Genomic DNA, 72,089 nt, shown 5'->3' on the forward strand with positions numbered 1-72,089 from the left:
AGCCTGCTGGTGTTCATTCTTAAAACCAGAGGTCTAGATTTCTGATGTTCCAATAATTTGAGTGACAATGCCTAAAGGCTTTCTCTAAGACTAACCTCAAGGTTTTGAGTGAAGTTGCCTAAAAATTTTCTCGAACTCCAATTTCTAGTATGTCAGCTACAGTGACTTAGTTTGATTCTTGCCTTAGATCACAAGAGAAAGCAAATCTTAATCCATTTCATCTACTGCACAACACTCCACTAGGTTTAAAACAATGTAATAGAGGTCTATATCACAGGTTGCTGATGTTGGAGCACAGAATTTCTGTTCAGAAGTAGATTTATGCAGAGAGCTGATAGATATTTGGTATTAGCTAAAAAAAGTTAAAGTCCCATACATATATTTCTAACACATGTGACTGACTGTTGGGAGCCTTTATGTCACAGGTGTGAAACATCACTGAGTTTTTTGAGGCTGTACTTCCAGTTATTTACTGGAAGAGACTGAGAGGGGACTGATAGTGGGTCTCCTAGAAAACATAACACTAATTGGTACCTACATAATCTAGTACTGTTCTGCAATTAATGCAAACAGAAGAGTGAAAGTGAAAAAAAAAAGAGCAATAAAAATGCGCTGATGCTAGTTTCAGAGAGGCAATTCATAGATGAAAATTATTTTTCGCAACAGCAGAATAACCGAGTACATCTACTGTGCCAGGGTTAAAAAGAGCGTTTCCATCTTGAACTGAACTGTGTTTTGCTGGAGGGAGAGGATTTTGCACATACGAACTGCTATTAGAGCCGTCATGGGCTTAAAAAAAAGAAGGAAAGAAAAAAGCTAGGAAATAGAGAGGCTTGTATTTGTCAGCAATTTCTTGTTGCCACCTACTTGCTCTCTGCATCAATTCCATCTTGTCAGCTGTCGCTGCCTCTGACAAGTCCTGGTGCGTACTAAGCCATGCTCTAATCTATTAGTAAGTCTTCTGTGGGTATAGAGGTTTTGTTTTTTTTAAGCTAATATTAGTTTTCAATATTGCTGAACTCTTTGTCATTCTACTTACTTTCTGATGGTCACTTCAGGTATGTTATCTGAATTGAAGGAATTCCTAGCTTGGAAATAGCTGTATGGATTTATAGGGCAGTAGCTGCTGTCAGTAAGGATGTGAAGCTGACTGACAAACTGTTAAAGAAACCAAACAAGGAAAGACAAAACCCAGCAAAGAACTACTGTGGAAGAAGAGGGAGGGGGGTTGCAGAGACAAAATATCATGATCTTTTGCCTTACTTTTTTACTTAAATGTCTCTCGTTTTTACTCCATGAAGACTTGAAAAGGGAAATATCCCCTTTTACCCTTGGTTTTCTTATAAACCTTTCTCCCCAGAAGAGTTCCTGCTTGAATATGGAATTACTGACTACATCCCTCCCTGTGAAAATATGGTCATGCAACAGTGGTGAGGATGTGTTTTATTTCTAACATAACGGTTTACTGCTTTTCTTTCATGTACAAGTGATATAAAATTGTCAGAAAACATGGTTTCTCTTTTTCTTTAATTATGCCTTTCCTAGGTCTGGAATTATTTTTTGTATTTATTTGTGTATTAGATTTCTTTAAGCATTTTCTTTTGCAGGCTCATATGACTATAACTGAATAAAATGTTATGCCTACATGTTGCAAGCAAAACTGTTGAAAGCATTTCTCTGTGAAAGGAACAGTGCTCTGTATGAAGTCTGGATAGCTAATACTCAATCACTGCCTTAAAATTCTGTGCACAGTAATGTAAAACAAAAAAATAATTACTCTATGCAGGCTCATAAATCTCCTAACTGTATTTAATGGGGATTTTCAGATAGTAGCCTTTTAATGTCAGCCAAGGTTTTGGCCATCGTCGGTTTATGGCAAAGTAAAAAAGAATTGTGTGTGAAATTTACAATTGTCTCTGCTCCGGTTTAAGAACAGGAACCCTTATGCATACTAAAGTTGTATGTTTGTAAGTTACGATGTAACTATTACACTAAAGTAAAGCTTAATGCAGCTTGTGAATTGGACCAGCAGAATGATAAAAATGTGATTTAAATTTGCATGATGAATAGGGGACACTCATAATATGGCATCAAAAATGCTAACTGAACTTATGGAAGAGCTAATTCCTTCATTAAAACAAAGATGTCTTCTAAAATAATGTAGAGTAATGAAATGGAACAGTAGTGTTTTAGAGTGTCAGTGCTGTTTATCTCTTCCTGTCTGACTCAGAACATTAAATTGACCTCTGCACCACACAAATGCCTTCCATGATCTGTATCATGTTTCTCTTTATGTCTTTCTTATGCTACGTGATACAGGTAGTAAGACTGGATTCTCAGCTGTTGTAAGTTACCAGAGCAGCTTGAGCCCGTAGATCTTTTCAATGACCAGACTGAACAGAGAAGGAGAATTTTTTCATCAAAGATCAGTTATTTCTTAATTGTAAGTAGTATCTAGTCTATTAAAGACACTTCCTATGGGACATGAATTATCAGTTTAACCGGGATTGGTGCCAAGGTGCCCTATGAGTTTGTGCTTATTCAGCTAATTTTCTTCCACTTGACTGTGCTTCAGGTACTCTAAATAGTCCTTGCTTATAATTTTTAATATCTCACAGTATTTCTGAATTGCTATGTATTCTTGTACTTTCATTTTTGTCACTGTCCTTTAGCTAAATTATACATACCTGACTTACTTTAATTTCTCCTGCAATTTTTCACCAATTTTTCCATCTCTAGTTTCCCAGCTCTTCCCAAATGTTTTTAGAATTAATATCCAGATGTCACAATTTTCTGATTATGAGGTAACAAAATTTAATACTCTAAATGTGATTACACTAGAGATTTGTAATGAAGGCTGCATCTTTTTCACGTTACAATAAACTTCTCATGTGGATACAACCCAAAAATTCTTTGTGCTTTCTTGTCATACAAATACTGCTAATATTTTATGTCGCTTTCATCATGAAAGACGTTCTAAGGAGGATCTATCACTGAAAGAACATGGCTGAAGGGAAGAAATAGCACTGTGATCACAGCCAGAAATGCTTAAATTAGCTGCATAGACTATGCTGTCACTCCACTAAACAAATGAGGAGTTGAATGGGAAAACATGTAAGAGGGAACATTCTTAGTAAATTTTTTAAAAATTACTATTTTCAGAAACATTTTAAAGTAGTACAGCTGTTTTACAGTTTGCATTGGAAGTAGTATGGCCCTTTAGAGACATGCTATTTGTACAAGGCACTGTTTTTACCTTACGGTTATATATGTTATAGTAGAGTTGCTTTTTGGTCAATATAACATATATATGCAACATTTGCAACATCTTTTCTATTCTGCAACATACTTTGACTACTTCTGCCCTATCCACTTCATTGCTTTTTCCCATAAATTGGCATAACAGAATCACATACTAGAGGTCACCAGAGCCATGACCTTTGCCCCACACTTCCGTTTTCTCCATTCTCTGCTTCCTCTCACGTCACAGGCAGTGAAGCATTCAAACAGAGAGAAGCTTTAAAGGTCGGTGTTCTGCAAGGACCCAAGAGAGGGCTAGAAAGTCCCTGATGCTTTGGGTTATGACCTTGTCATAAATTCTCAGGTATCACTCTCTGCTTTAGCAGAATCTGTTTGAATTATGTCCAAAATTATATCTGAGACAACTGATTCAGGATTAAGGTTGACTTCACAAAGTCAGAGGCTTCTCTAGTTATTCATTATATTCTATTTGCACAATATTAAAAGCAAGGTTTTAGCTGCTCTATGACAATCCTTGTACTGAACGGTAAATCAAAAAATTAATATTAGTTTAATGAAAACATTAGAACCTCAATGCTATATGAAAAACTCTGAACTATGATGTGACCTCCTAATATCAGAAAAGAGGTATGACACTGAATAAGGAACAGTTTACTTTTCTAAGTGAAGCTGCAGGAGGACAATACAATGTAAATGTACTGCCCTTCTTCTAGCCCTTCTGGTAACTTTCCTAAAAATATCATAGAATCATAGAATGGTTTGGGTTGGAAGGGACCTTAAAGATCATCTAGTTCCACCCTCCCTGCCATGGGCAGGGACACTTTCCACTGGACCAGGTTGTTCAAAGCCTCACCCAACCTGCCCTTGAACAGTTCCAGAGAGGGGGCATCCACAGCTTCTCTGGGCAACCTGTTCCTGTGCCTCACCGCTCTCATAGTAAAGAATTTCTTTCTTATATGTAATCTAAATCTACTGTCTTTCAGTTTAAAGCCATTACCCTTTGTCCTGTCACTACATGTCCCTGTAAAAAGTCCCTCTCCAGATTTCTTGTAGGCTTCCTTCAGGTACTGGAAGGCTGCTACAAGGTGTCCCGCAGCCTTCTCTTCTCCAGGCTGAATAGCCCCAACTTTCTCAGTCTTTCCTCACAGGAGAGGTGTTCCATCCCCCTGATCATTTTTGTGGCCCTCCTCTGGACCTGCTTCAACAAGTCCAATGTTTATCCTGTGCTGAGGGCTCCAGAGCTAGATGTAGTGGTCCAGGTGGGGTCACACCTGAGCAGAGTAGAGGTTTATTATTACACAATAAATGTAGATTCAACCTGGCGCAAACTAAATATTACCCTAGCTGATACTGAGCTTGCTTTTCAAATACAGCAGAAATGTAGTAGTAGCTGAAAGTTGTATTGTCCCATTCTTTGTATCTGTAAAGTAAAAGCATCCTGAGAATCTGGAAAATAATCTATGAAAAAGAATTTTGAAGAAATATGTCACTGCCTATGGTTCAAATAATTTTTATTCTTTTCTGACTCATCTTTTCTTTTTTTCCTAGCTGCAAAAACACAGATTACTTAACTTTACTGTTTTTTTCTCTAGTATAACAAACCAAAATTATACACTGCTTCTGTACCATAAAATCACTCTGCAGAAACATTTCATCTTCTTTTCAACAGTATTTTCAAATCTAAATCCAGTCCAAAGATGTTTGAATCAGACCGCATACTTAACAGCTCCATCTTATGATCTGTCTCTGGCTTATTGTCTGGGCAAAGTGCCTGTGGCAGACACAGCATAGTCAATAATGATTCAAGCTCTTTAATTTTTGTCACTCGGATTAGCTCCCTTGTCACCATCTGCTCTGAGTTAATTCTTAAAACAAACCTGAATGTGAGTCTGGTCTTGTCACAATTTTCTTGCTTGTTTCATTGTCTTGAAATTTGCTGTATGAAATATATGGCAAGGTAACCTGACTTGTTGTAGTAACCCAGATAACAATGGTCCTTTCTTACTTTTCTAGTTTCAGTTGTTTTCCTAGTAACTCAACACAAGAACAAATTTAAAGCTCTCTTACATAAGCAAAAAGAGACAGTGACTGCAATCATAATTTTTTACTAGTGTATGCATTTATCATTCTAAAATTATACAGTTTTTTCCATGTCTAAATCTAGACGATAGATAATGGTCCTTGTGTTATTAGTTATTCAATATTTTATATCTTCATTAGCATTACTTTCCAAGATACAATTTTTCCATAGTCTGCATTCTTCTCTCCGAGATGTATGATGACTTTAGGCCACAGAAAAATTAACCTGTTTTGATTGTGCATATTTTGCTGTGAAAAGCAGACTTTTTAATCCTACAAACCTATTTCTTTAACATAACTTTCAAAACCGTCTTCTGCAAAATTCACCAGTGGTTGTTTTCATTATGAATCAATGATAAAAATGTTACACTTTGGAGGCAGACCAAGAACTGCAGATTGTGTGACCACTTACTGCAAGAAGATAGTATGTTAACAATTTTTGTCTATATAAAGGCTGACACATAATATACCCTGCATAATATACGCTGTGATAAATTTCTTCATCTAGTATCAGATCACTAATCTAAATCATTTGTTTACACTTAAACTTCTACTTTTAACTATTTGAATAAATACATCATATAGTGACTTCTGCCAAACAAATTTAAGTCTTGGTAAAAAGAAATACAGAAGATAGATAAAACCAAGACTTGTATCAGCTTTACCATTATTTTTTAATCAGTGATGAAACTGTAATAGCCTAACTAACCGCATTTATGAGTTCTCAATGACCTAACTCACCTTATTCATGGTTTTTAGATATTGACACCACATTGGTTTTCTCCGAGGCAACAGTAATTTCATCAGTTCCAGACACTTAGTGAAAATTGACCTTTATCTTCCAAAGCTTCCAGCAGCCAGCGTTTTTAAAATTGTCTAAAGCACATTATCTAGGTCTGATAATATTAAGATTCTAGCATTAATAGATGTCATTTATTTGCCTCTCAATTGTGACAAAGTGGGAAAAGTTTTATCACATGATATATAGGTCATGTGGCTTTTTCCCTCTAAGCAGCTAGTAGGATATTCATGTTTTATATATGTGGATGTATAAATATAGTATATATTTGCAGTTAAATGTACATCCTGACATATTTACCAGTCTCTTTGTTACCCCTCAGTTCTTCTTGTTTTGTTCTTCCTCCCTACATTTTCACTTTGCTTGTTTATTTTCTGAAATTATTTCTAGCTGTGAATCAAAATAATAATTTTGTTTCATTTTATGTGCTTTTATAAGTGCACATATACATGCATGCATGTGTACGTGTGCTATTTTGTACACATACATGTACATATATGTACACTTGAAGTGCACTTAGTGTTATCATAAACGCCATAGTAGCCTACCTATCAATTCCACAAAATATTCATAGTGGTTGCTAAGATGTGTTAAAACAGAGATCCCCCAGCATCTTTTTAATTAAGAGTATCTTGTGACTTTTATTTCATATTCATTAGTCAGTGCTTCTTTTCTAAATATGGTCCTTCAGATATAGATTTTTCTGACTCTGAATGCATTCTTTTAATTTAAAACATAGTTTTGTATCAGTATCTACTCTTTCAAATCTCTGCAAGTCTTAGTAACATGAGAGTGGAAGTTCTCCAAAAATAATTTTTTACATATTATGACGGGTAAAAGATGCTAGTCTCTTAGTTCTCTTGCATGTTTTTATGGCTTGTGAGTTACACTTTGTATTTTTTCTTAGCTGCAAATCCATAAACAATCAAGATGATTCTTCAGTTGTTAGTGACTCAGAGACAGGTAATGTATTTTTCACACATACTATCATTTCCCCATGTTTACTTCATCTTCCTGATAGTTCATAATATTTTTTTCATTAATATTTGAGTCACATCATTATTTTTGCACTGAGTAATACTGCTGTGACTTTCACTCTCATAAACCTAAGGATGGTTTTGCATAAGAAAATAATTTTTTTCTTTTCTTCCTTGCCTGTCCTTGTGCTTCGATTTCTTTAGTTTGAAATGCGTGGTCATTTGTCCACTCCTTTCATTCTTCTCTTTTGTTGAGGAATTCCTCTGTGTGAATGGATGTTCAGCAAACAGAAACATCAGAGCTGCCACAGGATAAACCACAATCGATCTAGCAGTTGTCTTTGGTGAATATAGCTCCTTTATGAGACAAGGGCTACTCTCCCTGCATGTGTACTTGCTAAGTATGACGATGCTAAAACAAGGATTACCAACCTCTGCTATCTCCTCCCCAGTGATGCTGAAAAAATCCCACACTGCAGGTCACATCAGAAGTTTGCCACATGGGCTGAGGCTGCCTGTGTGAACAAGGAGGGAACAAGGAGGTATGAGAGAGCTCTGACCAACATTGGACTGAGTTGGCTGAAGAGGAGGGGCTTGAATGCACCAAAATGGTCTGTCTGGGCTTCACTGGGGTGTGCAGCTGCAGCTGCCTGCTAGAGGTTCAGCCAGCAACCCCAGGGACTCACTGGGCAGCCTGCCAGATGGAAAAGGATGGGGGCCAGGCACTGCCGGGGGGATTTGTTTTGCTGTGCACACTGAATTAAAGCTGCAAGGCACCACATGAATCAGGAGCGCAAGCTCTGCAATGCTTTGTCCAGGCCAGCCATGCATCCAGGAGGAGTATAAGTTTGCCTGGGTATCTGCATGTCTGAGAGAGTGCTTTCCGCTGACTTTTGAACCATTGTGTTCTCTAGTTCAGACAACTAGTCTCAATAAAACTAAATGGAGAGTTTCTTGTATCCCATTAGTCACTTCCTTGGATACCAAAACTCGACTGAACTTTTTGTCATGGCTGTTTTGAGATTAAATGAATGACATCTTAAGAATTTCCGATTTTCAACTCTGATTATAAGGTAAGTCTGGAATAATTACATGAGAAATAAATTACATGCACATAGTATATTGCAATTAGGCTGACCCTGTCTATATTCTTAAACGTCATAAAAGGCTACAGGAGCTTGAGTGGGAACAGTTCTCCCTCTATCATCTTGCTACCTAAGGCAGTGAAAAGGAATCCAAGCTTAACTTGATTCTTCTCTTTCTGACTTAAAGACTAATTTAAAGAACTACATGTCTTACCTCTTTTATCAGAACCGGATGCTTAAAGCATTTGTTTCATAAAGCACTGAACACACATACAAAGTGTTTTGCATCATGACTGCTTCTACCACAGTGGTTTAGGGGGTTAAACCATGACTTCTAATGCAAAGTTCAAAGGTCCCATCCAGCCAACATTCCTATCGTTCCTACCATAATTGCTACCAGAAAGAGTCTTACCTAAATGCTATATAGCATTAGCCACCAGAGTACAGATGGAATTAAGGCCAGATGAACCCCATCTGGCATGTAACTCCCCCCTATTTCAGTTATTAAGCTGCAGCATGGTTTTAGATTATAGGCCTATCAGAGTTTATGTCCCCACAGGTGTCATAGTGCACTTCTGTATCACAGTTTTTGTTCAGATCAGAGCATAACGTGGAGGGGTTTCAGAACACAAGAACAGAATTTCATTTGGTAAAAAGTGAGCTGGAAGGTTTTCCCAAGCATGTTTTTAATGAACACCAGTTGCAAATGGGCATCAGACTAACTGTTGTGAAGTTTAAAAAAAAAAGAGAAAAAAGGAGAATAAAAAGTATGAGACTTTAAATTTTCACACTGTGTCAAATAAGATTTTGAGCATCAACAATGCCTTGCTACAAATCCACTAGTTTTAGTCTCCAGAATATACTGACATAGACATAAAGTACCCTGTTTCTCATATGTGGCATTATATTATTCTATATATTATATTCTATATTATATATAGAATTATATCTTCTCTGCACACACGAGCCCTGACTCCATCTCTCGTGCATGAAGCAGTTTGTTTTTGATGACTTGTAAATTGGTATATATGTCCAGGGCACTTTTAAGTAAGGCCTGAGGTGCCCTTTAAGATAAGACCTGAGATGATTGTGTCCCCTCAAACTTTCTTCTTGCTTTTGAGAGATTACTTTCTCCAGATAAGAATAAAACCGAAGGATGCTGCTAACAGATCCATCTTTCATATGCTTACCTGAGAATATGGGAAAAACATTAGGGCATATACGCACTCCTGACACTTTAATCAAAGCCTGCCTGCATTTTACTTATATTTCTTATCTGTCTTCATCCTGATTATAATGTCTTGAACAAGGGTTACTGAGATGTGATTGTTCTTTTCATAAATTCAGCATATGACCCTACAGGAGAGTAACTGCATGCTTGACTGCACATTGCCTGTTTACTCTTCTTCGTGGTCTGTCTGGCAAGGTTAATTACAGGACATCAAAGAAAAGCTTTTTGCTTTTTCCTACTCAAACAAAGAAAAAATGTACACATGGTCCTCATGTTACTGCCATTGGACACATTTAACCCTTTGCCTGGTCATTTACAGTATCATGAAATAAACAGACAAGGGCAGCACAGGCAGAATCTGTACCTGAAATTACCAGAAGAACTAACACTTCTCTGATCTACTAAATTAAAACCACAGGTCTACTTACTGAGATTTGCCTCATGCACTCAAATTTCTCCTCTTTAGCCCATAATAGATTCCTGGGAGAAAAGGAAGGCTACTCATTATACAGAGTCCCTGTGCCAATGTCAAGCAATTCAGATTCATCCTGGCAAATCTTGTATTTGGCAACATCTGTTACAGTTATCACTTTAACCACTGATATTGATTGAAAAGTAATTATTATATTAGTAATTTAAAAATTTTGTGCTCTGTTTCTATCTTTCTCATAAGACTTCTATGAAGCACTGCTCTTCAGGATGAACGTATTTATTTCTATGATTTAAATGTAATGATGTTTGGGTGAAAGATACAAAATAAACATGACTTAAACCTCTTGACTAGGAAAACCTCACAGACTCTTCTAAACCATTTACTGTTTTCCATCCAGGAATAAAATCACATCTAATGTGACTTTAAAGACAGAGAAGAGTTATGAATTTCTAAAAACACCTCTGTGCTGTAAGCATTTTCAGGAAAAGTGAAAATATGCGTATTTTGAAAAAAAAACAGTAAAAACATGGTAACTCAATGGTCTTAATTTTCTGTCATTCTTTTTTTTAGCAATGGCATTTTTAAGGTGCAAATCACCTGTATTCCTATCTTTAAAAGGGTATTTGGTATATTATATTTCTGTTCTCAACAAATCTGAACACACAAAACTCTTTTAAGGCCTGATCCCCAACATTTTGGACTGCTTCTTATGCAAGTAGCCTTTTTTAAAAATTGCTTTAAAACTTTTCCTTGTTTTAATTAATTTTCAGTTTGTGGACAGGCTGCAGAGGGTCCAGAGACGTGCCACAAAGACGATCAGAGAGTGGGGAAGCCTGCCATATTAGGAAAGGTTGAGAGAACATCTTTTGTTCAGCTTTGAGAAAAGAAGGTGTAGGGTAAGGGAGACCTTATAACCATGTTCTGGTATTTAAACAGTGACTACAAATAAGATGGAGACTTGCTTTTTACAAAGAGTCACATGGAAAAGATAAGGGGTAATGGGTGTAAGTTACTCTTGGGGACATTCCAATTGGACACAAGAGGAAAATTTTTCACAATGAGAACAAACAGCCATTGGAATAATCTGCCCAGGGAAATGGTGGACTCCCCAACACTGGACATTTTTAAGATTCACCTGGACAGAGTGTAGGGCCATCTTGTCGAGACCGTGTTTTTGCCAGGAAAGGATTGACTAGATGATCTTTGAGGTCCCTTCCAACCTGGTACTCTATGATTCTATGATTCAGTTAAAAAGAACCATTTTCTTTTCTATTTTTCTAAGATGAACAGAGAAGAAGTTTACAAATATGTTTGTGCAACATACATGATAACAGAAGCGATAGGTGTGACAGGCTCCTAATTTAAAATCTTCTCTTTAGTCAATTCAGATGGAAACTCTGCAGTCAGTAGGAGGGATCTCCGAGTCTCCTCAGTAAGAAGCACAGTGCCTAGCTGGCCTATGATGGCCATGGGAATTGGACCCATGCTGGTAGGTTTAAATGACAGCAGGGCTTAAAAGAGATATTCAGCCTTTGCGTATCTAACGTGCGTGGTAATTCAAGGACTGTTTTTGTGTATTGTAATTGTGTAAGTATTGACTGAATAAAGAATTCACAAGGTGCAAAAGGGAGAAATTGTATGACCAAATGGAGTCTGTCTCTGAGACAATTCCCAAACCTCCCTGTATAATCAGTGGAATAAAGAGTTTTCATTTCTGTCCACTGAATGTACAAGGAGCTGAAAGGATCCATCTGGATGTAGATAGTTTTTATTGTACCCCAAAAAAATAGAGAACAATCTTTTCATAATTTTTTTTTTCTTCTTTTCTGCAACAGAGCACAACTGTAATCTTGTACTTCATAGATGGGACTTGTGCAATTGAAGGTCACAGAATCTTAATCTGATGTGACCACTTGCACATCATAAACTATCAAGTTTCTTTTGTAAGTCTTGAACTTAGGGCCTTGTTTGACTCCTGCAAGCCTTATAGAAAGGAAAAGTAATCTCGAAATAAAGGTTTCAAAGGATAGGGGACCTTATTCTCAGATCATCCCAAGAATCAGCAAATTAAAAAAGAAGCCAAGGAGATTCAGATTACAAATGATACACTATTTAAATTATAGACAGTAGTTATTGGAAAAAAACAACAAAAAGGGCACTGTACTTTTTTTCTTTTTTCCGTATATTATAATATTTTTTTTAGTACTATGAATCTGAGCAAAACATGAATCATACAACACAAGGGTTCCTAAATTGTTGTGTATAACATTAATAGCATGTAAACCACAGACCTACACAGTGCTGCTTCTGCTGCTATCTTCACTTACAACTTAGGGCTTGGATCAGATGTGGCTGCTTCTTTACACCATCTTTGAGGCCATCATTAATCCACAACATTTAACAGACACTTGAGAGAGCAGAATTCCTGGAAATGAGTAAGGCATACTCACCCATTTATCATGATATGGAGACAATGTAAAGGGACAGGGTTTTTCGTATTCAGTTCAGTTCTGTATTTAGAGATTGTGAATCTTACCGATAAGACTTGCTTTAATAAAAAACATTGCTTTAATGCAAAAGATGTGTCAAAGATCTAGTGTCAAAGATCTAGAGAAGACAAATTCTAGCCAAAATAGGGTGAGCATATAAGAAAGCAAACTTAATTTCACCTGGTGAAGATTACAGCAGGTTGTAAATTTTGCTTTTATGATTGTAGTGGTAAATTTGCTAAATGTTGTTTTCTGCTTTAAATGTTGGAGACAAACTAAATCGAGCAAAAATATGCATGCAAGTGTGGAACACCACGGGAAGCGTGCAATAACATTTTTTCTGTGGAATCATTGTTATGAAGCAGATTGTTATCTGCATACAACTCTCTAGTGGTTCGTTGGACAGGAACTAAAAATAAATGGACCAGCTTTGGGTGCATTGTGCAACCTTTAACCAGGAATATATTAATTAGAAGCATCTTAGTCAAACAGTCTGGATGATTTTAATTCTGCCTTTCCATCAGAGGCAGTTTGACAAGGAGAAAGGGCGCTGAACTTTGGGCTCTGGTGTTAACAGTTGCCATATCAGATCTCTTTAGAGAGACTATCTCCACACCTGGAGACAGGAGACAGAGCTTTCTTTCCCTTCTCCTGTCAATTATGTGTCTATCTCTTTGCTGTAGAATTTTCTGACAATAGTCAGCCTTAAAGACTGATTTAAAGCTTAAATATAGGGGACACAGGGTCTAACAGGTTGAGAAATGTGAACTTTGTGGTTGCAGACGTCTCTCAGAAGAATCAGCTCTAAGCCTGCTTGCTTGAACTCATATTTTACAGTCTTGAAAAGCAAAAGAAAATCTAAAGATAGGGCTTCAGAACTACTAACATACTTTGTAATGTTAAACTACTGCATTCAGGAGGAAAAAATAAGGGGCCCGATTCTGATTTGTAATGAGGACACCGCTCTGTGCATTCCTTTTTCCATTTCTGTGACACATATAATTTAAGGAGTGTTAAATTGGAAGTGTAGAGCAATGCCTTTAGTAGGTACTCCTGACCCCAGCTGTTCCAGTTAAGAGATTCTTCTGGGTTTAGTGACCTAAATAACAATGATAATTTATTTCAAGACCCGAGTGTTTTCTGTTAGTAGGACATTCAATTCTCTTCCGAAGTAGTGAAGTTATAGCAGATTAACATTTGCTAGTAATGCAGCCAGAATTGTCCACAAAAGAAAACCCTGTCTCCAAACTTCTAAAGGTGAAAGAGTTATGCTGTTTACGAGGAAACTTTAATAGCTTCTTTTAGCCATCATCTTAGACATTGAATTGTACTAGTCATCAGGAATTTTTTCACTATTTTGAGAAGAGAGGAGAGAAATTGTAAAAATAGACCGGTTCCTTCTCCTTCATCTTTATTTTCCACTGAAGTGATTTAATGAGAATTTTTTTTTTCCAAAAGTTTATTTGCTTCTTTTTTGGATGTTTCTTACGTGTTTACACTGATGTACAAACTCTTCTGAGAAAGTGTAAAAACAATTAGAGCAGTAAAGATAAGCTATAATTGACTTGATGGCTTCATGTCCACCAATTAAAATAAAGCACTGGTAAGAAATTAATAGTACACAGAAACAAATACTGTTCCACATAAGCCAATATCAGGGATTCTATTTTACAATCTTTACTTATGAAAACTGCTATTTTATGGTCAGTCTGATTTTAGATTTTGTGTGTAAGTACTGTTCAGCCTTTGTTAAGATTGTCAAATAAGGTCTTATATATTGATTAGCATTGTGCCAGCATGTGCGGTGCTGCCTGGATACCAAATAGAATTGTTACTTAAGTAAGTAAGTAATCACTCAGCAGCTGATCTGATACAAAAAACCACCCAAAACAACAACAACAATAAAAACTAATATCATCCAACTCTAAAAAGAGAAGCTAAAATACAAAATAGAGCCACTGGAAATTAACTTCAGAAGTGAAAGGATAACTTAAAAATGTAGTTGTAGTTAATTGAATATATACACTAAATCTGGAGAATAATTTGAAAAAAGTTTGAAATTTTCTAGAAAGGTTCACGTTAAAATGCATTCAGCAGAATGTGCATTAGGAGTATACCTATATATAAAACTAGCCAATTGAAAATTCTATGGATTTTAGCACACCCATATGTGTGTATCACTATGTATATTTCAGTCCTCCCTGAACCCAGGGCTATTTATCTATACAGTGCTTTTAAATAAAAAGCGCTGTATGCTGGCACTTTTTTCACTGTCGTTTCCGTTTTGTGTTCTCTGTTCATGCAAAGTCTGGATATTACTTTGTTTACTATCAGAGAAGGAAATTACTTGTTTTGTAGTTTGTTCTCTTAAATGAAGTTTGCATAATGTCCAGATGCCTAGTAAAAAAAAAAAAGAAAATTGCTAAATACTAATCTGCGTTATCTGAAAAGATTATGGTATGTGCAAAGGCAAATATATGTTTATGGAAAGTACAACATATTGCTGAAATTTTTGCATAGCATTTGTATATTAGCTAGAGGAATTACAATTAATATTCAATAGCTCAACACACCTATAATTAATGCTAGGAAATGTGATATCGATTAGTTCAAGACTAGCAAAGCAATAGCTGTGACTTGTCATTCAGCGAAGTAAACAATGTTACCCTCTGAATAGGAAAATTGAAGTCATAAAAACACCACAATTTCTTGTACTTCTGAGTCTGCTGCCTCTTTCTGGTGGGTCCTTTCAAATGTATCATAAGTTTACCTTTTGGAAGGTAGTAGGTGTGTAACAGACCAGTGAAATTAGAAAATACTGCCAATGTGTCTGGCAGAAATTCTGTATTTTGTTGAGTAATTCTGAGCAATGCTGATGGAGCTAATTGGTACTGAATGGCTGCAACTGAACAGGACCAAGCTGGATTCAGCAAGTGTGCCTGACATCCATATGCATTATACCTACATCAAAAGGCCACTAAAAGATAGAGTATCTCCAAACATGACAAGTATGCATGACATGCACAAAACCAACTGCTGAGTGTGTATAAAATGAGCAAAAGTATTTGCTAAACAATTAGCAAATTTGTGATGCTATGCATGACAGCATCTGTTTTTCACAAAATGTAGCAACGTCCAGCTTTAGCTCATGGAGAAGTAATGAAGTTTTTTTTTCTTTGGTCAGCCTTTTGATACCATCAGATTTGGAGACCAGGAAGGACAGTCGTTGCTGGCTGATGGAAAACACGTCCCTTAGAAACAGCTGTACAGAACACATCCCGCATACAAAGCCTTAGAAAAAATATCACATCTAAACAGGATTTTGGAGTTTGTACAAAATATGCATGCCTGCTTGCCTTTTGGGGGAGGAAAGGAAGGAGCAGATAATAGCAATGTAAGGAGTATTCCATTTTTTCCATAAAAGACAGATGTATGTTTTAAATCTATGGATAAAAATGGAGATGTAAAAGGATTTATGTGTCTTCATTTCCTCCTTTTCTTTCCTTTTGTGGCTGTAGTTTTCTGGTTTTGGAGGAAGTCTGGTTTTTTTTTAGAAATTACCCTGGGAAGAAAAGGCTCTTTTTTTAATTGTTGTAGGGATGATAGGCAGATAACAATATTAAAACAACAATACAAAAAGAAAAAAAAAAAGTCTGGAATTATCTGGTAGTCTTGAAATTCTGTGTGGACTACAGAGTAAACTGATAGGACTCCAGATGAAATATGCAGAGCAGAATGCTCTTTTATTTTGAAATAGTTTACGAAAAAATGTTTGCCATGTAATATTGTTCAGAAGAAGAGAAATAAAATATTTCATACATCTCTCAAATTAAAATATTGCGTAATAATAAGCTAGACTTCTTCATTGTCTGGGAACAATGTCATAGGGTACCAACAGCTGACTTCTGGGTGAAGGAACACGCGGTCTCATCTGACAAAATGACTGTTCAGCTGTTAGAGCAAAAATAAAGAAATCCTGCATGGTCAGGAAGAATATCCTCACCTATATCTTCCAGATATCTTGTTTGCCCATTTTTTTCCAATACTAGTTTATAAGAATTTGAAAATGTCATTATTCATCTTTACACTCCTACGCCAGGTTAGATCAGAAACTCTGGAAAGCAGACTACCTTATGTACTTCCAATTTGGGCAAACCTGACACAGAAAATTGTAAAGACAGATGGTCCTGGTGTCAAAAATATTACCCTATTGTTTTGGTTCGATAATAAAAATTACCTAACCAAAGTCACATTCAAATAGATGATGTTGACAAACACTACTTTCTTTTCCAGAAAGACAGAACCTATGGAGGTACTAGCATACAGCTAGTAAACATTAAGATACTACATTGTGACATCTTGTTTCTTAGTCTGCTGTTTGATGTGGGTGTTTTAGGTTAATATACTTCTTTCATAATTGAGATGGACTAAAAAGTTCGTCACCTTCAATTGCAGCTTTACAGGAGATGTCTTAATACATGACAGCACAACTGCTTTCTATCATGTACCCTTACTTTCAAATTAACTGTTCAAGAGTGAGATAGAAAAGGATCTTCATTTCCAGGCACCATTCCTATGCTTCGGAAATTCCTTCAACAGGATGTTATTGGTGTGGGAAACAAACAATTGCTCTTGTATTAATGATATAAACCCATTAACTCTTATGTAAACTGAGGAAAACGTGAGGGGAATCTAGTCATGGGTGGACAAACAAGAAACAAAATATTTTACCCTCCCTTGACTATTGCTCTATTTTAAGTTGAAATCTTCCAGTTTGACATGGAAAGCCTGCTAACTCTAAGACTAATTTGGATATTTATTTTGCCCTTTTATAAATGAATAATGTTTAGTTCTAAGAGACCTTTTCATTCTAATTTAAACATTATGTTCTCCGTGTATAAATATTTATTCATTGCATATGGTCTTTTCATTACATACAGACTGCTTAGCTGTCAGACTGAAAAAGGTCAGTTCATCAAAGAATATAGGTACCATAATGAAACAAAAGCAACCTTTTGTATAATTGTAATGGCGGTAAGCAGTCCAGGCTAACAATACGAATAATGCTAATTTCATTCTTTCAAAAACTGCAGTAAGGAAAATGTGAAAAGATTAAATATTTCTCACAAAAATATGTTAAAATTGGGTATCTTTTAGTACCTAGAATATCGACTGAAGCCTAATTTATTCAGGAAACGAGGCTCTAAATGGTGACAACCCCTGAGGCTACACATATGTTTGTATACTAAATAGTGCTTTGAAACATTTTGAGGCACTAGAAGGGGATTTTATGTTATGTTTAAATGTTTGAACAGTTCCTCACATGCTGTTAGGCTACGTTGATGATGATTACCCTAATCCTTTTTCCTGTCGGATACTACCACAAGCTGTCATTTTGCAAGCACATTGATATCACCTGCACATCTTGGATTACAGAGTGTACAAAGAGGCACAATCAAATTAACAGAAGAATCATTCTCCCTAATGAAAATATGCCTTTTTTAAAGGTAGACATATGTGTGGGTTCGTATTTAATATTTTTGTTACTTGCACTGATTTAGATGACTATTTATTAATAAGGTAAACTGCAACTCAGAGTAAAACTTTTTTTTTCTCAAATGATTCACTCCAGCTACAGACACAGATATTAGAAAGAAAAGAACTCAAAAAACCCAAGTGATAATGATGAATTTTGCCATTGTTCAATCACATTCTAAGACTATCCCCATATCATATTTATGTTAGAGAACTCCAGATAGATGACTGCCAAAAAAGAACAAAAAGGTTGGTAGAGTGTAACTGAAGACTGTAATGCAATACTTCTCTATAAAGTTTGAATAAGCTTGGAAATTTGTGAAATATTTTCAAATAGATAAATTTGCGGATGTAATTTTCTATGTTTTTACCGTAGTACAAATTAAAAAAAAAAAAAGAAAACATTTTCCTTTTTCCCCTTTATTTTTTGTTAATTTCCTTTCATTTCCTTTCAAATTTGCAAGTTAATAAAAGTTTATGGAAGTCAGGTGTTTATTCTCTTATTCAAAAATTCACAGAGAATCAAAAATAATTTTACTTAAAGTTTTGAAGCACAACAGAACTACTAAAGAAATATGCAGTGCAGATACAGCCTGAGATTCATGTGGTATAAATACATTACATTAAGTGACGATACATACAGTGACCACCTCGCAGAGTATGTTTTACAAATTATCTGAAAGTCAGAATGCTAATGCACAGTTCCATCAACCATACCTGTAACCATACCAAACCAAAGATTTAACCTGAACATCAAATCTTGCTTAACAGTGAGATATCTATTTATTGCAATTTGGGGAAATGAAGGAAATTTAAGCAAACTTAATGAATACGAACAGTGAATTATAGATATTTGCATCATAACTTCTGTGTAATCAGCAGGAAGCAGTCGGTCAATGCAAATAAATCGTAGAGTATATAAAGATATTTCTGTCAAATTTCTCTGCTTTCTCTCCAAAACCTGAATATTGTACAGCAACAGACGTGGAAAACTCATATGTTGTATCATTGGGGTTCTTTTGAAAGACCATCATATTTGTGAGAAAACGTAGGTATTTAAATGAGATTTTTTTTCTTTTTACAGATATATTATGTTTCCAGAAAAAAAGTGCCACTATTTAACAATTATACTCTTGTAGCTGCAGTCATTTAGGAAGAAAAATATTGGAACAGCTTCTGTTGGGGGAAAAAAAAAACCCACCACTTTCAAATCTGCCTTCCTCAGTTAGTGGACTTCTAAGTGACATTGTTTAATGATCCATCACAGATTTTTCATACTCACCTTCTGCTAACCCTCATTATTCCACAATAATCAGTTACATCGCTCTCCTTCGCTCTGTTCCCCCCAGTGTGCACTTTTGTAAGAAAATGGCTTTTCTTTCAAAGCCAGCTTGGAGTAGCCATGCTATTTGCTCCCTTTGATCATAGCTCACCTGCTCAACAGCTTGAGAGCAGCTGTAAACTGGCTGACTGAAATTACCTGCACTGGGAATAAGATGATATTTTGACCCCTGCAGTTTCACCGAGATACTTCTGTGGAGGGGGACAAACAGAGACAAGATAGGGAACTCATAAAATGTCTTTCCTGAAAAAAAAGGCATCATGAAATTACGTTTTTTACCCCCTGGCTTTGTCTTCTACTTCTCTCCTTGCTAACCTGTCAGTCAACTCCAAATGCTAACTACCCTCTTCTGTCAAACAGATCAGTTAACTTAATGAACCAAACTTCATGGCAACTCTTCCCAGTGTTTATACAGTATTAAATTTAGTTCTTTCCTTTCAGACCTCAAGAACATTTGAAAAAAAAACATAAAAGCCTATTTAATATTTTCCAAAGTGTGTCAGTGGGATTAATAAAACATACTGGCTCCCTTCCAATTCTGGCAGCATGTAATCGTAGCAGGTAAAAATGCAAATTAATGATACTATGAAATTAACATAGAAATGCACATGTAGGAGGAAGAAGAAAGTTTTACATCAGCAGTTAAGTTGAATAAAAATTTTTACTTTCATGATTTACATTTCTGTTGTCCAAAACATCGTTGTAGCTACAGCACCAGATTCTAACTGCTAATTTGTAGGATCATGTTGTATTTTGTAAGTTAGCACTTCATCTCCATCATAGTGACATATACAATCTTTAATCATGTTTTGATCTCACTGAGATAAGGAAAAATCTTATACTTGATTTCTGTCTTTTTGCAGTTGAAGGGCTAAGACCTTCTTGGGATCATGGAAAACTGGTGAGATGGCTCCCATGACTACAGTATTTTTTCACTGGGGGGATACAGGCTCTCTAGAAAGGAGAGAATTGGTGTACAAGGAAGGCGAGTTGCCCCCTTCATGTGTGAGAGCAGCCGGAGTACATGGAGCTCTGCCTGGGGGCGGAAGAGAGAGTTAATGGGTTAGGACTAAAGAGAGGACAGGCAAAGGTGACATTATAGTGGAAGTCTACTATAAATTATCTGACCAGGAGGAGCAAGCAGATAAGGCCCTCTACATACAGTAAGGAACACCCTGATGTTTACAGGCCCTCATCTTCATGGGGGACTTCAATCTCCTCAATACATGCTGAAGGGACATCACAGCAGGCCATAGGCAATCCAGAAAGTTCCTGGAGTGCATTGGTGATAAATTCCTCCTCCAAGTGACAGAGGAGCCAAGAAGAGTTGTTTTGCTGGACCTCATACTCACCATCAAGGAGGAGCTTGTTGGGTATGTGAAGATCAAAGTCAACTTTGGCTGCAATGCCCATGAAATTGTGGAGTTCAGGATCCTGAAGCTGAGGAGGAGGGTGAAAAGTGAGCTCACAGCTCTGGACTTAAAGAGAGCAGACTTTGGCCGCTTGAAAGAACTGCTTGGAAAAGTCGCAAAGGATGAGGCCCTGGAGGGAAGACCTGGCCATAGAAGCTGGTTAATATTCAAGGATCACTTTCTCCAAGCATAATAGAGGTGCATCTTGACAAATATGAAGTGCTATAAAAATTCCAAGAGGCCTGCATAGATGAAAAAAAAAAGATCTCCTGGCCAAACTCAAATACAAAAAGTATGGAAGCAAGGGCAGGTAACTTGGGAGGAATACGGAAACACTGTCTAAGGATCTAGGGATGAAGTTAGGAAAGCTAAAACCCAAATGGCCATGGATGTCAAAGACAACAAGAAGGACTTCAACATGTACATAGGCAACAAAGAGGAACACTAAGGAAAATGTGGGCCCATCACTCAACAAGACGGGGGACCTGGTTACACAGGACACAGAAAAGGCCTTCTTTGCCTCAGTCTTTACTAGCAAAATGGATCTTCAGGAATCGCAGGTCCCAGAGACCAAGGGGAAATGCTGGAACAACGAAGACCTACATGTCGTGGAAGAGAATCAGGTCAGGAAATACTTCAGCAAACAGGACATACATAAGTTCATAGACCCTGATGGATCTATGATGGGATGCACCCACGAGTGTTGAGGGAGTTGGCAGACGTTATTGTGAGGCCACTCACAACAATCTTCAATCAATCACGGAAACTGGGAGAACTGCTCAAAGACTGGAGGCTAGAAATTGTCACTCCTATCTTCAAGAAGGGCAAGCAGAAGGACTGAGGGAACTACTGGCAGGTCAGTCTCACCTAAATCCTGGGAAAGTGATGGAGCAGCTAATCATGGAAACTATTTCCATGCCCATGAATGACAAGATAATCACCATCCGTAGTCAGCATGGCGTCACCAAGGGAAAGTCATGCATGACAAACTTGATAAAACTTCTAAAATGAAACAACTGGCCTGGCAGATGAGAGGATAGCACTGGGTATAATCTACCTGGACTTCAGTCAAGACTTTAACACTGTCTACCATAAAATCTTTATTGGGATCAGTCCATTAAGATGTACTTCTCTTGAGTTTGGAGGAGGCAATCCTCACACAAGCTGATGATTTATGGAATGGGTGGGCAGACAGTGAGGTGGGTTGAAAACTGGACCAGAGAGTGGCAATCAGAGGCTCAAAGTCTAGTTGGATGACAGTAACTAATGATATAACCGAAGGGTCAATACTGGGTCCACTCTTGTTTAACATCTTAATTAAGAATCTGGACACTCACAAGTCTATGGGGCCAGATGGGATCCAACCAAGAGTACTAAGGGAGCTGGTGGAGGATCTGGTCAAGGCACTCTCCATCATCTATCAGCAGTCCTGGCTAACAGTGCAGGTCCCAGACGACTAGAGGATCGCCAATGTGAAGCCCATCTACAAGAAGGGCAGGAAGGAAAATCTGGGGAACTACAGGCCTGTCAGTCCGACCTTGGTGCCAGTGAAGATTATGGAGCGGCTCACCTTGAGTGTGCTCACTGGGCATGTGCAGAATAACCAGGGGATCAGGCACAGACAGCATGGGTTCATGAAAGGCAGGTCCTGCTTGACCAACCGGATCTCCTTCTAGGACCAGGTGACTCACCTAGTGGATGAGGGAAAGGCTGTGGATGTTATCTACCTGGAATTCAGTAAGGCCTTTGACACTGTTCCCCACAGTATTCTCCTGGAGAAACCAGCTGCCTATGGCTTGGATGGGTGTACTCTTCACTGGATAAAAAACTGGCTGAATGGCTGAGCGCAGAGAGTTATGGTGAATGGAGTTAAATCCAGTTGGATCAGTTGGCCAGTCATAAGTGGTGTTCCCCAGGACTCAGTTTTGGGGCCAGTTTTGTTTAATATCTTGATCAATGATCTGGATGAGGGGATTGAGTGCTCCCTCAGTAAATTTGCAGATGACACCAAGTTGGGTGGGAGTGTCGATCTGCTCAAGGGTAGGAAGGCTCTGCAGAGGGATCTGGACAGACTGGATAAATGGGCCGAGGCCAACTGTATGAGGTTCAACAAGGCCAAATACTGGGTCCTGCACTTGGGTCACAACAATGCCATGCAATGCTACAAGCTTGGGGAGGAGTGGCTGGAAAGCTGCCTGGTGGAAAAGGACCTTGAGGTGTTGGCTGACAGGCAGCTAGCAGTGTGCCCAGGTGACCAAGAAGGCCAATGGTATCCTGGCTTGTAGCAGGAATAGTGTGGCCAGCAGGAGTATGGAGGTGATCGTGCCACTATACTCGGCACTGGTGAGGCTGCACCTTGAGTACTGTGTTCAGTTCTGTGAACATCAGGAAATGCTTTTTTACAGTGAGGGTGACTGAGCAGTGGCACAGGTTTCCCAGAGAGGTCGTGGAATCTCCATCCTTAAAGATATTAAAAATCCATGTGGACACATTCCTGGGCACCTGGCTGTAGGTTGCCATACTTGAGCAGGGGCATTGGACCAGATAACCTCAACGGTCCCTTCCAACATCAGCCATTCGATAATTCTGAGATTCTGTGGTTTAGGCTACCATAGAACTAATTTTGCAGTTCATCTCTCTGGTTTCTCTAGTCTGTCCTGTGTAACAAGATAGTTAGTGGCATTGTCCAGCATGACTACAATTGACGTCAAGAAGTTATGCTGCTAGGGGATCTGCCACCTACCAGTGCCTTGTCTTTAAAGAAGTCAAGGTAAGAGGTCCATTACCAAGTTTCCGCTCCATGTTGTGGCCTGTTCCTCAATATAGTTGTATAAAATAACTGTGTATTACACTGGGGATGAAAATAGACTTCAGCAGCCTGCTGAAGCATTGTCAAAGTCTTTCTCTCTCTTGCTTTCCATCTTGCTCTCCCTCTCTCTGTGAGAGCTGTTAAGAACTGTACATTAAGGAATTAGTGACCTACTTCCATCATGCAACTATTCGACAAAGTTTTCCATTCTCATTCAGGTTGAAAATGATGCTGATAAGGGATCTGGCATCTTCATTCACATATACAAATAATGGTTTGGAATAAAGCAGAGGTGAGCCCCAAGATCATATCCTAGCAATATTTGGATTTATTCAAGTGCATAAAAAATAGAAAATAAATCTTAGATTCTTAAAATGGGTCAGTTATTTTTGTTTCTGGGGTTGCATTATATTACGAAATGTCAGGCTTAGCTATTCACTAGCATGTTTCTTTTAGAAAAAGGCAGTTTAATTTCTTATTCAGAACAGAGTACTAGATTTTGAATTTGACCTACAGATCATTCTGAAATGCTGTAGCCAACAGGAGAAACCACTGCAGTGTAACTCTTCTTGTTTTATTTGGAAAGATATCATGAATCATGTAGCTCTTTACGATTTTCCCTTTTTTTCTTTTTCTCCTGTTATTATGATAAAAACAAAATCTCTAAAATTATTTAAAGACAAAGGCAGGTATATCAAAAGTAATTATTGTTCTCCATGGTGATATTCGCTAACACAATGTTAGCAAAGATATTTAAGACATGACATTCTATATAGGCTTATTTTGGGCTTCAGAAGGGAGTGGAAAAAGGCAGTAACAGAAAACTTGCTTTAGGAACTGAACTTTACTTTAATATCATATATTTTCCTGCTTTTTCTTCCACTTCTGAAAGCCCACAGCCAGAAGAAGATGAATGTATTGAGATAGAATTGTTTTTAATAAATGTTTCTCATGGTGTTTCAAGCTTCGAAGGCTATTTGCATCTTGAAAACTTGGGCAATCCTGAGTATTGTTTGAAAAACAACAAAATCCTTTCATCAGGCAACGATCTGGAAAAAAATGACAAATAGTTTCTCTACACAGACTTTTTGAAATACTGTGTTTTGATGGCTGGGTTTAGATATTTCAGATTGAGGGCACTTCTTGCTTAGAGGGACAGTGTCAACCTTAACATCTTTTTCCTTAAATAAAGAATTTTCTTTAGCGGTAAAAAAACCTTAGATACTCAGACTTCTTTCACACTACTACTTTTTCTCACACCAATTTTGCAATATTTTGCTTGTTTTAATGTTTCTCATGTTTTAAAACTACAAGCAGAGGTGTTGACATTTTTCCTTCTTCCTGTTCAACCACCCCAACAGAATAACATCATCACATTTATAATCATTTCCCAGAGAACATAATCTTTGAATTCCTAGAGGGATCAAATTTTATATTCTTATAATGTCATCCAGAATAATGAATGTTAATTGGATAAACTATGCCTTGATTTTTAAATAAACCAGGTTTGAAATTCAGCACACAAATCCTCATTAGTACAAATTTACATGACGACCTGCTCTAGGGTCTTCCCATCAGTCAGAAAAAGTGGCACTCTGGAAAACACTGGGTTTTTTATACTTAAAAGGCCATCATTAGTTTTTAAAGCATGTTACTGGCTTAGTCTCCAGTTGTACTGAGCACTCTTTTATGAGTTTTCAGATACTCTAAGAAGAGAAAGGATGGTGTTAATACGAAGAAGTTAGGAGAGCTAGTTTCAAGCACTTGGTTTTGCCACAGATATCTTCTGTGATATTAAGCAAATTGCTTTATCTCCACTCCATTTCATGCCAGCGATACAAGACAACAGCATGTTGCTCAGTTATTAGATTGTTGTGAGGATATTGAAAGCCTAATCATGGCCCAGTGGTGAAATTATTCAGCCAGGAACAAAAGACTGTTCCCTCACTTAAAGTTATTTTCATATAACTGTTGTTACAGAAATAAATAAAGAGGAAAATCGCAGCCCTCCACCCGACTGCAGGAGGACACAGCTGAATCAGACTCTGCCCTGTTCATTGGGCCAAGCAGCTCCTGTAGGTAATTCTCAACATTTCCTCTGCAATACCCTAATCAGAAGATTTCTGTGCAAAGGTATCACTATTAATACCTTTATGTTCTAATCTAACCCAGCTAGCCCAAACTGGTGGTTTGAGCTAAAGCCATCCATCATTTTGATCTTCCTCTGTAATTTTATAAATTAATAATGTACTGGCTATCTCTTAGGGTTTTCAAACATATTAACTACCCACACCGTTTGCTTAATTGTCAGAAAAGTTATTTTATCTAAACTTCAGAATATTTCTTTGAATTCTGTACCTACCCCTGTGCACACAGAAATGTTCATGAAGTCATTTCACTGTCTCATTTGAAATATCTACAAGAGAAATAATATCAAACATTTGTGCACATAAAAACTTCATTTTCATAAAGTCTTCAAACATGTTTCTTAATTGAGAAGTAAAATAAGGAAACAAAATGAGCTGAAGGGGTCTAAGAAATTGTCTTCATGTCAACAGATTTACCTCCTACTTTCACCAGTATAAGCACTTTGATTTATTTCTTTACACTAAGATATACTTGAGACAGGGATATATATTGAGCATTTTGCAAGAAATTCCAATGCTGCAGTTGTGTGTTCAAAGTTAAATTAACAATGAGAGAGGCTAATTACCTTTATACCATGATTTTAAAATATTTTTGCTCACTATTTAAATATCTTAGCAGTAACATTTCTCATTTTGAAGATATACTGTATGAAAAATTATTATAAAAATAATATTATAAAATATTATCTTTGTTACATTAATGTTAATTCCTCTCACCTTTTTTTTTTCTGTCATAATACCTCACTTCTTAGGAATTTCTAATTCAACATATGGAAGTAAACATACACTAGGTCTCACTATCACAAAACATAGCCTCTTCTTTTGACTTTAGTACATGGTGGTTGAAGTTCTGGTTCTGTTCAAATCAGTAGAAGAGATCCCTTTAAGATTAGTATGATCATCTTTTTCTTAGCTGTTGTGTAAGAAACAGGTCTATTACTTCTTCTCTGACAGTATAGCAAAGGCTATAGCTCAGTGCTTGAGCTTGTCTTTCAGGCACACAAGGCTCTGGGTGCAGTCCTCTATTTCTGTGAACTTTTGTGATGTTTTCTTCACAGGTGTGACAGCCAAGCAGGGGACAGTAATTTCTTCATCTAGCACTGCTCTAAGATGGAGACGTCAGTTCAAAATACTTCCATGGCATATTGCTAACGATGCATGTCTAGAACTATCCTTGTTTGCAAATACCTTGCAAAATAAACACCTTAATCATGCACTTTCTCCCTGTGTAAATGATCATGCCTAGACCAGAGTAGCCTGAAGCACTCTCCAGCTTAGCCTCAAGATTCACTATGGCTCATTGACTTTCAACCAGACTGAGATTTAAGCACGCAGTAGTTCCTCTTCAGCTCTAATTTCTATTGGAAGAAAAAATGTTCCATCTGGGCTGGCAGAAAGCCATGGACTGCTTCTGCATATCTGCTTGATTAGGGGAAATAAGGCCCCAGGATGCAACAGGTGTGTTTCAGCAGGAATTACAGAGATTTAGCAAGTGAGATGAACACATATAACAATATGCGTTTGCTTATGTCTTTGGAATATAAGGACATGCATTTGTCAGAAGTTCAACTTATATGGAAAGAATTATATGAAAATTAAATATATTTATATTTTAAGCATGCAAACAGTGTTCAGCTTGGTTGGGTTTTGGTTGTGGGGTTTTCTCAAGGATGCTTATGTGTATATTTTTAAAAAAGGAACATTTTCGGGAGAATTTTGGAAGCTGAAACTCTTGGGTTTAGATCTTAGCTCAGGAATTCTGAGCTGTGTAGTAAATAATTTTACTTACATATATTAAACCATCAAATCCTTAGAAAAACCTTGGGGGGGGGGAAGAATTGAATCAACTGTTATTCTCTAGTTGAAAGCTACTACACTACATGTTGTCAAGACTGGAAAATTAATAGAATTTGAAAATTAAAGTAAGAATGTTTTATATATTGTGCTATTATACTTTCAACATATAAAGAAGATTATAGTGCAAAAACTCTACAGTAAAAGGAATCCTCAGGGATTATATTATAAATTTTTTGTTTTCATTATTTTTTAGTTAGTTTTTACAGAAAACCGACCAAGAAAAATTCTGTTATCCCTACTTTAACAGAAGGACATAGGTCCTTAATAATTCCAGGGACAGGAAAGTCTCTATGTCTGTGTTTGCCTGTCTGTTTGTACTTTGCTGAGTACATTTTTGATCCTTATTAGCAAATATAAACTTATTTAGAGTATAAATAAAAAACTAGCATTAATACCCTATTCCCTTTCAATACCTCCTCTAGATATTTTATTGACTTATTTCAGTGAAGCAAGTATATGTTAACTTTCTAAAATGATTCTATATAGTAATATTATCTTTGCTCATATAGTTCCCTTTAAAATAGAAATATTATCTAAAAATACGTAAAAATGTTTGAGAAAATCACAAGGATTTTCCTTTTAATTTTATTCTAACTTCTACTTTAGTTTGTGTCCATTACCTTTTTAGATCTGTTAGAGGATGGTGAGGTGCAGTCTTCTATATCTTCTCAGCAACCCTTAATCATTAATAAATATCAATGATCAACACTATTTATGGTACCTACTTCCAAATGTTTTAAATATTGATAATCTCATTATGTCTGTCAAAAGGTGGTTGCTTTAGAAAACTATTTTTTTAGATTTTTTTTTTTATTTTCTGACTGTCTTTCTCAAATTTACAGAACAGTGAAATGTACCTGTTTTTGAAGGAAGTCCAAACAAAGAGTTGTCCTTCTTTCTCTTACCAAAAAGAAAGTAATTTGATATTTTGCAAGAAGTTTTCACTATAAATTGCTTTAATTAAAAATTTAGGGACTTTTTTAGTCAAAATTTTACCATTCTTCCAATCACCTACAGCTAATGCAATTGCCACAAAAAGAAAGCATCGTTCTATATAAACAAATAAAACAGGTCATGTTCATAAATTTTGCATAGGCACTGCCACAGCACTGCACATCAGGAGAGGTGTAACGTATTACTGGACTGTTAAAGTACCACTCAAAAAGGAAAAAATCTCCTTGAATGTAATGTCCCTCAGCAACTAGCATGATATCACAACTTGTTTAAGAATTTTAAATGCCTGCAATTTCACACTGGATGATTAGAACCTAATTTGAGATTAATGTTTTTAATGGGTGATGAACTCACTTCCTAAGAAATACTGATAAAAAGACTCTCCCTTAATTAAAGCAACATAAAATAATATGAGCTTTAAGGTACTTTGAGCTATTTCTACCTTTAAAATGAGCTTTTTTTTCTGAAATTAAGAAACGCAGAGAAAGAAGGAATGACAGAAACACATGAACTTCTGTTTTGACTCTACGTAAAATAACAACAGGAGAATAATGCTTTCGTCAAATTCATTATCAGATTAAATTATATTTAAGTACATATTTTAAGGGCAAGGGGCAGCTTTGAATAACAAATGGGAAGGTTTGCTTGTTTCTGTAGTTTTTTTCACACAAAAAAGGAAAAAAGTTGAAACATTAAACTTCTTACATTTTCACAGGTTTGAAACTGCTTTTATCTTTTATGTACAACCAGAAAGGAGAGCCTTGTACCTGAAAGTTGAAGTTAAAAAGTAATCACATAATTCCAAGATAAGGATGTTAAAGGAAACACATGTACCAAGAGTCATGATAAAGCAGTAGGACTTAGCAGTACACACAGTATTTGGACTTTGAGATAGGATTTCCAGAATCTCAAACTGCCAAGGAGTCTCATTCTGTCTTTATCACTGTGAAGGACTGAGATGGGATGTCCAGTTTGGTTCTCATCAGCTTCACCACCTATTTGTGTAGAGGTCATTCCTGTATGGCAACCAAATGGCAGGCAACACTGAACATCTGCCTGGACAGCTTTTCCAGCATAGGGGGTGAGAGAAAGTGAGGACAGAAATCTAGGTCTTCTTGATGATGTGCTACTGGATACCCCTTCTTCCCCCAGCCCCTGCTTTTCTTTTTCTTTTTTCTTTTTTTTCCCAGAAGTTCAATGAAAGTTTGAAAGACTTCAGGTGTGACATAAATATTGATAGGTCTCTTAGCTGCTTGTCAAACACTACACAGTACATAACAAATCTGCAGCGGCCCCACCATATAAATGGATTTTCTGGGTGGGGCCAACATGTTTCTATCACATGTAACATCTAAATGAGGAACTGCCTTCCACAAATATTTGATGCAAATGAGAGCATGCACTTGCATGAGGAGTCCTGCTGATTTTAGTGAGACATCTTGCATACATGATAATCTGCAGTACTGAGACTGCTCTGCAGCCAGTAAGGCTCAGCTGGAAGCTTGTCAAAGTCAGTTCTAAACTTATGTAACATAGAAATCAATCTGTGCATATTTTCTCCATGTTTGCATTTGGCTTGAGGTAGTGTTTATTGCTGATTGTTTTGAATAGTGACAATAATGCTCTTATTATATCAATTTATTTAACTAAAAAAGTCATACACAACTGAATTTTTTTCTTGTTTAAAATATGCCTAAATATTTAACTTATTTAAGGGTTCGGCATTCTATGTCAAAGCTAAATTTAAAATTACAGCTTAAATGTTTTCATACCACAAATTGAGGATTTCAGCAGTTCATGTGTACTTTAGCAGACCATCTCTGAACTGCAAAGGCACTGAGGCAGACTTACACATGGCAACACCAGCGCATGTCATATGCATTTTAGCACTTCTACAGCTCTGATTCAGGAAATATAGGAAAACATGTTGAATAGGTTTTTTTTTGTGAAAAAAAAAAATCCCTTCCTTGGAAAGGAATTTAATCCTTGGAAGGGATTTTAATTGAATGTGCATGTTGAGTAGGTTAAGAGTACCGGATGCCTGAAATCATATTTGTCTGTAACCTTCAAGGCACTATGCAGACTAATGAGATGTAGAAGAATTGCCACTACATCTGTTCCCGTTTGCTCACACTGAAGATGAACACTCAAAAAAATACTCATACTATGGAAATGTATTTGTTGAAAATAATACAATTTGTGCATACACATTCATGCTGTGTGTTTAGTGCTTGAGGAAAGAAACTAAACGTGACATTTTTCTTCCCCTTTACATTGTTATTTTATTAAAAGCTCAAGAAGATCACCATTTGACAGATACTCTTTTAACCATAAAAAACTATATCTCTGTAGTAACAATTACCTTGTTTAATCCCTTTTTTGAGGAGCAACTTATATGCAGATACACACAAATACTACATTTCATGATAGGGACAAACTGCTGTTAGTAAGATTTTATGCTCGAGGCCAGGGAAATTATATCACACTTGGTTTTGACTCCAGATGAAGAACTGTAGCTGTAGCATGAAAAAATAAAAATAGACAAAAGGCTTTGAAGGTTTGAAATGCTGAAATTCATAACTCTGACTAGTTAAAATGGCTTCTTGCTCACAGTAGCATTTGCTGCCTTGCTAATGATCTTCCAGTTGGGCTGTTTCCAGCCAGTGTATATACCATTCATTTAAACTCACATGGAAGCTTGAAACTTCACAATAAACTGTTTCACTGAGACTTCTGGGGGAAAAAAATCCCCAACCAACCAACCAACCAAAAAAATAAAACAAAAAATACAGTATTATGAGATACCACACTTTTTATTTAAATAAGTGATCTCTAAGTCAAAGAATATTATAAAATTACTATCTGAGTTCTCCACACACAGCATAGTCAAAATTACCATTAAAATAAAAATCCTTTGGCATCTAACAATAACATGTTTAAAGTTTTATATTTATCTGTCTTCAAAACACTTTAAAAGAAGGGGAAATTCTAAATAATCCTACCTTATAACTGTGTAACACAGGCAAAATAGCACCTTGTGTGCTCATAGTGTACACACACCCTAAATCACAGAACTTCAAACAGACATAAGTGTCTGTTCTCAAATAAATCGAGAACTATATAATGAATCTCAGAAGCCTCATTTCACCCTTCAGCTTGTTTGTGATGAATTTTTACTCTAGAGGCCACATTTCTTGTCAATGATTTACAGACTTTCTTGAATAAAATAATTCCAGAAAAGAAAAGGATCTCTGCAACAGGAAAATACAGAAACATCTGGAAATGTCATTACTGCTACTGATTCCTAATATGAAATATAGACTCATAGAATCATAGAATGCTTTGGGTTGGAAGGGATCTTTAGAGGTCATCTAGCCCAACACCCCTGCAGTGAGTGGGGACATCTTCGACTAGATCAGATTGCTCAGAGCCCCATCCGCCCTGACCTTGAATGTTTCTAGGGATGAGGTGTCCACTACCTCTCTGGGCAATCCATTCCGGTGTTTCACCACCCTCACTGTGAAATATTTCTTTTTGATATCTAGTCTAATTCTACCTTCCCTTAGTTTAAAACCATTACTCCTTGTCCTGTCACAACAGGCCTTGCTAAAATGATTGTCCCCATCCTTCAAATAGGCCCTCTTGAAGTACTGCAAGGCTTCAACAAAGTCTCCACAGAGTCTTCTCTTCTCCAGGCTGAACAACCTCAACTCTCAGCCTTTGCTTGTAGGACAGCTGCTCCATCCCTCTGATCATCTTTGTGACCCTCTTCTGGACCTGCTCCAACAGCTCCATGTCTTTCCTGTGCTGAGGGCTCCAGACCTGGATGCAGTACTCCAGGTGGCGTCTCAGCAGAGTTGACTAGAGGGGCAGAATCGCCTCCCTCGAGCAGCTGGCAACCCTTCTTTTGATGTGGTAGAGGATATGGTTGGCCTTCTGGGCTGCGAGTGCACATTGTTAGTTCATGTCCAGCTTTCCATGCACTGGCACCCCACAGTCCTTCTCGGCAGGGTTTGTCTCAATCCCTTCATCCCCCAGCCTGGATTGATAGTGAGGGTTGCTGTGGCCCAGATGCAGGATCTTGTACTTGGCCTCGTTGAATCTCAGGAGGTTCACACAGGCCCACCTCTCCAGCTTGGCCAGGTCTCTTTGGATGACATCCTGTACTGCTAGCGTGTCAGCTACATCACTCAGCTTGGTGTCATCTGCAAAAGTGCTGAGGGTGCACTCGATCTTGCAGTCTACTTCATTGATGAAAATGTTAAACAGCACCAGACCCAGTACAGATCCCTGAGGGACAACACTTGTCACCAGCGTCCATTTGGACATCAAGCTATTGACCACTACCTTCTGGTTGTGACCTTCTAACCAATTGCTTAGCCACTGAACAGTCTACCAACCAAACTCATATCTCTCCTATTTACAGAGAAAGATGTTGTGAGCGACCAGGTCAAAGGCTTTACAGAATTTCAGATAGAGGACACCTGTAGCTCTTCCCTTGTCCACTGATGCAGTCATTCCACCTTAGAAGGCCACTAGGCTAGTCAGGCAGGACTTTCCCTTGGTGAAGCCGTACTGGCAGTGCTGAATCATCTCCCTGTCCTCCATGCACTATAGCATGGCTTCTAGGAGGCTCTTTTCCATGATCTTGCTAGGCAGAGAGGTGAGGCTGACAGGTCAGTAGTTCCCAAGGTCCTCCTTTCTACCCTTTCTAAAAATGGCCACAATATTTCCCTTTTTCCAGTCACTGGGGACTTCACCTGAGTGCCATGATGTATCAAATACGGTGGAGACTGTCTTGGCAACTACATCAGCCAATTCTGTCAGGACTCTGAGATGCATCTCGTCAGGTCCCAAAGATTTATGTATGTTCAGGTTCCTCAGGTGGTCGTGAACCTGGTCTTTCCTTACAGTGGGAGGGGATTTACCCCCCTGGTCCCATCTTGCAGTTCATCAACTCAGGAGGGACGAGGAGAGAGGTTGCCAGTAAAGACTGAGTCAAAAAAAGTTGTTGAGTACCTCAGCCTTCTCCTCATCTGTTGATAGGAGGTCATCATTGTTTTTCATCCGGGGGGGTACACTTTCTTTAACCTTCCATTTCTAGTTGACATTCTTATAGAAGCCCTCCTTGTTATTCTTTGTGTCCCTTGCCAAATTCAGCTCCAGCTATGCGCTGGTCGTCCTGACCCCATCCCTATGCAACAGGGCAGTGTCCCTACACTCTTCCCAAGATACCTGTCACTGCTTCCACTGCCTGTGCAGTTCCCTCTTTCTCTTTAGGTTGACCAGCATGTCTGAGTCGAGACATGCCGGTCTCTTCCCTTCCTTGCCTGGTTTCTTACACCTGGGGACTGAGAGCTCTTGGGCTCTATGCAAAGTGTCCTTAAAGATGTGTCAGTTGTGTTCTTCCCCTCTGTCCCTGAGGGCAGTTTCCCAGGGGGTCCTATTGACTAACTCCTTGAAGATCATGCTTCATGAAATTTTTGTTTTCAAGACTTGATTTTGGTAGAAATCCTTGATTTCCTGTTTTGTTTCCCAAATACACACACACAGAGGCAGTCTTCTGTGTTTTGTTGTTGCTTTTAGAGCGTGTTGTTCCAATTTGTGTTGTCACTTTATATAAGCTGAGCTCCTACTGTGATAAAAAATCAAAACAAGTATAACTTAATTTATAGCTCTGTGTTCATATGATATAGAGAAATATATTCTGTGTATGTAGGATGAGCTTATTGCAGTACATTTATTACTTGTTTTAAAAATTAATGCATTAACCTATTTTGTACCCTGGTTCTAAGACTTTATTAAAAAAGAAGGAAAATATACTGTAAGGTTGATGTATCTTCATACTAATACTAGCACAAACATTCCTTCTATTAATGTAGTCTCATATCAGCTGAGGCAACGAATAAAGGTGAAATATAGTTGTGCTCTTCAACATTTTTGTCCTTATATCAGTAAATATGATGGGTAACTGATGGATTGAAGTATTACCTTTGTAATTCTCTTTAGTAGCATTAACATTTAGGCAGTAAGTAATGATGAGTTTTTATTAGATCCAGATGCCATGAAGTTCTGACTATACATTTTCAGGTTGACCATGGTTAAAAAAATAATGTTAAGGGGGATATCAAAACAAAAAAGAACAAGAAAAAAGTCATATGTTTTGAAAAATAGTTTTGAGACAATATACTGTGGACTAACCAAGGTGAAAATATTTAAGTGCCTACAACAGCAGCATCCAAACCTCTTTCTTTGTGGCCTAGTTAGTATCCTGTGCATTTGTGCAAAGACAATGCACCTCTAAGCCTACACCTGCCATATGACCAGACATCCCTGTGCATATGCATCATGCACAAGCTCTACACTTTTCAGAAAACTGATGTGTTCCTGAAGAATTGTATCATCTACTGCATAAGCACTGTTCAGTGTCTAACTCCTTTTACTAGACCTTTACCCACTGGGCTCATGTTGGAATACTTTGAAATTAATGATTTCTTACCAGATCTATTCTGGTGGAACATTTTTAGTTTTAAAGGCTGAGTTTTCCTGCATGCAGCTCTAAGTAGCAGACTACTACTGGTACTTGAACTTTAATAAAAGTCGTCATACACTCTGTAACAAAGTTTTACGGTATATGACTTAGGTTGATTTAAACAGGTAACAAAAAGATATATTCTCCAGCACAAATTGACAGAATCAAGTCATTTTGCTATCTCGGAGGATGCTCGTTTCTGATGTCTAGGTGACAGTGCAGTGGTACTTACATTGGGATATGTTTCATTTCAGGACGAGAATAACAGGTTTTTGTCAAAAAAAACCACTGAAAGCTCTGACTCAGTCAGCTGAGTTTCTGTCTGGATAATTCACACTGCCCTGCTCCTTTCAGGGAAATGTCATAGATCCAGCTTCTGTGTAAGTTTAACCACATGCATGCATGGGATACAGCCCACAACAACTTTTCCTTGTAACTCATTTATTTCCACCAACTCGAGCTACATCTGAACTTCCTCTATGTAGGGTACAAAAAAAGAATATATTTTAGTGAAAGTTAACATGTGTAATACTAGGAGAAAGGCAAGGTGTGTTTTTTTTAATGGTAAAACCAAATTGTTGTCTTATTTTCTTGTGATTTATGGCTCTTCTTTATTTATTATCACAGTCATGTTTTTGTTTATGTAATTAAATATCTACACAAAAAACCTGTGGAAAGAAAAAAGTTAGGTTTAAAGTGACTTTGGGAAAGATTTTAAAAAATATCAGAGGACAGAGAACTCTAAAACCCACTGAAAATTGATAGGAATTGTACACATGCATTCCAAGGTGATTTAAAAAAAACCCCACAAACCAGTCAAATAAAAAACCCCAATACTTGATTCCAGAGAGGAATCAAGCTTGTGACATTCCAATTTTTAAGAAGCTGGGATTTCTTTTATTAAAGTTTAAATGGGGTTGAGAGGAGGTGTTAATGCATTATCTTAAAAATCCTAGTTATAGGGAGTTTAAACTGTAAATTCAAAGATGAAAATCAGTCTGAGGTGTTTATCTCATTTCTAGAAGAACCACAAACTTCACTGACTTTCCATGCTTCTAGAGGAAGCCCCTGCATTAGTCTGTTCCTGTCCCTGCTGCTCTTCCACTGCAGATTCCAAAGGACCCCAGCTTCTGGTCCTTGTCGCTTTTTAAGCGGGTAGATTCACTAGATAGCAAAGAAAGGCCATAGCATCCAGGTGAAATACACCACAAAGCCTGTCCCTGGCGTTTAAGCCAATGTATGCAGATTCTTATATGCCCACATTGCTGACAGTTAACTTGAAAGAAATCAGCTGTTTCCACTTTGCACAGCATTTGTATCCAGATCGGTGCTTCTACTCTCTGAGAGAATGCCTCCCTGAAACTGTGTGCATAATCATACGGCTGAATTATAGCCTGCTAGAGTAATGTTTTTATAGAGTAAAAGCAGAATAATGCATTTCTTGCTGTAGGTGCTGTGGTAGCAGATGGGGTCTCTGCGGGACAAATCCTGATGAAAGACTGTAGAGAAGAAGGAGCCAAGGTTAGCACAGTTTTGTCTGTATTGTCTTTCTCAGAGTGATCCCCACATCCTTAAACTTCAAGCAGGCTTTGCTTTAGAAGCAGCTAGATATCGCAATCAAAAACAGTCAAATAGAGAAGGAACATTTGTACAGTAGAGGCAGTCAGGGAATCAGCATCCAGCTGTGAAAAGGGGACAAAATTTTTGGCAGGGCATATGTGCTCTTTAAAAACCTGTAGCTAATAAAACTCTAGTTTTATTATTATATATTATTATATAGTCATTGACATTTCTATATACCAGATAGTCTGGTTAAATAACATCTTAGAAAGACCAATGAACTGTCTATGTTACTATCTAAGATTTTATTCCATGCATGGGTTACTTCATGACAGAAAGCCCTAAGGTAGTCTTTGAAATGCTACCTACATTGGTTGTGATGAAGACAGATGGAAAATGGGGTTTTCACACCTTGTTAACATCTAACAGATAACAATTAAGGCCAAAATAGACTATGACAGGCATCTGGGTGAGTATCTTACTGTGAGTACAATGGGACGATGTTAATACAATAATAATTTGATTGACAGGACAAGTCTGGAAAATCAGAATAGAATAGTTAAAAGGGACCTACAGAGATCATCTATTCCAACGGTTTTCTTCCTGCCCAACTGCCTAGCAGAAGAAAAATGGTAAAAGATGCTTTGAACATCTTTTTGAATGGATGAAAATGAAACAAGATCACATTTGTTAGTGTCAGAAATTAAAAAGAGCATACTAAACAAAACACAGGAAGAAGGACTAAAAAAAATCATCTTACAGATGTTATAAAAAAAGTAATCTTGCAGATGTTATATAGACCCTAGGTACTTAAAAATATTATTGATGCACATATTATTGCTTACTATTTAGAGGTATTATTTTAGGTGTCCCACAGGAAAGACTTTATCCTTATCACTTGATTCACAAGAATCTGCAAACTTTTTGAAAACTCTGAAAGTGTGATTTTTGCCAAAATAAATACTGAAGTAAAATACTCCAACTGGCATGAGGATTTCCTTAAATAAGGAAAAAAGCAGATAAATCCAACTATCATTGTTATTTATTTGTCTCTTTGGGTTGGTCCACAAGTGTCTTATCAGCCCATCCACAGCAAAAAAGAACCACTCAAAATCGTTAAATGTTTAGCCTGTTTCTATAAATTATAGCAGAACAAAAAATATACCTATGAAATTGTGTTTATTCAAATCAAGGAGAAACATTGTTGTCATTTTCTTGAATGGGATAGAAATATTAAATACCTTTTAAGATCATCCTGACCTACCTTTAAATGCAGATGTGCAACTAGGTATAGGTGGCACAAAGTGGGAATATCAAAAAACTGACTTATATAAGGAATTTGTAGAGATTTGTTTTTTCCCCTTGGACATATATCTAGTTCTTTCATGCACTTTTTTTCTTTTTAGGTGGGAAATAATGTAGATCATTAATATCTTCTGCCTGTGAAAGGAGATTTTTTCCCTAACAGAAATAATGTAACTTATGAAAAAAAAGGCTTTGAGCTGTTATGAAGGTGCAAAATGATAATCATATGTGATGTAGAGATCCTCAAATGACATCTCAAAATCAGTATCAAAAAGTTATATGGTTTGTCTCCTTCTGAATTTTCACCCATATTTTCTTAATGGTTATTTAAGTGGCACAGTCTTGTAACTCAGCACCATGTTATAAGGCAGTCAACACCCTAAAAATATTTTTTTTTCTGTAGTCTTATGTTAGTTTATAGTCATCCAATGCATTCCTAATTGCAAGGCAAATCATATGTTTAAGAACACAATTTTTCCTGGAATGACCTTTAAGAAGCTCTGGGTGTGTGTACACATATACTATTCACATTCTGGAGCACAGTTCCATGCAGAAGATTGGGGACTGCAGTTCTTACTACCTGCAGCATTTCTGTGACAGAAAGAACCAATATTATATGTAAGGCATACAAAGTCATTAAGTTATAGCCTAATTCAACCTTTGACAGAAAGGGAAGGATTCTTTTTTTCTTTAACATTCAAAATAAGTACACGATAGACTGTTTACTTTTGCATTTCCTCAAATCATAGCATATCCATGCTGTTTGACTTCCTTTGGCATGAACTTTGTAAAAATGCCTCTTTTTAATTCAGTGACGCAACAGATCAGATTTTAAAGAGGTCCACTTGTACTCAAGTTTTGATATTTATACCTCATTAAAAATATTGTCAAATAATTATGTGAGCAGAAAACCAGTAGGCATAATGTATGTTTCTCAGATCCCAGCTTTTGCTTCAATAAAATTACTACCTGAAACAAATTATAGTAGTGACTTCCTAGTCTCTGTTAAAATAAAAGGGCATGTCCCTCCTGGTACAGAATAAGTCACTAAATTGCCAAAGTTGAGACTATACCTCTGAAAGAAAAGCCTAAATATTTCCAGAAGTGACTAGAGATTAGTAGTGTTGACTCCTTGATGTCTTTTTTTTTCCGCTCTAAGGTTTCATCACACTAAACCTCTAGTCACTGATGACTGTAAGGCTGCTATGAAAGATACTAAGGCACTCCAGGATACAGCAAGTTCAGAGCTTTAAAAAAATATGTTTTCTGCTAGATGTTCATTACATATCTACTTGCATATTTATAAAGATGTAACACCTATCTCACATTGGGAGACAGGAGTGATCCAACAATGTCAGAGGGATTCTCTTCTTTTCTTTGTAAGTCAGTAAACAGACCCATACTTAGATCATATATAAAGGAAACCACAAACAGTTCTGAAAGCCTGTTTCTTATACAATTTAAAAAAAATAGTGTTGGAGGGCAGGCTCACAAATTAAAACCACACCATATGTTTAAAGGACATTGAAAACCAAGAAACTGCATGTAGATTCCCCTTATTGCATCACATCTCTTTTGTGTTGTTGAGCATAATTTCACATGACAGTGAAAAAGACAATGAGCGTAAAAAGCTTTCAAGTTATTATTCAGAAAACAAAGCCACTGGCACAAATACATATTGTGTTAATTACTCACTGCATTTTGCAAACACTGGCTGAGTACAAAAAATCAGTACACTGTAACTGTTTTTCAAATATTTAATTTTATAAAGTTCTAAAGATAAAAAAAGCCTTTGGAAACTTGTAATTGCTTTAACAAACAAGTATTTTATACTTTAATATATGAAGGAGAGGAAAAGAAAAAGTTAATCTTGTCTTCGCAAATTTGTCATGGCCAAAGTAACTTATTCTAGGTGCTTGACTTGGAATTATTTTTCCTTTTTATACTTTATTCTTTAAAAAAATCCCTTAAGACTTTTGAAACTGGTAATACCAATTCAAATTTTTTTTCATTCTGCTATAGCATACGTGCTGTCAAGAAGCAGCAGTATCTTGTATGTTACCAGAGTCCAGTTTGCTACCCAGAAAATTATTACATTTTTTCTACCCTGCTGATAATTTATTACACTTGTCCTAAGAGAACCAAGCATATGAGCCCACTGAGTAGCTAAGATGGTCCATTTTGACTTCTCTGTTGAGAAATAGCATTGATGAAATAGTGTTAGATTATTGGCAGCTTGCATATATTAAGTTACTCTAAGGATTATTTTATGAATTATGATTTTGAAATAGTTTTAAATAGACAAACTGTCAAAAACTCCATTTGTTTTCCTTTTCACATGCACACACCTATATGCTCGAGTGAAGTTAGATGAAGGCTGAAGCTGAAATTAGCAGTAGCCTACAGGCATTACTGTAATTACTAGGCCATTTAAAATATATCGGTATCATGTCTAATATAATAAAAGTAGAGTCATAGCTGTAGCGCAATTAAGAACAAGAGACTATGCAAAAGCTTGTCATATTCTGTTAGCTGAAATCAAAGCTAAAATAAATGCATTATCTGTGTGATTACAGCCACTGCTTTTTACCAGAAAGTCATCAGCAAAAAGAGGTTCTTTGATAGTTCTGACTCTATCGCTTTTTGCTGCTTTTTTTTTTGTTGTTGTTTTATATTTTCTGAAGAGGTGAATTTGCTGAAATACAGTAGTATAACCTCCTCTTTAAAACAACATAATGAGTAGCAACGAAGCAAGAAAATATCAAGATGTTAGGTTACGCAGAAATAAAAGCTTTTATCTTCTAGAAGGCATCATAGAGATGGGCCTAATCATACATATTAGAATTATTAAGAATTTGCAAACTAAAGTAAGGGATTTTTTTCTCCTTATGTGCATTAATAAGAACTGCTGACAGCAAAAGTTAGGCAAACTTTATAATGGAATGAGTAATATGTGAGTGCATAAAGGTTTTGGCATTTAAGGTTCTTCTGAGGTTGTGAATTCACTTCCTAGCACTCAGGTCTTTTGAGGGAAAGCTAAACGGACATAGGAAGCCTGCCATTATGGTTAGGAACAGGATACAAAAGCATAAGCCAACTCCATTCAGGGTTCTTTCCACAAAGTGAGACCTATACTGATGGCCAAAAGGTATGGGACATGGCTGGGACTGTAAAAATGCCAGTCTGAAGGGTGCAGTGGGAGGGAGTGAGATATGCAAAAGCTGTAAAGGAGACCAGCATCTTGTCAAAAAACAAAAGTAACAAATAGATTTGCCTATTTGATAAGGTAACACTGTTATTCAGTCTTGCAGTCCAGTCCTCTGTATCCTGGACAGCTGAGTGTAGCCAGGTGGCTCTTTTCAGGCTTTGGTTGCTTGAAAGCATGTGTGGCAGCATTGACGAGCCTTTTGAAAGTTATGTCTGTTTTTGTCTTCTGAGATTAAAATGCCCCAAACCACAGAACATTTTAAGATCTTATCTTGATATTTTTATGGCTTGGAGGGGTCTGGTTTTCTCTTTGTTTTTGTTTTTTTTTTTTTTTTTCTTTTTGATGTTGAAAAACATTTTTGTACCTAAATAAAGCTGCTTTTTCAACAAACGTGTAAAGAGCCATGAAAAGTATCAACATAGAAGTAAAACATTTTCTTCCACTCAGTTATTGCACAAGGGACACATTTAGCTCAAAATGTTCAACAGCTCCAAAGAGAAAAGACATCTGGGTTCAATTCATGGAAGCCTAGGGCAACTCAAAAACGGTTCTAAAACCACATAAAAGCAGGAGGAGGAGGTGATTGTTTCTAAGGCAACAAAGGCGTCTCATCCGATATGCAGACACTTAACAAAAAGATATAACTGTTTAAAAAACTGAAGTAATTAAGGAATACTCAAGGCAGGGAAAGGGAATGAAGGGAAAGACTCTGGTAGGTTGCTTTCGTGAGAGTGGTGTCGATGTCTCCATCCTCTTTATTGTGTTTGTAGAGAGACAGACGAATTATGGTAAAGATTAGTATTATGAAAATGCCTGGAAACTACAAAATTTTTAAACTACATGACATTGTTATACCTTACCAACTATCCAGACATACCACTCGGTTATTTTTGGAATACCTTCACTCTGTACATAAACATCCATTAGACTAGTGTTCTTTCTACTACTGACTTCTGTGAAAACACCTTCATATTCCCAGCTATTCAATGACGTGTTGTGGGATGATGTTTCTTTGACTGCAGTGGTGAACATTTTTGTGGTATCAGCAGAAAAAATCTGTTTTATTGTGTCTTAACTCAGGTAACTGCAGCCTTCTTTCTTGCTTGATATGAAGCCTGATATTTTTTTTTTTTAAAAAGAGTTTATAGAGCCATTTAGTAAGTAAAATCCTGTGGTATATTATCAGTAGGTTAATCTCACTTCGTAGCAGTTATTTTCTTCTTATCTTTGCAAGTTTTTAATATTACACAATAATTTTTTAGAACAAATAATTTAAAAGAGCACAAAACAGAACTTCTGTGTAGCAGTAATTACTGTTGTCCTCTATTTATTTAGTCATCTGGTTTCATATCAAATATTGCCTTTTAATTTTTTATTTTTTGTTATAATTTCTCCTTCCACACTGTCTTAATTGAGGAAAAAAAAAGTATGCTTTTTCTAAAAAAATGCAATCTGCTATATCTCTGTTCAAACTTACATAAGACTTTCTGTAATTTGCTAATATAGCCTTTCTCCTGATGGGTAATGTTTACTGAAATACAGAACATTTAAAAAAAAAAAAGCTGGGCAGAATCTACTCCCTCATCTCCTGCATGAAATGTCCCTATGTGTTCAAGGCATACAGGACAGTATGGTGAATTTCAGAAATACATTATACATAAGACGTAAACATCTTGATAGAAAGCATAAAGAAACGAGGAACAGAAAAATGCAGTGAAAAATGCAGGAAGCGAATGAATTAGGACTTGCATCTAGTGTCCTTATTTTGCACTGGGGTGAAATATGTGAAGATTATGAAGTTGTAATTTGCATTTATTCTCTGGCTTTGATCCACCGTGTCCAAACCAAATGAATAAAGTGTCAATATAACATTTCCTAGCCATACTGCTGAGGTTGTCAGGCACTAAAATTGAATTATCTAGTACAAAACAGATCTTTTACCTCCTCAAGTATTTACTATTTCCTTTCATAAACAGTGAAAAAGCTGACAAAAAATCTTAAACCTAAAATAAGAGGAAGAGAAAAACAAAAGAATTCAGAAAAAAAATGTTGTAACTGTAAGCAAAGCTGAGTAAAACAAAAAGCCTAACTAACCAAAATAATAAAAGGTATTGATTAATATTTAATGAAATACAATACCTGTTAGCTATTTATTGTTCTATTTATGAAAAACATAAGCCTACAAAGCACACAGGGCTACTTCACTCACTGGGAATTCAATATGCAGAAGGTGTGTGAGATGATGGTCAAACTCAGAAGTTCTAAAGGATATAAATACATAGTTTAAACCGAGATTCCTTAGAGACCTCTAAATTAGGCTTCCGGGTTGATTATACAATTTATAGAGGAATTTAAGCTCTTTAAAAAGAGTTTTTTAAAAAAATCTTCAAATGAAGGGATCTTCAGTTCAGAATGCTGTTGAAGCAAACTTAAGATGCTGAGGATTGATGACTGCTGAATGTCTGCTTGAGAAACACAGCAGAAGGACTTGGTTTTGCTCATTCACCTGACGTTACAAATCTCACAGAAGACTGTTAAGGACAACTTGATCTGGTAGATTGAAAGGCCCAGCTGATTCTTCCCTCCTGGTTCCCTAGAAGCAATGCTATTGCTTTTCTCTGTCCTTGGGTCCAGCCAGTAGCACAGCTAAATGTATTCACAATAGACACATGTACGCAATCACAGTACACTCATGTGCAACTAGTTTACATGCAAACTGGACCTCTTCTCTCTATTTTCTCATGCTTATTTGTCCATGATCTACTTCGACTCCCCCCTTTCTCTGCCTTTATGCCCTCCCAAAGAAACAAATACCTGTATTTTTTCCCAATTCAATTAGTTTTGGGGAAAAACTTACTGTTTCCTAAGATATCCCAACTTTACATCAACGATGGCGTTAACAAGGCAATTACTGGCCTGGTGAGATTCCTTTCCCCAAAACAACCCAATGCTCCCCTTGAAGATCAGCCAGCTCTTGTGTGCCTCCACCTGAACCAACTGTGATCCAACAATGTCTTACTGTACTATTTGTAATTTCTGCTGGCTTCTTGTTCTGTTATTTGCCATGTTCAGTCTTTTCTCCTGTCACACCCAGCAATTTCTCATCATCTTTTCTTTTAGGTACACCTCAGGGCAGGGCTTAGGCATATGCCTACAATCTTAGCAACAACAATGTTAAAATACTACAGAAAAATTGTTACCTTACTTACTTACCTTTGTACAAAAGGTCAATGTTTTGCATTGCTCCTCTCAACACAGAGTATTAGAGACCGAAGACGAACTCGCAATGAAAATATAAGGGAAGAGAAACTAATTTGTCCTGTCTTTCAGGAGAGCACCTTAACTGAGATCCTATTGTGGTTGCAAGGCAGAGGTAAAGTAATTTGTTGCTCCTTTGGAAATTTTTATGGTCTCTAACAAATTTTTTCAGGTCCACTAGTTCAAACAGGGAGAGAGGAAGGATATTGCTGTCTAACTTCTGGGACTGAGAAATCTGTGTCTTTGATTTTGTATTAATTTAATATTTCGGGTGGTAAAATACAGAATTAAAAAGCAAAAAACAGACCATTTCATCCCCCTCCAACCCCCTCAGCCTGGTGTGCATATATTTGAAAACCAAAGATTGTTTTCCACATAGTTTAGTAGTCACTGGAACTGTGTTCCTTTTACGTAGCTTTTATTACTTTAAAACCTTGAACTTTTTACTACACAGTAAAGAACTTTTCACTAAACAATGAAGTAACTTCAGAAGAGTAGGCAGCCCCCTTCTTTATACGGAATCTCAAGGTTAACTCTGATTTAGTTACCAAAGCATTTTTTGGAAATTAGAGCTTAGAAGATTTGATTCCTCCTGGTCACGAGAAGCAACGATTTGCCTGACAAGTATTTCATCCATTAGGCAGTAATGAAGAGGTCGATTAAGCCCAGCTGTATACGTATGAAAGAAACCAACCACATTGGTTTTGGTGGAACCCAATTGTTTAGGCATGTATCAGGAATGCTTTGACGATTGTTAACAAGTTTCTTGGATAGAATGAAAAGGTTGCACACCCTTCCTAGGTTTATGCCAAGATGTCGATGACAATACGCTTAGCTCCATCAAGACTCACAACATAACTTCTAAGTAACTCTAGGAATGCTTGAAAAGTGTTGCATTAACAAAATTTGTGGGAATAGGCAGGAGCTGAATGAGGGATTTAAGCCATAATGTTAGACATAGCTACTTCCAGTCCACCTCAGCCTTACTCCAGACCTCTAGCACCTTATCTGGAGCTTGTTATAAGGCTTATTGTAAATGCTTGACCCTTTCTAATCTGCAAGTTTTTCTCTTTGAAATGAACTAGTGAACTTACTGAGATATAATTTTGAGATATAAATTCCAGATCTAAATTATTCTACAAAATAGATTTTGCAGACTTGTTTCAACTTCTGTTTCGTTTGTGGCAAAAGCAATAACAAAGTTTAACAAACACGTTGTGTAAAATAAACTGTTCTCTGTCTGCAGGAATAGAAACAATAATAAAGGACTTAAAAAGCTAGTGGCAAGTAACTTTTGACAAGCCTCTTCTAATTTTAGATTTAAAATACAAGAACAACAGCAAGGAAACATAATTTTTACCTCATATTTGGAGGGAACTAGAAATAATAAGCTCAGGAATTCTGGAATTGAAAAAAAGGAAGTTAAATGAAATTATGACACTAATAATGAAGCCAGCTGCTTTATTCTCATATAAATACATATTCAGGATTGCGTGAAACATTCTAAAATATTTCATTAAAATTCTTTCTTCTAACCCCACAAAGAAAAAGGAAGAAAAGTTGGAGCATAAATCTTATCAGCTGGCATTGAAATTAGTTAATTTCAGCAAATATTACCCTGACACTTTTACGGTTCATTATTCATTACTTTTTTTTTTTTTTTAATTCCTTTTCTCAGATGGAGATTTGATTCTGCTCATCCAAATTTATTTGTCTTAGAGTCATCTGCCGTGGCTGTTATTTGACACTGTGACATGTAAATATTGACTCAAGATTACTGTCATTGTTTCCACTGTAACACCGATCACATTTTCAGTTGATTCTAACTAACTCTAGCTTTGTTGTGCATTCAAATGGTTGAAAATAAAAAAGACAAAAAAAAAAAGATTTTTTGTTCCCAAATAAAACAGTTTTCTGAACCAATGCATGAGCTACTAAGAGAGACAAATGAGTGGAGAGTACACAGAGGGACAGAGACAGATGCTATGAACTTGCATTGACACCAAATACTGCATAAAATCAATACACAAGGTAAGTTTTTGGTTTAGACTTCCTTTGCAGTGGATAGTTAGAACTAAATTTAATCTGAAAGTTTGACATTAAACTTTCAGAAACCGGGAGTTTTCACAGCTGTTTGGAAGAGATATGTGATCATATTTCAGTTATTTTAACTGGACCTTTAGAACACAGGGATTGCTGTTCTAAAAATATCTAACTCGCTACGAAAAGAGGCTAGAAACAGAAAAGGAACATGCAGAGTTAAGAATGAAGCACTGTTCCGAAACACAGCGATCTTTTTCCTCTGTACTTCTTTCCTAGGACCAGGTCTTTTTTTACCCATTGTTTTGTCCAATATCAGTATGAAAATTTTTCATTCTATTGTAATATTCAGCTTTATCTTTATTTTCATATTTTAGCATGCTTTTTACTGCATAGCATATTTTATTTTATTTTTTATTTCAACTGTTATGAAAAACTTGATAACCTTTCTATTATGGATGACAGAGGTTTAAGACATTCTTACGCTGGAGTCAGTCCAGGGAAGAGTCACTAGGATGGTTCAGGGCTGGAGCACTTGTCCTTTGAAGAGAGACTGAGCCAGCAGGGCTTTTTCAGCCTGGAGAAGAGGTCACTGTGGGTGACCTAATAGCAGCCCCCATAGCTATGGGGAGGTCAGCAAGGACACAGAGCCAGGATTTTCACAGCAGTAAGCGGCTGGAGGATGAGAAGATATAGACATGAATTAAACAAGGGAAGTTCAGACAGAAGAACCTTTCCTCCTGTATGGACAGTGAAATAATGGGACAGATTGCCCAGGCAGGGTGTACTGTTTCGGTCCTCAGATGTTTTCAAGACTCACCTGGAAACAGCCTTAGACATCCTTATCTTACCTGAGACCTGGTTCTACTTTGAGCAGGAGGTTGGACTAAAGCCTTCCCAAGGTCCTTCCTACCTGAATTATCTTATGTCTCTTTGAGCATATGATTAACTTAATAGATAGAAAAAATGTACTTTTCCTGTTTCTTCCAACTTGTGCATAGAATGACCTGGAAATTACATGGGAACTTCCACAGGCATGTGAATTGCTCCTCATGGGTAAAGAATGTCTTTTGTTTACCTTGTTCTTAATTTTTCTTGATTCAAATACTAGTACTCCTTTTGAAGTGACAATTAGTACTTATAATTATATTTATTATATATGATATGTTTTTATATATTTAAAATATACAAAAATTAAATATATAAATATAAAATGCATTGATAAATAACTGTAATTAAAATCTCTGTACAGTCTTTTTTTTTGTCCTCTTCCTCAGTTTTTGTTCTAATACACGTTCAGTTCTGAGCCACTTCTGGGTTTATACTATTGCTTTATGTGCTGTTTAAAAATCTATTAAAATAAACAGTAGCTTTATATTTTAAATAGTAATGATTCTTCTGAAGCCTGAAGCTTTGCAGAAAACGTACCATTAGGAAATGGGTGTCCTTAGCACCCAGTGTTGCATGAAGTCAAAGGAAAGAGGTCACCGTTGCTCCAAAGGATTTCTTTCTAAATACATCACAGCAGACAATAGTCGCATACACATAGAAAAAGGCGAATTATAGGGAAATTGTACTGTTCAGTTTCACCAGCAGTGACCTTTTGCATAGGTATCTTTGAGCCTACCAGTTTTTAGTTTTATGGGGAAATCTTTTGTGTCTCTAAGGGAAGAGAATGGGTTGGTTTAGATTCTCTGATTTTTCTTTTTCTTTTTGTTTTTCAGAGAACACATGTTTAAATGGTATATCCTGTAACTCTATTGGTGCCCATAGCCTTTTGTCCTGTTACTGGATACCTCTGAGAACAGCCTGTCTCTGTCTTCTTTACACTGTTCTGTCAGGTATTTAGAAGTATTGCTAAGGTCTCCCTGAGCCTGCTGTCCTCCAGGCGGAACAGATCCCTGCAGTGGGTTGGGCTTCTCATGTACGGCTTCTACGTTCTGTGTAAATAGCAGTTCATATCTCACTCAGACTCACCTATGTGTCATGTACAAGACACGGACATGACATAAAAACACTGTAGTAACATATGTGAAACAATACAATTTCTAAGTTGAACTTGGCAGGGTTATAACTTGAGATACAGACAGAACACTGCTCCTGAATCTATCAAGAGCAATGGTTATTTCAAATTGTATTAGATTCACACAGCAAGATTTTGGTAGCGGGGTGGCTGTAGGGGTGGCTTCTGTGAGAAGACACCAGAAGCTGCCCCCATGTCAGACTGAGCCAGTTTCAGCCAGCTCCAAGACAGACTCACTACTGGCCAAAGCTGCAGCAGAGGTAGTACCTCTGAAAAAAAATTTTTTAAAAAGAGTAAAAAATGCTATGCAGCAACTGTGAGAAGACTGAGAAAAAAATGAGGGAAACAGCTCTGCAGGCACCAAGGTCAGTGAAGAAGCAGGTGGGAGGACATACTCCGGGTCCTGGCGCAGAGATTCCCCTGAAGCCAACGGAAAAGACCATCTTGAAGCAGGTTGTCCCCCTGCAGCTCATGAAGGTCCGTGGTGTAGCAGATATCCACCCTGCAGCCAATGGAGGAGACTGCACTGGAGCAAATGGATATGCTCTGAAGGGAGCTACAGCCTGTGGAGAGCCAATACTGCAGCACGATCCTGGCAGGAACCAAAAACCATGGGGGACACGCACTGGAGCAGTCGGTTCCTGAAGGACTGTAGTCCACTGAGAGGATCCACACTGGAGCAGTTCCTAAAGGGAAGTCTCAAGGAAAAGATCCACACTAGAGCAGTTCTTGAAGCACTATACCCCATGGAAGGCACCTCACGCTGGAACAAGGAAAGAGCATGAGGAGGAAGCAGCGGTGGAAAAGAAGTGCTATGAATTGACCACAACCCCCATTCCCCTTCCCAGTGTGCCACTCAGAGGGAAGGAGTTAAAAGAATCAGGAGTAAAGCTGAGACTAGGAAGAAAGCGGGGTGGGGCAAAAGCGTTTCAGTTTTGTTTTTAATTCTCACTATCCTAATCCGTATTAATTGACAATAAATTAAATTGATTTCCCCACAGCAAGTCTGTTTTGCCTATGATGGTAACTGGTGAGTGATCTCTCTGTCCTTATCTTGACCTGTGAGCTTTTCCATCTTATTTTCTCCCTTTTCATGTTAAGAAGGAGTGAGAGAGTGGTTTAGTGGACACTTGGTAGCCAGCCAAGGTCAACCCACTACACAAACCTAACAGGGTTTTAACTTAAAAGGAAGGTTGTTTTCATTTTAGAGAAAAGTAGACTGATTTGGAGTAAAGACGTACTTCTGAGAGGGTAATGAGCACAGCTCTGTTCATGTAATGTTACGTTGAGGAAGAAGAAAAGAAGGACAAGAAGGAAAGAATCCTGAGAACCTCCAGCAAAAAGTTGAAAAAAATTATGAAGTTTCTCCAAAGGGAAGGAAAAATTTGATGCGGTTGACGGAGTGCACTGTATCTTCAAAAGCAATTAATCCAAATAAAGCAAGTGTTGCAGACAAACATCTGTGTGCCGGATTTCTGAAGCCTGTTTGAAAATTTTATAGCCTGCCAAAATTAACTTTTGAGGTTAATAACATCAATGCCAAGGACAAATGAGACACTCTCTCCACCAGATTTTACGTGACATTTACAGGGAAGTAGCGAGAGAGTCTGTGACTTAAGAAAAACAAGTATTTGCTCAAGATCTTCACAGGAAATAATGCTTTTATCTGAACAAAAAAAAAAGTTCTAGAACATATGGTCCAAAGCTGAATTAAACATTAGCTTTCTCTTAAAATATATATTAAAAAATCTCCTTTTTATTTTACTTCAAATTTCCTCCTTCAAAGGGAATAGAACTAGAAATTCCCTGTGTATATATTTGACCTACCTAAAATGATGAGACTCAAAAATTGTGCTTTGTGCATGAGGCTTCCAATACAGGGCTTTACTTAAGCATAATTCTTTACTATCAGTTTACTGTGAAAATAGTAATATTAGGTATTTTTCCAATTGGCTACACTGAAGTTTCAACCTAGCAATTTCTCCATATTTAAGTTCATAGCATCCTATACCTTCAGTAATATTTGCAAAGTTAAATAAAATAGAGAAAATAATTAGAGAGAAATTTATACAAATATTTGCTCTAAGTTTTAATTAGTTTATCTTTGTTGTTCTTTCATGAATATTTCAGTTACTTTGTTTAGAGGAACAACTATTCTCAATGAGCACATTTCTCAGAATTTGTACTGGAAATGTTTGCGTACTTATTCAGAAAGATCTTACTTCATATAGCTCATAGCAGAAGCAAAAGCTAAGCTATAATTACAGTCAAAATGCAACTCCAATGAAAACTCTTTTTAAAAAGCTATTTATTTAATATGCATTAATTTAGAATTTTCTGCTATTTTTTAAATTGTGAGTTTATTGTTATTCATTTTATCTATAAATTTTAGTTGATTTTATAATATGTTAGGGTTTTTTTAAACTGCACGACTTTCCCTTGACCTTTTTTCCTAAAGAACAGGGAATCTGACTACACAGCTTTTCATTTAGACATGCAAGACATGCAGAGGTTAATATTCACATCTCAGCTGACAGTATAAATGGCACCAGCGAAATCAGATGGGTTAATGATAAGCTTAAATACATATATGGATGGAAGTTTGAGAGTGTCTGTGTTGTGTGTAACACCATTTGGCTATGAAATAAGAAAGCTTAAACTGATTAGATGTATACTAGTATATACTCTGGTTGTTTCTCTTACATCTGTTCTGTAGACTGACCCTTTGTTTCTATGTCTCAATTTGGTGCTATTACTCAGCTTGAGTCAAAATTAATAGAAAAGAACAGTTTGATTTCAAAATACAGTCTGTGTGTGATATAATCATCGTTTCCATTATTATTATAAGAGCAGGGAAAAAAAAGAGAATAAAAGGGAATCAACTTTTTGTAAAGATACAATTTTTAGAAGGTTATGTTTAAAAACAGCAACGAAAGCATTCACTGCCTTCTTTGTATTTTAAATTGCAGGATCAGCTCTATTACCATCACACCTCCTCAGTCTATTTATTCTTCATCAGGAACAGGAAAAGCACTGATGGGAGCGGACATTAAATTTGAGAGGGAACACATATTGTGAATAAGCTGTCAAACACCAGCATACAGGGAATAAACAAATCCTTAATGAACCGAATCTACCATCTCCAATTTCTGCTCTCTTTTTCATGACCTCGTGTCTTCACAGGCTTCATGGGATCAGGTTCTTACAGGAAAAGAAATGACAACATATAACTCCAATTGCCTGACTGTGAAATACATTTGTGGGTTTGTTTACTAAATAAAGCAGCTAAAAATAGCTTGAAACTTTAAAACTTAAAAAGTTTCACTGACACAAAACTGGGCTGTGTTCTACCATGAACTATCAAGGACTGCTCAGGTATCGCATACATGAATGGATGCAACAATACTGCAGCTGTATAATTACCTAGAGCTGTTGTAAGAAAGGAACATAAAGGTTCTGTGGTAACCTTCCTCTCCTTGTCATTAACTAGCAGGAGACGATCCTTTTGATTACAGTGTAGGATTAGTGTTAAAATACATGAATGCCCTAAAAGATACTGCTACAAAAATCTTATGGCATGTCCGTGTCTTGTACATGCCACACAGGTGAGTCCAAGCAAGCTGTGAACTGTCATTTAAACAGAGCTTCATTCAGGAGAGTTTCTCTAACCTGCTTAGTGTGTGTGAAGTCCCATCTACTTAAAATTACAGGTAAAAATTTGATCTAAAGGCCAAAACCCATATACCTGCTTCTGTCAAACATGGCTTCTTTACTGTTTTGACTTCAAAAAACACAAAGAAGTGAACAAAAAGGAATCCCTGCTCTTAAACCTCCTGACAAATCCATTAGTACAAGATCTATTAATAACTCCTAATAAAGAAAATTTGACCAGCAATAGAGGAATTTAAGTGCCTGTCTTTTTCTCCAGTACCATCCTTCTGATGCTATCCTCTCAGGAGGCTGCCCTGATCACTATAGCACCACCAAGAAAGAGTTGGTGAAACCAGTTTCCTATCCCACTGCTGAAGCCACATCACTGTGAAGTCATTTATGAAAAAAGAACAGTCCCAGAAAATGAGGAATCAAGAAAGATTTTATAGCTCATATTGAGCATTGAGGAGAACATTCATTTGCAGGGCAGAGAGGTAGTTTGTTTTTTCAGTACCATTTCTCTAGAATACATAAATCATTAATTAATAAAGGACTGGTCTGGCATAAAACCAGAAATATCTATTTATGCAAATGTGGGAGATTTTCAGGCTTTCAGTCCCAGTATCTCACATATGTGGTTGAAGCCCAGAATATGCACAGAGTTTCAGGAAGATACAAAGCCCTCTTAAGCCTTTTAGATTTAAAGATGCTTAAGCCTCCCTTGCAGTTAACATGATGGTTATCCTCATCCTCCTTTCTAGGTACCTCACTCAATTCACTCTCTGCATGAGGAAATACAGTTGAAGCTGAAGTCTTCAGGAAATATTTGGACCTTCTGTTTTTATACTAATATAGAGACTGCTTGATTAAAGGAGGTAAAGGAGACTGAAAATCTACAAAGGACCTTAGAAAAATGACGAGACATGAATGGCAATTTTTACAAAAAGAAAAAAAAAATGGCTGCTGTAAACACTGCTGTAACTGTGTCTGTGTTCCAAGTCGTCATGATTTACATCTGGCTGGCAACAAAGAACCATGTGGCTGCACTATTACCCCTCTCCCTGCTGGGATGGGGAGGAGACTCGGAAGAAAAAGGCAAAACTTGTGGGTTTGGATCAGGACAGTTTAACAGAACAGCAAAGGAAGTAAACAGTAACAGCAATAATACTGTTAAGAACAAGGGAATGCACAGAGCAGCTCTCTCTCACCGCCTGATCCTCGGCACACTCCTGAGCCACAAATAACCTCCCCTGGCCAATTCCTCCACTCAGAACCGAGCATGGTGCCACGAGATATCACATACCCTATTTTGTCTGGCCAGTTTGGGTCAGCCATTCCAGCTGTGTTCCCTCCTGGCTTCTTGTGAAAAATAACCGTATCCCAGCTGAACCCAGGTCACAAGTATAACTGCAAAATTTGGGGAAAAGCATCATGTATCAGAAAAATAAGGATTAATATGTAGGTACATAATTAAACCAGTGATTATTCTCATTGCACAGAATTTGACTTGCATGATGGCAGGTCTGAATATGCATATATAGGATGAGAAATCTGTTTTATTTTACACCAGGCACTTCTGTGTTAAACATCCTTACTTTACTAAATCTTCTCAGTTGTTTGGAGAATTGTTGACAACGACAAAGATTCCGAAGCATTTATATATTGTCATAGACAAACTGATACTGTACTCTGATATTAGTGATAGTACTACATGGTACCTTTATTCAGAAGGAACAGAATGTAGGGTGTTATAAGAGCTCTTGCTAAAGTTTATTTTTTGTGGAAAATAATTTTAAGGCAGTGACCGTGGTCTTGTTTTTTTGTGCATGCGTATATATTTCTGTAAATTATTTATCTTATGTCCATCTTAATGAGACTTTGTTATATCTCTAAACCAGTTGAATCTTGTGCAGGAACCATTTCTGTCCATATGCTTGCATATGGCTGAACTCACTGTTGATATTCAATAATTATAATAAGCTGTCAGAAACTGTTTAGACAGGAAGGATATGACTGATTTTCCCCCTTTGCATCTTTTCATTACAGGCTGTTGGTGAGGAAAGGAAATCTGACTGCTTGTTTTGTTGTTCAACTGGTTTGCTCTAAGGTACTCTGAGAAACAGTTCAAAGATTCTTCGTAGTGCAGGCAAAATTTGGTTTTGAGGTGAAAGCAAAATGAACTTAAGGAGAAACTGTGATCTATTAGTATTTTGGGAAGTTGATGACATCGGGGAGAGATTTTCCAAGGACTAGAGCTGCTTTTTTGCAGGTCATGAATGAGAAAGGGAGTCTGAAAAAGTTAGAAGGTTTTCCAGGGAATGAAGGTGAAACTAGAGAGCTAGGAATGATTAACATGGCTTCCAGAAAGTTGTAGCTTGATGGCAGAAATCTCTCTTACTCCTTTTCTTTAGTCTTCTTCATGTCTTTTTACTCCCAATATCCTTCCTTCCTTCCTTCCTGGGGTTATGAGGCACAGCTACTACGTTCTGCTGTTCCACGTCCTTGTTTGGCAGATGATCACTACCCATATCACAGACAAATCTTTTCATTATAATTCCTATCTCATTTCCTCACTAGCTCCTTTCCCCCTATCTCCCTATGAGCTACCTTTACTCACCACATCTACTTCTTCTGCAAGCAGCCCCAGTACACTTTCCTCTGTGGTCACGCAATGAGGAAAAGGAAAAACACAGCATGACACTACAGTAGATGTTGGGCAGGGAGAAAGATCTATGGGGAGCAGAGATTTCTCTGTCTCTCAGTAAGACTCGGAGAGATGGAGGAGATGTAGCAAGCCATGCCACATGCCCTCAATTCTCCTTTAAAGTGAAAAAGAGGAGAAAACTCTGAGAAAGGGTTCTACAGGACATGGAAGTCACATAGATGGTCTAGATCTCACAGGGAACGGGAAAAATGAGCCTTTTCCTGTATTATGTGACTATACCGCTCCTGCTTTTAGAATGGACCTTTTTGCAAAAGCTTTTACGACATGTAATATTAAGCTTTTCTGCTGGACATGCATCAAATATCATGGCATTGTGATATGAGGCAATGACTAGTCTTGTTTGAATATGTTAAAATTTACTATGCTTGTTCTGTTTCATTTATACAATGCTTTGGAGTACTTGTGAAGAAAGGTTGGATTTTGCAAGTACCCAGTGCCATTTAAATAAGATTCCATATGAGTAAGTGAAACAAGAATTAGACAATGAAGATATTAGGTTGCTTAAACAGTAGTCCAGCAATTTTGTCACTTGAGTACTATCAAGGTAAAAAGCATCTGTCTCAGTGTCATTACTACCCTATAGGTCATTCCTTTCCCCCTCCATACATGTTTTTTCCTGCTGTGTCTGTACTGAGAAAGCATAATTTTTCTGTCATTATACCTACTTTTTAATGTAGTTCTGACTAATATCAAGTATCTGTCTACAGAAATGTAAAAGCAATGCTTATTATTAGGCTTTCCTAATATTCTTCATCATTAAAGTTACTTACCACCAAATGCAATATGATAGAAGCTTAAAGGAGGGGTTTATCAAAAAGGAAATCCATGAAGGAGTATTCATTACAAAGTCTCTACCTCTGTGAACTGCAAATTGTTGAAAGGCAAGCAGGTATTCAAGTGAAGTACCACTATATTTTTTACTCCTTATTAATTTATTTCCTTGGTATCTGTATTGGCCGCTGTAAGAGGTAGAATAACAGTTTAGATAGACCTTCCTCCTAACCCACTAGGGTTGTTATTTTATGTTATGACTTTATTTTGGGGTTGGGCTTTGTGTGTGTGCATGCTTGCTTTGCAGGAAGGAGGGATAGGGGCAGCTGTCATGTTTACAGCAAGCCTCTAAAGCCTTGTATCCCCTGGGGTAAAGAAGTCCTTTTTTGGCTTCACCTGTGAGTATAATGAGTCTCAGCTGTGTAAGCTACTATTTAAAAATTGTTTTTTTTTCTTCTCTTTATAGCTTATATCAATGTTTTTTTTTTTATTTCCATAAAATAAAGTTCTCCAATATTGTCTGAAATAATGAGATTCCAGATTTATAATAACCTGTGTAACCTTAATCAGGCTGCATGGTACCCTGAATAATTTTTGTCTTTACCTATACGATAACATCTAATTTCATTCCCACATTCCTTTTTGTCATATAATACAATAACTAGGTTTCCAGTCTGTTGCAGATGTGCCATTTCTAGTGCCTCAGGAGGTAAATAACTATGTATATGAACAGAGTTTGGGGAATTTGCAATATTGTAGGCAGTAGGCTATCTGTTGGAATCTTTCCTCAGGGAACAGTGGAGAGACGGGATTTTCCAGGACACCTTGCTAGGTCAGAGTCTAGCACATTAGCTAAAGGTAACCTGGGAAGACTTACTTGACTCATTCCCTTTAGACTTGTGACCAAGACGCCTAAGTTAATTGCCATGAATTCCTTGGTTCCCTTTGTAGTCAGTGACTATACAGGAGTAATGTCTTCTCACTAGACTCTAGAATTAGGTCAGATGTGTCTGAATTTATGTTTGTACTTGAGCACATACTGCTAAATTCACTAATGTAAATGTTTCTTCCTAGTCCTTACTTGACTGTATGCTAAAAAGACTGCGCATCATGGCCTATTGATTTTCCCTCCTTGGGATCTGTTCTGAAATTATAGGTCAAAATGATACACAAGGTTCATGACGGTAAAAATAAAATGTCTGTATGATGTCTTGGAGATGCAAGGGACCTCTGGAGGTCATCTGGTCCAAAACCCCTGCTCAAACAGAGCCATCTAGAGCCAGTTGCCCAGGACCATGTCCAGACAGTTTCTGAATATCTCCAAGGATGGAGACTCCACAGCTCCTTGAGCAATCTGTTGCAGTGTGCAGTCACCTTCATAGGAAAAAAAAGTTTCCTAATGTTCAGAAGGAGAAACCCAGAATGAGACACAGGTCTCTGGGTTTGCCATTAAACTTACCATTACCATTAAGTTTACCATTAAACTTAAATTTTACATTTGTTGGACTTGATAAATATATACATGGACCTTCAATGTCACGATTTGTCCTCATTGGTGAAAACTTGTCAAGAACTGAAGCTTAGTCAGTCTACAGTTGGCAGAAAGTTAGAGAAAAGATTCTATGAAATGCAGTACTAAGAAATTGCTGAAATCATTCTGAATAATATAGCGGAAAAGAAAAATTTTTCTTCAGAAGAATCCACCGATGTGAAGTAACAGCTTCCCTATTCAAGCAGGATTGGGCTTTCTTCATCTTCTCTCGCACTCAGATATTGTATTTTCAGATATTCTGATTAGACTCCTGACCTGGCACTTGAAAGCCTCCCCCCATTCCTCAGTTCTACGCCTGTTGTTTCTCCCACCAGCTGTGCAGCAAAGAACATATATTAAAACACAGAAAGTGCTCATAATAGCAGAGAACAGCCTGTTCTTCTCTCCAGGAGCAGCCTGGCTGTAGAAATGAACATATTTTTTCCAGAATAGAAAAAATGATATTTTATGCCAGTCCGTCCTTTCCCTTGAACAGGAGCCAGTAGCTGTAGTCTTAAAAGCTTCGTGCAACGATCAGAACCATGTATCACAAGCTCCATACAGCAGTCAGTTAATGAGAATACTTCAACCTAAATGGGAGCCAGTGTGTCTGGACTCGGATGAGCTTGACTGCTTCATCATTATTGACAAGACTGTCCACACAGACGAAAATACGAAGAAAACATGCATAAAATAGGTGGAAGTCTGGCCTCCAACTCTCAATGTCTTTTCTGTGTTGTGAGGAAAAACAGGATCTCACAGAGAAGATGGAGTATTTCACAATAGACAGGGATGGTAGGATGATATTGAATTAGCATAGACATATAGAAACCTGACCAGGAGAGATCTGCATTCTGTTCATCCCTGAGAGAATGAATACGTATGTGGAACACATTTTCACCCTGATCCACTGTGCTTGGTCTCTGAGCAATGTTCATGTGTCAGCATAATTCTGCAAAAATGCCCCTGGTATTTTTCAGCTCAAGGCTTCAGAGTTGTAGTCAGGAGTTTACTTTTACTTTCTTCTCCCCTCCCCATCTTCATTCCCAGACTTGATGACATAAAGAAGCAAAATTTCTAAGTATCATGTATTTCCTTAGGTTTTCTTTCATGAAAATGAAAGGTTTATTTCAAAATTCTTGGGGGAAAAAAATCAAACTTTCCAACATCACAAATGTTTTAATATTTGATTTAGGAGAAGACTATTCTAGACATGCAAATATTTTGACAATGAACTTTCCTAATAAATTATATGTACATATATATATGTAAAACAAATCAAAACAGCCACAACTTATTTTATCCCTGTGCCTACCATAGTGTCTCAGTATAGTTCTTGACATGGAACTTATCTTAATGCTTTTTGCACTAGCCTTCTGCTGTAGGTTTCTCATGGTCCTACTCCAGTATCAATGACTGAGGACTAATTTAAAGCAGGACAGAACATTTACATGTTTAGATGAAAGCTACAGGAGATGTGCCTATGCTTGAGGTAAGCATCTCACATTCATTTCAACATGATAATATTGGCCTTGTTTTCTTGCTTCAAAATGGTCATAGAAGCAATTTGTAAAAATTTGAAAAAATCATGATGTACATACATACCCAGTGAAATAGCTGGAGATTTGCCAGGTTAAAATTAAAGAGCACAGCTGTTTTGAAGTAGTAACAACATATGAAGGAAGTGGAAAAAAATGCACCTTCATTGGTCACAAATAATAACGACAACAGTTTTAACATTATGTTTAGATGAAGAAATTGAGAAAGTTGCCTGATGGATCCTTTGATAGGATTACTTGCCAGTGTGTTAGTGACATGACTTTTCTGTGTACTTAGCCTCAGGTTTACTGCTCACTGGGATAACATAAACAAGAGGTATTGCAAGGTGATCTTTTCAGTCTCTTGCAGTTTGCCTCATTCTTGAACAATTTAGTGAAGGAGCAGCATTACCGTTGGCCTCAGGAGAGATGAAGCAGTTCTTCTCGTCACAGGTGAAGAGGATGTGACTCTTTTTGTGCCTAATATCCGTATGGTGGGATGAGCTCAACAACAGCCTGACATGTGAGATACTATTTCCTGCCACATTATGCACCTTATGTTCCTGACGGGAGATCAGAAATCTTGAAAGGAATCCAGCTGTGCTGTGAAGGGCATGCTGGTTCCACCTGAATGAGGATGCCTTAAGCTAACTCACCATTGATTAGCTTCCTAACTATAGCTGCATGAGTCCCAGAAGCGAAAAAGTAAGCCTTCAAATGCCGGTACAAGAGGCTAACAGGGGTTCCAATGTTATCTGAGAAAAATCTGGCAATGAAAGTTAGTAGAAATAATCCTTGAACAGATTTTATAAGAAAGTAAGCAGATAAGTTATGTGCCAGCAGAGTGTAAATAAAGGAGCATAATGGTGACATGAATTAATGATATGTAATGAAGTACAAAGCACTGCCATTATCACTTCTTCCCAACACATTTTAAACAGCTGCAGCTGCTGCTGAAACAACTTGCAATAGGGCTATTTTGAAGAGTGAAGTAGAAATTGCATAGGATTTTATAATAAGCTGAAAGTTTATTAATTCTATTTCAGTTCCCCCAATTATACAATATACACACTTCATTTTACTGTTTGACATTACATAGAATCTTGCTAATTAAACTGATAATTTATCTGCTTTGTATTTTAAGGTGGTCTCTCTTTTACAGCAGGTAGACAAATACACAATCTAACTTTAGTCTAACTATTAAAACTACACAAAACATCCCACTGATGAAACATAACATTACAGACTTCAGCATAGGTCGATCACATGAATAAAAATCCAAGACTTCCAGTGAACACACACAGCCTGAAACAAAGTTTCCTTCACTTCACTTTTTACAATACTGTAATTCATGTTTTTTAATGTAAAACAACCCAAAAAGTATGTTTGATCATCTTGTCACCAAAGTTTCTCTCGAATGCTATTTGGAATTTCAAATACAAAGGAATAAAAAAATCTGCCTATAATCTTCTCCAGAAGACAACCCTAACTCTGTCACGCTCCTCTTGACTCTTTTTTTGATTAGAATCCATACTCTCCTCTGCTTTTTCAAACCACCCTCAGTTACACTGTTTCTCATATCTCAGAGACATGTAACAGTATTTACGACAGGCTAATTTCATGTCACTTACTTTACAAATAAAGGGCAAGTTATTAATGAAATATAGTTCCCTTACACAAAGTCAGACTTTTAATTTGCATTGAACCTTTTTTTTTAGCTATGAAATTGTTTATACTGTACAATAACTTATCTCATCATGGTAAATAATTACAATATTTAAGTAAATGTTTGAAGTGAGTTTGCCAAATCAAGTAGCTCTATAAATTCAGAAATTATCCAAACAGTTTTAGCTTACAAAGCACATTTATAAATATATATATATATGTGTGTATGTGTGTGTTTTACCTTGCTTTTTCCACAACTTGGATGTCAACTTTATCCATTTAGTTACTATGTAAAAAGCATACTGTCGCAATCATTGTTAGTTCACTGCTACTTCATGTCACTATTTATCTGGATATCTTCTGAATTCTACCTCAACTAGGCTTTGGTTCTGTCTTCCAGAAGAAAGAAAAGAAATGAACCAAAATGAAAACACTCCCCTGCAAAAAAACAAAAACATAAGAGAACACCTTTCCTTTAAGTCTTATTTAAATTCATAAATAGTTTCCAGATGACTGAAGTCACATTATATAGCAATGAAGAAAAAAAAAAGGAAAGACAACCAATATTTTCAGTAAATTTCAGCAATATAATTGCAAACTACCTAAGAATGTATAAGCCGATTAGGTTTACACAGGAAATCTTTCCTTGAGTGTTTCTGAGCTACGGAATTCTTGAATTTCCAATAGTAATAAGGTTATAGCACTGAAGTATTTTGCTTGTGTGTTTGAATGAATAAAAACTGCCTAAGAATGAAAAAAAATCCCAGACTAATTCTTCCCCCTTTTTCTGCACAATTCTCCTGTGTGCTCTTCTGATTGCCCCAAAGCATGAACTTTGTGAAGCTATGAGGTGACTAAGATTTATATCTGATAGGAGATGGGAACCAGGACACATGAAAAATGATATTTTTCTCCATAGGGAAAAGACTTCAGAGGCTATTAACTGAGGAACAGTACTTTGAATCCTAGATATCCTTCAGCTGATGCTCTTTTCAGTCTTGTCCGTAATAGCTGCCCCGTTCTAATGCTTTTCCATTGTCTGTAAGTTAAATGTATCGGATATAGCTCAGTTGTTGATGCCTTCACTACAGAGGGCTAAAATTACTCTAGATGGACATTATTTCTTGTCTTAGATCCAGTCCTGACTATTCAGCTTTCCTAGTTTTCCAAGTTTTCCTGCAAATCCAGCTCCAATCTGCTCTGCTGCTGACTCCTACTTTTTTATCTCTTCATTATTCCAGTTTGCACAATATTCTTCCAAATCAAAACGAATTTCTTCTTACACTTATCTTCTCTCTAGTTCTTTCTCCTCATCCTGCCAAGACTGGTTATTTCTCCACCCGTTTGATTTTTCATATGAGCTTTATTTTTGGACTGTAGCAACTCCTCATTTCTCATGTCTATACATGAATAATTCTTTCCTGTTCCCCAGTTTACCAGAAGTCTTTTGTCACAGACTTATTCTAAACTAGCCTCTTAACTTAAACTTTGTTTTTTATCTCAAATCTTTGCTCCTACTTTTTTATTTTCATCTATTGTAATACACAGACTCCACAGATGCCTGGAAAATCAGTTGACAATTTCTTTAAATGACTTCAAAAATATAGTTATTGATGTCAGTTCCACTTGTCAGGTTTAAGCCTTGCCTCCCATTAACTGTTCCTTTCCCTGTAAGTTATGTATCAGTCATATAAAAAAAGAAATTTTAAAATTTCTATGCAGAAATTTTTATCTTCAATAACCATTGATCCCTCTTCCAGGCTTTTACTGTTCCTGATGCTGTTGTACCTTTTACAACATTATGTTGGTTGGTTAAAAAGAAAGGACAATAATTTTAGTATTTCTGACCTAGTTCATGCTGTTAGTTAGACTGCTTTAACTGTCTAATTCTAATATACACCACAGTGCACAGCAGTTATTCCACAATTAACTACTGATCTACTGATTATGTTTCAAAGGAGTACAGAAAAGGTAGTCTAAGAATAAAGCTTAAATTTAAATCACTACAGGAGATTTCCACTGAAATAATACTAGCTTTTGCTGCCAATTGTAATTGTTTAAAAAATAATTGAAATCCTCGTATACACTTTGTATATATTTTACATACAAATAAATTATCCATAGGTGATTGGAGGAACTTTCTACAGTTCTGGCATTTCTTCTAGTAAAATGTATTTAAACTATGATCATGAAGGAAAAATGTCAGTATTCATGCATCTTAATGTGTTCTTTACCTCCTGTATCAAATTAGGAAAGAGATCCTGCAGATAACTCATTAAATATAGCATTTAATGATCATCTGTTGATGAAATAGTGAAGAAGGATTTAAAGTTGAGATGACAAAAGAAAAAACTTTAAAGTCAAAATAATGCTCAGTCCTTGAAAGCTATGTGAAACAACGTACCAAAAGGTTAAAAAAAGATAACAGAGAACCAATTAAGAGACTCACTAATGGGAATAGAGAATATTTTCATACACAGAAGGCTAGAAGGGATGAAATTGCATTCTTTTGAAAAAGGGGGAAGAGAGGTCATGAAAGCATAGGATGAAAAATACGTAATATTCAACAGGAAAGATGAAATAAACAGGGATTACTGTTCCCCCTCTTTTATACCACGTTTGAAGCATTTGAAAGTTGGTGATGGTCAAAAATTGGATTTTACTGTCAGCAAACTACATAAAGTTTGAAGTTCCTTGCCAGAAATGTAACTTTATTAACAAACAGAAATTCCATAGGAATAAATTGATTTTAGCTAAATACATATAGAAATCATGGGTGGAATTCCAGATCAGATTTAGACATTTAAACCTACCTATCTGCACAAAAGGGTCTACATGTCAGGGATGAGTCTAAGTTTCCATGGTAGTAAATGGAGATATGGAATACAAACCCACTGTCTAAACATGAACATTTTCTGTCATTTGAGATATTTGACCCTCTTTCAACATCTGACCAAGAGTGGCAAAGATATCCCATAGGTTTGTGTCATTTCTATCAAGTTCATGTCTTTTTTCAAGGTCTCCTGTGCTACCAGACACCAAAGTTTAGAGAGTGTTCAGCTGACCAGTTTTAAGTGTTCACTCTAAGGTGAACTGCACAACTCTAGGTTGTATGTGGCTATTTCAAATCCTTTGTCCACACTGGGAGATTTAAAAGTAGTTCACATTTAGATGCATTGCAGACATTAAAATGTAGGTATATAAATCAAGGGTCAATTCCCACCCCACTGCCTTTGATCTAGCCTTGTATATTGGGTTTGTGTGGCAAGATTTTGGTAGGGGGATTCTGTGAGAAGCTGCTATGTCCAATAGCACCAGTGCCAGCTGGCTCCAAGCTGAACTTGCTGCTGGCTAAGGTCAGGCCAGTCAGCGACAGCAGTAGCTCCTCTGTGACAAAACCCCTGGTGGAGCAGCAGTCAGGGAGTGGAGTGAGAATATATGAGAGAAACAATGATGCAGACACCAAGGTCACTGAAGACAGAGGGAGACAAGGTGCTCCAGGTGCTGGAGCAGCCCATGCTGAAGACCATGGTGAGGCAGGTTGACCCACTGCAACACATGGAGCTTAATGGTGGAGCAGATATCCAGCTGCAGCCCATGAACGACCCCAAACTGTTGCAGGTGGATGTGCCTGAAGGAGACTGTGACCCTGTGGGAAGCCCTCACTGAAGCAGGCTTCTGGCTGTGTCTGTGGATGGGTGGGGAGAGGAGCCCACACTGGAGCATGTTTGCTGGCAGGACTTGTGACCCCGTGGGTGATGCATGCTGGATCAATTCACGAAGAACTGCAGTCAGTGGGAAGGACTCACTGTAGGGAATTTTGTGCAGGACTGTCTCCCGTAGGTGGGACTGAGTGCTGGCAGAGGAAGAGTGTTAGGAGGAAGGAGCAGCAGAGATAATGTGTGATGAACCCTCATTCCAGCCCCTGTCTCCCTGTGCCACTTCAAGGAATGAAACAGAGAAATTGGGAGTGAAGCTGAGCCCGGGGAAGAAGAGAGCGGTGAACAGAAGGTGTTTTACGATTTGGTTTTATTTCTTATTACCCTACTCTGACTTGATTGGTAATAAATTAAATTAATTTTCCCAAGTCGAGTCTGTTTTGCCTGTGATGGTGATTGCTGAATGGTCTCCCTGTCTCTATCTCGACCCGCAAGACTTTCATTCTAATTTCTCTACCCAGTCCTGATAAGGAGGTGGAGTGGTAGAGCAGCTTGGTGGGCACCTGGCACCCAGGCAGGGTCAATGCACCACACTTCTTGCTCACCTAACTGCATGACAGGTCACTTTGAAAGTAGGTAGGAGTCTTAGACTAGTGGATCCTGAGAAACATCTTAGGTTTCTGAGAAGTCAATTTATGAGAAATTAGGACTCTAGAGTTCCTAGGAATCTCAGGTGCCAGGTTCTCCAGCTCCTTAACAGTAGTCTATATTTCAGAATCAGGGGTAGTATTTTTTTTTTCTCAGAGGAAGGCTTTCCAGGGTAAGGATCCTAACTCCTAATTTTTACAGAAGCCTTAGGAATATTAACTTCTTAACATGGAGCTCATAAACATCTGAGAAAATATAATAAACAGTTTTCAATTTGTCATTCTTAAGGATATTTTTGTTTTGACTACCCTCCTTTTTGTGGTAGTGAGGATAATTTTTCCACCATTTGAGAACTTACATATCTCAAAAGCTTAATTGTTCAGAGGATTCAATACCGTGCATTTTTTAAATGCTCAGTTTTAAATAACAGTATGAATGTAACAGTGTGCTCTTACTCTGCACACTAGTGAATTCTGCACTGTATCCTATGATCTGATTTTATAGATGAGCTTCTAAAACTATATTGATCTATCATTTTTAAAATAAGTTAGTTTGATGTGTTCTTTTAATGCAGAAGAAATGCAAAATCAGTAACTCCATTCTCCTATTCTGATGCTTATTGCATAAATTGATACACAGTATACTTAAATTATTTGCTACATATATTTCCTCACAGGCCAATGCACTGAACCTGAAACAGTAATAATAAAAGTCTCTGGATCTTTTATTTAGACAAAATGACTTTTCATGTATTAAAAACTGAAACAAGAGAAAAGAATACTATGAAATTTGGTTGACAAAAAAATGCATTAAAATTTATTAATGTGGTCCAGAATGTCAAGAAATAATTAGAAAGTTACCATTCACGTTAGATACTTGGGGGAAAACCCTAAATCTAATTAAAAAAACTTGACAGATACCAACCTTGGTAACAAACAAGATAACCGTAAGCTGAATAACTCATAGAATCATAGAACCATAGAAAGTTTTGGGTCGGAAGGGACCCCTAGAGGTCATCTAGTCCAACCCCCCCACAGCGAGCAGGGACACCACTAACTAGATTAGGTTACTCAGAGCCCTGTCCAACCTGGTCTTGAATGTTTCCAGGGATGGGGCCTCCACTGCCTCTCTGGGCAACCCGTTCCAGTGTTTCACAGCCCTCATTGTAAAGAATTTCTTCCTTATATCCAGCCTAAACCTACCCTGTTTTAGTTTAAAACCATTACCCCTCATCCTGTCGCTGCTGTCTCTACTAAAAAGATTGTCCCCATCTTTCCTATAGGCTCCCTTTAAGTACTGAAATGCTGCAACCCAGTCTCCCCGCAGCCTTCTCTTCTCCAGGCTAAACAAGCCCAACTCTCTCAGCCTGTCCCCATAGGAGAGATGCTTCAGCCCTCGGATCATTTTTTGTAGCCTCCTTTGGACCCGCTCCAACAGTTCCATGTCCTTCTTGTGCTGAGGGCTCCAGAGCTGAACACAGTACTCCAGGTGAGGTCTCACCAGAGCAGAGTAGAGGGGAAGAATCACCTCTCTCGACCTGCTGGCCACGTTTCGCTTCTCCTGATGCAGCCCAGGACACGGTTGGCCCTGTGGGCTGCCAGCGCACATTGCCGGCTCATGTCCAGCCTTTCGTCTATCAGTACCCCCAAGTCCCTCTCAGCAGAGCTACTCTCGATCCTTTCATCCCCCAGCCTGTATTGATAGCGGGGATTACCCCGACCCAGGTGTAGGACCTTGCACTTGGCCTTGTTGAACCTCATGAGGTTCACACAGGCCCACCTCTCCAGCTTGTCCAGGTCCCTCTGGATGGCATCCCGTCCTTCTGGTGTCTCGACCGTACCACTCAGCTTGGTGTCATCTGCAAACTTGCTGAGGGTACACTCGATGTCGCTGTCCATGTCATTGATGAATATATTGAACAGCACTGGTCCCAGTACGGACCCCTGGGGGACTCCACTCGTCACTGGTCTCCATCTGGACATTGAGCCGTTGACCACTACCCTTTGGCTGCGACCATCCAACCAATTCCTTATCCACCGAACGGTCCACCCATCAAATCCATATTAGTGTCTTGTAAAAACTCCTGTTTAATTTATTAACACCATAATGAAGATTTACATCAGTGTCAGCATATTTCACCACATTCTGTCCTGGTGTACAGAGTTCATTTACTCATCGTTGTTTGATGATAATATAGAGAAACAGCTTTTCTCATTGGAGACTTTCAGCCAATTCAAGATCATTCAGATATACAATAATATTGATGAAGGCAAAAGAAAAACTATATTTATTTCCATTAATACTCTGTAATAAAGAGCACATAGTTTCATCACAAAATCCTTGAAGCTGATCCAAGATCTAATCCAGCTCTACCATAATTAGGTGGATCTCAGAGTTCTCTGCCTATAATTACCTGTGAGGTACTGCCATTATTCATTGTTTCCTCATTCAAATTTCCTGGCAGAGGAAAATGCATTTTTACAATTTCGCAAAACATCTGTTTTGCCCTGATTAAACAAGATACTAAGATAAAAGAAAAGAAATGAATATTCCTGCAAGAAGATTCTCTAAATATAACAGACTCTAGATGTATAAAACACAGCTAGATATAAGCAATACAAAGATTAAATTCTAATTCCTGTAAAGTTATTGATTATTAAGCATTTGGACAGTGTTTGAAGTTTAACTTTTTTTTTTTATTCCAAGTGCATATTATGACACACTTTCAATATTGTTACACTGAACTGAGTAAACAAGTGAATAGAACAACACAAAATTAATCTATTCTGGGATGTTTCATAGATTAGTATTTTTCATTTACATAGGCTTTGAAAGGTTTCAAACAACATTACAGACATTTAATAATATTATTTCCCTATTAGACTAGAGATGAGAGATGGCAAACCTGGACATACTGGGAATTTTTGTCTTGTCTTTCACAAAGCATTTCTGTTCTAGAAAACATTTAAGCATCACAGCTGCAACAAGCCAGAAATGTAACATCTTTCTTTGGTAGAAGTTATTAGGTCTTGCAATCTCAACCAAACTAGCACAGATTTATGGTAGACTATAATATATACTCCAGATTTGCCAGAAGTTGTAACTAAGAAATTTCCCTTAGAACATAGTTTTCTTAAATAGTATTATTTTGTGATAGTTCAGCTCCAAAGGTTTATTTATCCTGAGTTCTTCTCTGTTTCTTTCCTTCTGTTTTTGTCTTAATTAAATGTAATTTAAACTTTAGTGACACACAGCATTAACTTTCCTGGCAAGAATTCTGCTACCTCATGAATCCCTCAATGTGTCTTTAAATCATACTTTCCATATGCCTTTCTCCACAATGCATTTTTTTTTTAATTATTTTTTTACCTTGACCCATTCAGAAAACACTTTCAAAAGGTTGTTCCAAGACTTAATAAAGTTAGCTGAAAATTTCAGAGAATTTTCAGTTATCAGTGTATCGTGAGATAATGTTCTCCAAATGGTAAATATCTCTAGGAGGCTCTGAAGGAGTTCTACCTTGTTCCTTCTTTGTTTTCTTGCAAATATTGTAATTCGTAGTACAGTATCTATGCTTCATTCTCTCTCTTAATTTATATCTAAAAATATATATGTATATAAAGCTGTGTTTATCTTGCTAAATAAAAGAAAGCCACAGAGAAAAATCACAGGATGAATCCCTGATTTTGTCTGTCTCTTGGACTCTCTTTTGTTCCACTGCGGCTCATTCACAAATCAAGCCCAGGTATGGTTCTGGGAGCAGACCACTGCACAGTCATTTCCCAAAAAGCTAATATAAATGTAATTATTCCAGGTTTGTTTCTGTCTGTTTTTCATGTTTCTTTCACAAATGATTTTGCCTTAAATTAGTGAAGGTAAATCACAAAAGAGATTCTGGATAGAATTCTAGGATTCTAAAGGAGTGTGACACTCGTGTTTTCTTTCTAAGGTTTAGAATATGGGCAGATATCACCGTATATGTCTTTAGAATAAACAGGCCCACCCATTCTCTTAAAAATCATAGTTTTCAGTGATTCATTAGGACTTTTCATGGTGTATTATCTCTTTTGGACCTCTTCTATATGCAGTGGTGAAAACTGGAAATTGCTGTAAGATGAACTATGAGAATTAGAAGTATATAAGCGGAGATTTTTGTCTTCCTCTTTTGACAAAGCTTAGGATGGCTAACTTGAGTGAGATGAAACCTGTGGATAAAAAATGTGTTGTGAGCTGAATGTTACCCCAAAAACCTAAGTATTACCCTCTCAAAATATCTGTGCTGTTTTCTATACTGTAATAAATCAATAAAATAGAAGGAATTCATAGCATCAAAAGCCTGAAACCTAGCTTTTTATCGACACTGCTAGTTTAAGCTGCATGCTTCTTTAAATTAGCTTTTACAGTACATTGAACAACCTTAGCTCTGTCCACGTGTTTGCAAGCAGATTTCCTTCTGTATTTCAAAGAAAGTGTTAGAGTTGCTCATGCTGAGTTCTCAGAGTGCCTCAGAAACTTTTAGAAGTCCTCAATGAAGAGTCAAATGAACAAAAAAAACCCACAAAGTGAGTGACATTACTAAAGGTGGCATGGTCCTTAATTAATCTGTAGCCATCTCCTTCTTTATTATTGTTTCCTCCATAAATTACAAGTAAATTAAAACCCAGTGAAATAAAATTACGGATTCTAAGCATTATACTGTCACCTTTGTAAAGAGAGATTAACTAGAGAGGGATAATTAGTACAATTTATCTCTTGAAATGGTTTAATTAACCTGAATCTTTATATGAACATTTATTTAGAATAAAAATAATATTAAAATCATTCAGTTTCATTCATTTTGAAATTAGTGTACCCACTTAGGTATTTATTTTTATTTCAATACTTCAAATTTCATCTTCAATATCATGAGCTAACCTCCTTGTGTATTGCCAGGTAGGCATGCTCACTCAGAGTAAAATATTATCTAAAAATCTTCGTGCAGCCTGTGCCCAGAGAGCCTAGCCTATGGTCTAAGAAACGTATTTGACTTGCTAATAACTGAGAGGCAGAAATATGTGTGCCTCACAGACAGACCATTAAATGATCACAATGTCCATGACCGGCTGGATAATGAAACACTGCAACATGGAAGACAGACTTGGAACAGAGGATCTGTCAAGAAAACGTGTAGGTAGGGAAAGCGTGGCAAGTGTTTTGAGTCTTTACTGCACCACACACTTGATCTGGGAACTGCCAAAACTAGGCGTGACAAAAGGTCATTCTCTTCTAATTTATAAAGAAATGAGTGGAAAATCAAAGAAAGATACGTATTGCATGGGAAATGAAACATGGTTGATAAGACATTACAGTGAAGAATAAAACAACTGTGGAAAAAGTGATGTATATCTCAAAAAAATCAAAAAAAAAAAGAAACTAAGCAAAGAAAGAAAACCTGCAGACAGTTAAGAAAAGAAAATAAGAAAAGTTATAAAAACTGCTAAGGAAAGCTACACCCTAGGAAAAACAGTTATGAGTAATTTCTCTGCTAATTCTGAGGAAAGGTGACATGAAACCTTCCCAGAAATCCCTAAAGGAGAACTATGAAGATAGTAATATGTTATTTGATTGTGTTAGCATGAACAAAAGAAAAAGAAATGATTAATGGAAGCAGTAGGAAACATTTATTTGATGTTAAAGGAAAAGCTAATCTAAAATTAAGTTTTTAATGAACTATGCTGAGGAAGAATATAGGATTCTTACTGTCACAGAGTATATTCAAGGTTAGCATGTCTCAGAAGTATAGTTCTGTCATAATTTAAACAATCTTATAGTGAGCAGTAGTCTCGAATTCTTAACACCAGTTTTCTTCAGTGCTTCCTGCCCCTAAATCTTCTGCCTCCAAACGCATAACCATTGTCTAATCTGAAAGGTTCTGTAATATGCCCACTTGTACTGATGTTACCATTTTTCTAGCAGGTATGCAAGCTGTATTGTTTGTGTTGCAGATCCCATTTTTGTAACAACTTTAAGAGATGAACTGCAGTCTGTGCTATGCACCAGTAAAGTCTACAAAGTTTTATCACATATCAAAGGCTTCCCTGAATAAGAATCTGCTCACTCTCTCTCAAACAAGTTTTTCTCAAAATGTGGTACTATTTCTTGATCTGTTTTATACCAGCATAGTTTGATTTACATGTCTGAAATACTTTGAAAGTGAAAAGAGTTAAAAAATTATTGATAATAAATATGGTAAATATATACAACCTTCTCAGCACAATCTGTGGTATGCTGCCACACCACAGTAAGATTAAGAATTAACCAGTCTTAATCCTACAGTGTTTTAATGCTTACCAAATGGTCCATTTAACACTACAATTTGCTGTATTTAGTAAGAATACATTCAGAATATTCAGCAAAAGCTTGGGTTTTTATTTGTACTTAATCCACTAAAATTGCTATAGAAATATTTTGAGGTTAAGTATCTCTAAAGAAAATGGGGAATTAGTTCTGTTAGATTACAATAGTTTCCCCCGTCAGCTTTCTGTCTTGTTCCCCTTGACACGAGACTTATGGAAGCACTTAAAGTCCATTAATATCAGAGCTTTCATGGTGGGTAGGAGTGGCATTCTTTATTTTGCCCTGAGGATAATGTTCCATTATATATGACATCAGTTACTTTCAGAATTAAGCAACTTTCATCTGTGTTAACACATTTAAGTTAACAACATAGAAATAAGTATGATTAAATAACGGCATATTTGTTCTCTCAGGTGACTTGCTTTGATCTGCATTCCTTAAATACAAGTAAATGTGGAAATTTACTGTCCAGGTCTCTTTATGCTAATTTTTAAATCCTCTTTCTTTTTTAAATAAAAACTCCTTAATAATTCCTATGTATATAAATAAACAAGCAAAACAGATTTTGAATATACAAAGGCATTTTATTTCATAATCCGTTCCGAACTGGTGATTAAAGCACATATAAAAATATAAGCTTTTAGTGGCATGCTCTACTGAAATAAACGGAAATACTTCAGAACAACTATCAATCAGATAAACAGAAGCAAAACGGAGGCAAACTGAAAGTCCTTTAATGCTTAATTTATAAATTATTTGTGCTTTCAAAGGTCATACCTTATAATTCAGATATTTAGAACATAACTATCAAGTAAAAGAAGGAAGATGTGAGTTTGAGTTTAAGAATTCTGAAGGATTCCAATGACTTGATAAACACAATAGATTATTAATGTGGGACTCCACACTATTGGAATGTTTGACTTGTTTTTTATGGAATAGAGCAATAAATACTAAATACACTAAGATGAGTAATTAATAAATGCAAATTGATTATTGTTCAGTTCCATATTTTAAGCTCCTTAAAGTTCTATACTCCCTGCATTTTAAATTCTTTACATTCTAAATTCACTATATTTGTGAAGTCTTAAAATTTTGCAAAATTCCAAAATGAATGTTAAATACAAAAGTAGACTTCTGTGTTCAGGGATACTGATATAAATAACAAAGTACTCTCTAAGGTAAATTCATCTACCAGAATATTATATGTATCTGTTACTGCATTCCTTCCT

The 72,089-nt window shown here is 37.0% G+C and overlaps 2 long non-coding RNA genes across 2 annotated transcripts; both read left to right on the plus strand.

The window, feature by feature from the left end:
- The first annotated feature begins 1,308 nt into the window (after positions 1-1,308).
- Positions 1,309-7,859, plus strand: LOC142363023 (uncharacterized). Its single transcript, XR_012765437.1, has 4 exons — positions 1,309-1,430; positions 2,320-2,443; positions 7,047-7,102; positions 7,569-7,859. It is a non-coding gene; the product is annotated as an uncharacterized LOC142363023 (long non-coding RNA).
- A 2,822-nt stretch (positions 7,860-10,681) lies between these two features.
- On the plus strand, positions 10,682-27,091 carry LOC142363038 (uncharacterized). The gene is made up of 5 exons (XR_012765446.1): positions 10,682-10,761; positions 11,245-11,354; positions 20,095-20,132; positions 25,433-25,531; positions 26,658-27,091. It is a non-coding gene; the product is annotated as an uncharacterized LOC142363038 (long non-coding RNA).
- Positions 27,092-72,089: the final 44,998 nt, after the last annotated feature.

Source organism: Opisthocomus hoazin, chromosome 1, assembly GCF_030867145.1.
Source record: "Opisthocomus hoazin isolate bOpiHoa1 chromosome 1, bOpiHoa1.hap1, whole genome shotgun sequence".
Classification (NCBI taxonomy): domain Eukaryota; kingdom Metazoa; phylum Chordata; class Aves; order Opisthocomiformes; family Opisthocomidae; genus Opisthocomus; species Opisthocomus hoazin.